Genomic DNA, 72,089 nt, shown 5'->3' with positions numbered 1-72,089 from the left:
ATTTTTTTATCTTTTAAATTTTTTGTAGGGGGAGGTAATTAGGTTTATTTATTCATTTATTTTTAGAGGAGGTACTGGGGATTGAACCCAGGACCTTGCAAATGCTAAGCATAGACCTCATGCCTTTGAATATACCTAATTTGTAGGAAGAAAGAAAAGCCTTACTTGAATTGGAAGACATATTTTTTAAAGTTTACTGACAGGAAAAGCATCAAAATCTCATTGTGTGAGTGTTTTCAAGGCCAAATTAAGATCCCTGAGGGCAATTTTAGAGACGTGAAGCTCTGCTTCTTTAAAAACAGGGACAGCACACATCCTGTGTGACTGTAATTCTTCTGTGAAAGCTGTAAAAAAAAGAAGGAGCAGAACAAAGCTAGTTTTTTGCTCAACATTTCAAGTCTGAGTAGTAAGGAGAGAGAACAACTCATAAGATGGTATATTGGGGGAAGGTATAGCTCAGTGGTAGAGCGTGTGCTTAACATGCGCAAGGTCCTGGGTTCCATCCCTGGCGCCTCCATTAAAAAATTTTTAAGAAATAAATAAATAAATAAATAAATAAACCTAATTACCTCCTCCTCCTGTCCCCCAAACCTCACAATATAATATAATTATAGCCAACTAAAAGAAAAGAATACAAAACAGGTAAACAGGCTTTATGAATGGTTTCAGGCTAGGCAGAAAGAGTGGAAAGAGTTCCATTCCAGTGTGGTCTGCTGGTACATCTATCAATTTTCAGACAGAATTTATATTTTTATGTGTTTTCCTATATTGAAAAGTAAAAAGAAAATGGTTGTACCTGTGCATTTTGTTATTATGGTCTTTGTTGTCAAACTGTTTAGGCCCCTAAAAATGAGCTGTTTGCTCGCCTTTATATTTGATTCAGACTTTTATCAAAGAATAAATGAACACTCAATCCTAGAGTAAATTGGAATCCAATTTAAAGATTATACCAGTCTCTCTCTCTGCTGATTTATTTGCTTCCTATCATGGGGCTCCAGTGAGTCAATGGCATGGTGTGTAGGTTAGAAAGAGGGCTGTGAATTTTTCTGCTCCCAGCATGCATGCCCCTGAAAGGGGCATTACAGATCCTTGCGTCCAGCGATGGAGTCTGTTTTTCCACCTGTTGAATCTGGGTCAGCCACCTGACTTGCTTTGACCAATGGGACATTAGCGTATGTGACACAAGGGGCGACTTCAAAAGCATGTGTGTATTGGAACTTGCTATCTCCTGCTTCTCTTGAAAACCTACCCACCTCTATGTAAACATGCTCTGGCCTGAGAGACACATGACCCAGTCAGCCATGTTGCCACACCAATGCCATCCAAACCCTAGAAGTAGAGCCACCAGTGGATGGAGTGCCAGTTGCAGGTGTATGAGGGAGCCCAGCTGAGACCAACAGAAGAACTTGCCCAACTGAACCCAGATCAAGTTACAGGCTTGTGAGCTAAGTAAGTGGCTGGTGTGTTAAGCCACTCACTATGTTTTGGAGTGGTTTGTTACACAGTAGTGGTGAACTAACACACATAGACTCTCGTTTCCTTTAAAATCTAGAAGGTGATCGTCTTAGTAAGAGAGGTAACAAAGGGCAAGTGTATCAAGAAATAATCGTGTCTACTTAATCTCCATATACAAGTAATTGCTATCACTTTTGATTTTTGAAACATTTTCCATTAAGAGAGGGTATAGCTCAAGTGGTAGAGTGCAGGCCTAGCATGTATGAGGTCCTGGGTTCAATCCCCACTACTTCCTTTAAATAATAGTAGTAGTAGTAATAATAATAATAATAATAATAATAATAATAATAATAATAATAATAATAATAATAAAATAAACCTAATTACCTCCCTGCCAGGAAAGAAAAAGAAAAAAATTTTTTAAAAATGTATTTTCCTCTTGTTGGTAGGGGTAGGCTAAGTGGAGGGTGTGACTGGCGGTGGTAAAGAAAAAATTATTCATGACACTTAAGGAACGGTGAGGCAAATGTTATTCAGGGCCATTGCTAGAGGTGTAGGGCCCTGCAATGGGGATTTGCAGTAGGGGAGAGGAATTGGGCTAAACTCTAAACACAACAAAGAAAAGTTGGAATTTATAACCAAAGAGCAGAGGCAGGTTCAGAGAGGGTGGCGGCAGGGGGGAAGGGTCAGAGGATGGAAAATTACTAAGAATCCTAAGAGGCTTCTTGTTGAGGTCAGGCCAGAGGGATCAGACATCACCTGAGGGGTGCTGGGGTAGCAAGAACCCCGTCAGGTATGAAGGATGGAGGATTCTGGCTTAGAGAGATTCTTGCCAAAATTAAACAATGCAGAGATGAACCCAGAAGCCCAAAAGTCAAGGTCTAGTTGGGGAGAGGATTCAGAAAAGCCTGCCTGACTTAAGTTTGGTCAAGGAGAGACTCTTTGTCAGTGGTTAAGGGACAGAATGTGAAAACAGGCATTCTTCAGCCTCTGTTTTCCACCCAGCACTGAAGGGCACAGCAGCCAAGGGGCCAGAGCTCCCTGCCCTCACAGCCACTGGCCCTGAAGACTTCAAAGGCTCTTCTCTGTGTCCACCATCCTCAGAGAGCAGCCTGCCCTCCTCACTCTCCTGTGTCCTTTCCTGGAACAAGGCTCCATTCCTGCAGCAGAAGGACAGCATCCAGGAACCAGTTTCTGTGAGGTTGCACAGGGCCCACATTCAGAAGGGTCCCCATGCTGAAAAGAGTTAACACAGTAAGCTTATCCTTGGAGAGGCCTGTTTTCAAGGCTGACCCTTGGCTGGAGTCTGGCAACTTGGATATTGGGGAGTTTGCCATCATTCCAGCTGATAAGGATGGTCGTGCTCATGGTCGTGCCGAGCAAGGGATGCTCGTGTGGCCAGTCCCCAGTAAAAACACTGAGTGCTGAGTCTGCAATAAGCTCTCGTGGTTGGGAACATTTCACATGTGTTGTCATAACTCATTTATGACTCCACCAGGAGAGGACTCTGGGAAAGTTGCTCCTGGTGTCCCCTGGACCTTTCCCTGTGTGCCTTCTCCCTGTGCTGATTGTATTTGGTGCCCTTTACGCTGTAATAAGTCTGTCTTCACCCTGAATACAACCATATGCCGAGTCCTGTGAGCCCTCCCATGCATCATCAAGCCTGGGGGTGAGCTTGGGGACCCCCGATCCAGCCTCACACTTTGAAATTTAAAGCTCTGTGGTCACCAGCTTGCCATTCTTAGTAATTTTACCTTTGCATTGGTGTTTCCTAAGTGAAATCAGATGGGACAACAGAGCATGTGCCAGAGGCTTCGGCCCTCCCATCTTACTGGGATGGTTCTGATACAGGAAAAATGTGAGGCACAAGAGGATGGCCATCTCCCAGGTTCCAGGAGAGTGCCTGGGACATGCCCCACCAAGTGTGGGTCCTTGGCTTCATGCAGGAAAGAATTCAAGAGCAAGCCACTGTTGAGTAAAAGTAGATTTATTCAGAGAGATACACTCTCCATAGACAGAGTGCGGGCTGTATCAAAAGGCAAGAGAAAGGCCTAGGAGATACGCATTCCATAGGCAGAATGTGGGCCATCTTACTCAGAAGGGAGAGGGGATGCCTCAGACCGTGGGATTGGCTAGGAAAAATGAGACTGGTCCCGAGGCGTGCGGGATGTTAGTTTTTATGGGCTTGGTAACTTCATGTGCTAACAAGTGAGAGGATTATTCCAACTACTTTGGGGCAAGGGCTGAGATTCCCAGGAACTGGGCCATCACCCACTTTTTGACTTTTTGTGGTCAGCCTTGAAACTGTCATGGCCCTTGTGGGAGTGCCATTAACAAGCTATTGTATTTCAATGAGCGCACGCTGAAGCTCAAAGTCTACTGGGAGTTGGATCTTCCACCCTTTTGGTGCTAATTGCTGTGTCATTCTTTTAATGAGTGTGCCCTGCCCCCTTCCCTCCTATCTCAGTTCCTGCCCCCTTCCCACCCCCGACCATTGCTGCTGCACTCTGCCCCCAGCAAGGACCTAGACACAGGTATACAGTCCTGCGCATGGGCCCTGTGGTGTCTCTGGGTGGGGGATGGTGGCTGTGTCCTTGCCAGGGCTAACAGCTCCTCGGAACACTTAGTGAGTGATTCAGGGGGTGGAGGTGGGGCCAAGCCTCTCACCCACCACCAATCCAGAGACTGAGCACCTCCAGGCACAGAGTTTGAAGTCCTTTGGGACTCGCTCCTTTTCATCTGCTGTGGGTTGCAGCAGTGGGCACATTGGAAGGGGAGCTGTCCAATAGACTTCCCCACCACATCACCCTGTTTGTCAGTCTGGCAGCTGGAGGGTAGAGGGAACCACATGTACTCAGTCTCAGGGCAAAGCCCCAGGGTGCCTGTGAAGGTGTGCATTTACCCACAGGACACATGCCCCAGGGAGCAGGGCTTTAAACAGCAAATATAAGCAACATGACAGGAGGAGAGAGAGTATGGAAGAAAAGAAAAGGCTTTGTATTTTGATATCTTTCATGGCACTTTCTTCCTGTTTCTTGAACAAGATGTCTCACATTTTCTTTTTGCACCGGGCCCCACGAATTCTGAAGCCAATCCTGACAACAGCTGAATATGTTGAGCTCTTGGCACTTTGCCTGAATCATCTCCTTTCATCCTCACAAGTGTCCCCCAGGCTTTCGGACTGATATCCTAGAAGTGTGTTTCTCAACTTTTTAAACCATGACTCTGAGTAAGAAATATATTTTATATCATGACCCAGCCTGAGCCGAGCAAATGCTCCCACCTGCTTACTTGACCTCCCAGCACTGCACTGAAGTGAGGGCTGCCACAACCGGGGAGAGAGCTCTGTCATGGGACACAGAGGCAACTCTGACCCGGGATAGTGCCTGAGCAGGGCGGGGCGGTCACAGCTGGTACTTACACAGGCAGTGCATTGGGGTGGTCCCAATCTCTGATGGCAGCTGGACTGCCACATCCCACACTGTGATGCATACTGAGAGCCCACTTGGGCTGCACCAGCTCTGTGGTGTGGGCCCACAATGGAGCAGTGGAAACTGGGGTTAGTGATTGGCTGTGAGGGACAAAGGACACTCAGACACAATGGGGGCTGCCATTACTGGAGCTTGAGGCACATCAAAGGCAGCCCAGACCTCTGTCTTCAGCTGGTCCACTGTAGCCAGTGTCCTGTCAGGAGCTGAGAGCCCACAGGCCCCTCTTGCTCCAGCATGCTTCCCTCTGGGGCAAGGGGCCAGTGCTGGGAGAAGAGAGAGGAGCCACTTAAAGGGAACACAGTCAGATCAGATTGGACAATCAAGGCCTCTGCTCCATCAGTTTGGGCTCTGACTCCAACCCTGATAGGGCAGTGACAGCCACTGAGCAGAGGGGAAGCCCTGCCTCATATCTGGCTCTGCTCTAGCCCCTCCATCTTTAACCCCAAGTCCTACCAACGTGATGGCTACCAGTACACCCTGAGGAAAGATGTGACTTTTGCTCACTTCAAATCCAGCTCTTCCACCAAAAGCACTGGGCATACACAAACTATACAGGGATGCTCTCACATAAGGACATCCCTTCAAGACCAGGATTGATAACTGTTTCACCAAAATTTATACAGCTAGAGAAAATTAAGCAAAAAGGAAGACAGTGAAACTGGTCTCAATTGAAAGAGTAAGAGGAAAAATCCTGAAAAAATAAGTAATAAAACAGAAATAAACAACTTACCAGATAAAGAATTCAAAACATCAGTAACAAGAATGCTAACCGAATTAGAAAAAGAATAGATAAACAATGAGAATTTTAATGAGGAACTAGAAAATATAAAAAAGAATCAGTCAAAACTGAAGACTACAATAACTAAAATGAAAATTATACTAGAAGGAATGAATATTAGACTAAGTGATGTGGAAGAGCACATAAGTGATCTGGAAGATGGAATAAAGGAACTCACCCAATCAGAACAGCAGAAAGGAAAACAACTTTTAAAAAATGAGAACAGTTTAAGAGATCCTTGGGAAAACTTCAAGCATACCAACATTTTCATTGTAGGCTTCCCAGAAGGGGAAGAGAGAGAGAAGAGGGTCAAAAATATATTTGACGGAATTATGGCTGGAAACTTCCAAAACCCGAAGAAGGAAACAGATATCCAGGTACAGGAAGCAAAGTGGGTCCCAAACAAGATGAACCCAAACAGACTCACACCAAGATGTATCATTAAAATGACACAAGTTAAATATAAAGAGAGACTACACTGTATAGCACAGGGAAATATACACAAAATGTTATGATAACTCACAGAGAAAAAAATGTGACAACGAGTGTGTATATGTCGATGAATGACTGAAAAACTGTGCTGAACATTGGAATTTGACACAACATTGTAAAATGATTATAAATCAATAAAAAATGTTAAAAAAAAAAAAGAGAGAGAATGCTAAAGAGCAAGGAAAACACAAAGAGTCAAACACAAGGGTATTCCCCATAAGGCTATCAGCTGATTTTTCTGCAGAAACTTGGCAGGACAAAAGGGAGTGGCATGATGTATTCAAAGTGCTGAAATGGAAAAACTTGAAACCTAAGATACTCTATCCAGCAAGATTATCATTTAGAATAGAAGGAGAGATAAAGAACTTCGCAGACAAGCAAAAACTAAAAGAGTTCGTCATAACTAGACCTACTCTAAAAAAAGGTGTTAAAGGGTCTTTTCTAAGTGGAAGACAAAGGCTATAAGAAGAAGTAAGAATCTATAGGAGAGGAAAAATCCCACAAGGAAAGGCAAATATACAGTAAGGGATGAGGATCAGCCACTTAAACAAGCTAGTAAGAAGGTTAAAAGAGAGGGAGGAGGGTATAGCTCAGTGGTAGAGTGTGTGCTTAGCATGCACAGGGTCCTGGGTTCAATCCCCACTTCCTCCACTAAAAAACATATATGTAAAGAAATAAACATAATTACACTCCCTCAAAGAGCAAAAATAAATAAAACGCATATGAAAAAACTTTTTTAAAAAAAGAAGATTAAAAGACAGAAAAAATTGTAAAAGCAACTATGACTATAATAAAGAGTGAAGGGAGAAACATAAAGATGTAAAATAGAACACCAAAAACAGAAAATGTAGGTGAGGGAAGTAAAAAAGATAGAACTTTTAGAATGTGTTTGAACTTAAATTTCCAGTTTAAAACAAGCAGATTGAGTTATCGGCCAACATATATGAAACCCATGAGAACCACAAGTCAAAAACCTACAACAGATACACAAAAACTAGAAAGAAAGAAACACAAGCATACTAATAGAGAAAATCATCATACTCATCAATAATTATTTTCAATGTCAATGGACTAAATGCTCCAATCAAAAGACATAGGATGGCTGATTGGATTAAGAAAACACGACCCAGACACAACATTGTAAAATGACTATGACTCAATTTAAAAAATGTTTTAAAAAAATAAAAATAAATTTCCCTGAGGGAAAAAAAAAAAAGAAAACAAGACCCATCTGTAAGCTGCTTACTCACTGCAGAGCTAAAGACATACAGAGATCGAAAGTGAGGGGATGAAAAAAGGTACTTCATGCAAACAGAAACCACAAGAAAGCAAGGGTAGCAATACTCACATCAGACAAAATGGACTTTAAAACGAAGTCTACAACAAAAGACAAAGAAAGGTTTTATGCTCATTCAACTCAATAACAACAGCAACAACAAAAACAACCTAATGGCAAAGTGGGCAGAAGACCTAAACAGACGTCTTTCCAATGAAGACATAGAGATGGCCAATAGGCACATGAAAAAAATGCTCAATATAACTAATTATCAGAGAAAGGCAAATCAAAACTACAGTGAAGTACCACCTCACACCGGTCAAAATGGCCATCATCAAAAGTCTACAAATAATAAATGTTGGAGAGGGTGAGGAGAAAAGGAAACCCTCTAACACTGTTGGTGGGAATGTAAATTGGTGCAGCCACTGTGGAGAACTGTATGGAAGTTCCTTGGAAAACTGTATGGAAATTCCTTTAAAAACTAAAAATAGAGTTGCCATATGATCCTGCAATCCCATTCCTGGGCATATATCTGGAGAAATGTCTAATTTAAAAAGACTCATGCACCCCAGTGATCAGAGCAGCACTATTTACAATAGCCAAGACATGGAAGCAACCTAGATGTCCACTGACAGATGACTAGATAAAGAAGTTGTGGTATATTTATACAATGGAACAATACTCAGCCATAAAAAATAATAAAATAATGCCATTTGCAGCAACATGGATGGACCTAGAGATTATCATACTAAGTGAGCCAGAGAGAGAAAGGAAAATACCATATGATATCACTTATATGTGGAATCCAAAAAAAGGACACAAATGAACTCATTTGCAAAACAGAAACAGACTCAGACATAGAAAACAAATTTATGGTTACCAGCAGGTAAAGGGGGTGAGAAGGGATAAATTGGAAGTTCAAGATTTGCAGATACTAACTACTATATAGAAAATACATGAACAACAAGGTCCTACTGTATAGCACAGGGAACTATATTCAATACCTTGTAATAGCTTATAATGAGAAAGAATATGAAAAGGAATATATTTATATAAGTGTAACTGATTCACTGTGCAGTACACCAGAAACTAATACAACATTGTGTTTCAATGAAAAAAAGAAAAAGAATGAAGGAATAGAGAAGGAAAAAACTAGCATAGTACTGGCATAAAAGCAGACACCTAGATCGATGGAACAGACTAGAGAGCCCAGAAATAAACCCATGTGGCTATGGTCAATTAACCCATGACAAAGGAGGCAAGAATATGCAATGGATAAAAGACAGTCTCTTCAATATGTGGTGCTGGGAAAACTGGACAGCTACATACAAAATAATGAGATTAGAACATTTCCTCACACCATATACAAAAATAAACTCAAAATAGATCAAAGCCTTAAATGTAAGGCCTGAAACCATAAAACTTCTAGAGGAAAACATAGGCAGTATGTTTTTTGACATTGGCCTTAGCAATATTTTTTGGAATATGTCTTCTCACGCAAGGGAAACAAAAGCAAAAATAAACAAATGGGATTACATCAAACTAAAATATTATTGCACAGTGAAGAAAGCTATCAACAAAATGAAAAGGCTGCCTACTGAATGGGAGAAGATATTGGCAAGTGATGTATCCAAAAAAGGGTTAATATCAAAAATATGCAAAGAACTCATACAACTCAACATCAAAAAACAAAAAAACAAAACTGGTTCTTAAAAAATGGACAGAGGGCCTGAATAGCCATTTTTCCAAAGAAGACATGAAGGTGGCCAACAGGCACATAAAAGGATGTTCACCATCACTAATTATCAAGGAAATGTAAATCAGAACCACAATGAGATATCACCTGACACCTGTCAGAATGGCTATTATCAAAAATACAAGAAATAAGTGTTGGCGAGGATGTGGAGAAAAGGGAACCCTCATTCACTGTTAGGAATGTAAATTGGTGCAGCCACTGTGGAAAACAGTACGAACATTCTTCAAAAAATTAAAACTGGAACTACCATATGATCCAACAATTCCCCTTCTGAGTATTTATCTGAAGAAAATGGAAACAGTATTTTGAAAAGATACATGCATAGCTACAGCATTATTTACAATAGGAAGCATCCTAAGTGCCCATCAATAGATGAATGGATAAAAAAGCTATTATATATATGTATGTATGTAATGGAATACTACTCAGCCATAAAAAAGAATGAAATCTTGCCATTTGCAACAACATGGATGGCCCTCAAGGGCATCATGCCAAGTGAAATAAGTCAGACAGAGAAAAACAAACACTGTATCATTTCACTTACATGTGGGATCTACCAAAACCAAAACGAATGAACAAATATAACTAAACAGAAACAGATTCATAGATACAGAAAACAAACTGGTGGTTGCCAGAGGGGAGGAGGTGGGGTGTTGAGTGAAATAGGTGAGGGAGATTAAGAGGTACAAACTTTCAGTTACAAAATAAATGAGTCAGAGGTATGAAATGTACAGAGTGGGGAATGTAGTCAGTAATTATGTAGTATCTCTGCATGGTGACAGATGATAACTAGACGTATCATGCTGGTCATTTGAAATGTGTAGATGTATCAAATCAGTAGTGTTTGTACCAAGAACTAATGTTGTATTGTAGGTCAATTATACTTCAAAAAACAAACAAACACATAGAAAAATATATTAGCGTTGTGGCTATCAGAGGCAGAAGGTGGTGGGGAGAGGGAATTAGATGAAGTTAGTCAAATGGTACAGACTTCCAGATATAAGACAAATAAGTACTAGGGATGTAATGTACAACATGATAAAGGTAATTAACACTGTGGTATGTTATATATGAAAGTTAAGAGAGTAAATCGTAAGAGTTCTCATCACAAAGGAGAAAAAAGTGTTTTTTTCTATTTCTTTACTTTTTTAACATTTTTTATTGATTTATAATCATTTTACAATGTTGTGTCAAATTCCAGTGTTCAGCACAATTTTTCAGTTATACATGAACATATATATATTCATTGTCATGCTTTTTTCTCTGTGAGCTACCATAAGATTTTGTGTATATTTTCTTGTGCTATACAGTATAATCTTGTTTATCTAGTCTACAATTTTGAAATCCCAGTCTATCCCTTCCCACCCTCTGCCCCGCTGGCAACCACAAAAAGTATTCTCTGTCTATGAGTCTATTTCTGTCCTGTATTTATGCTTTGTTTTTGTTTGTTTGTTTTTGTTTTTTAGATTCCACATATGAGCGATCTCATATGGTATTTTTCTTTCTCTTTCTGGCTTACTTCACTTAGAATGACATTCTCCAGGAGCATCCATGTTGCTGCAAATGGCGTTATGTTGTTGGTTTTTATGGCTGAGTAGTATTTCATTGTATAAATGTCCATCAGCAGGTGACTGGATAAAGAAGATGTGGTATATTTATTCAATGGAATACTACTCTATTTCTTTAATGTTGTATCTTTATGAGATGATGGATGCTCACCAAACCTATTATGGTAACCATTTCATGATGTATGTAAGTCAAATCATTATATTGTACATCATGAAAAAGAAAGAACCAAAGCTGCTTTATGAAATGTCACATCTCCCTTCTCTCATGTTGAGGAATCTTTTTGCCAAGTTGAAGGCCCATGACTAATGGAAGTGTCATGGGCTACAAAGTTCTTTCCAGCTATCGTATTGGCCAAATCTACAAATGATAGTAAGCCGCGTCTGGAGGATGTACCTGTGACCATTAGCCAGGGGACCCCCACGTAGTTCGTGTATCTGATAGTTCAAACCTGTGAGGAGCTGGCTGGGGCAGCCCAATTCATTCCAACTCTTTCTCATCCAACAAAGAATCAAGGCACAGAACTCAGATTTGTTCCCCTACAGCGAAAAGCTGCCTCTTCTGACTGTGTCACAAGTAAGGAAAGGAAACTGCAGTCTGGAAATGGTTTGGGAATGAGAAGTTTGTAAAGAAAAGCACCGAGGGCCCATCCCAGCCTGATGGTCTGCTGCTAAGATCATATTCCAACCATCCTTGGCAACTTTGCAAAGAGTCTGCCTGTTGGCTCTCATCTCTTTGCCGAGCAAAAGGCCTGGCAACTAGAAGACGCTAATTGGTTGATCTCATGCAGACCACAGAAGCTTTTTCCAAGAGAAGGCAGTTAGGAAACACAATTAAAAGAAGCCGGAAGGATTGTCCCCAGTCTCAGGTCCTCAGGGGCCATTGAAGTTTGTTCCACTAGTTGGACCATAACCTCTGTGGCTCATCGGATTTCACATTTTGCCTGGTACAGGTCATCTGGTTTTGATCATAAGACAAGCAGAGTAAGCAACTATAGCTGGACTGATACAAACCCTCAACCGCTCCTAGAAAACTTAGCACAAATATACTTTATAACAGCATCAGTAACGCCGTGTCCTGCTGGAAAAGAGAGCACAGCCCAGACCTCAGTTCCCCATCCAGAGCTTTCCCTACTACGAGAGGAATCAGGCAACCTAAGACTTTCACAGGCAGCCTGGTTAGGTAGGAACTATCTTAGCATTTCTGAAGGGGTATGAGCAACATGAGCCTGGAAAGTTTCTTCTAGAAAGAGTTCCTTGTTCAAAAACTTATTTACAAACCAGAGACAGACTCACAGACATAGGAAAAAAACCTGATGGTTACCAGAGGGGAAAAGGGGGTGGAGGGATAAACTGGGAGTTTGGGATTTGCAGATACAAACTACTATATATAAAATAGATAAACAGCAAGATTCTACGTAGAGCACAGGGAACTATATTCAGTATCTTGTAGTAAACTATAATGAAAAAGAATATGAAAACAAATATATGTATGTATATGTATGACTGAAACATGACACCGTACACCAGAAATTGATACAACCTTGCAAACTGACTATACTTCAGTAAAAAAAAATCTTTTTCCAGTTTTATGAGGTAGAATTATTACAGTTCAACTACACAGACACATTATATTGCATATAAATATATATACAGCATACTGCACATTTTTTTAGTTTACATATATGTACTAATTATTGTTTCTAAGAACAGATTAGATCTTTAGCTTTTTAACTTACATAGTTATCAAAGGAATAAAGCCAACTACTAAATAAGAATCAACAGAGTGCGGTAATACAATCATAAAGGACAGTCAAATGTGCTTACACATATTCAAGAAATCAAAATAATAATCAGTTCATTTGTGTCTTTATTATTATTGTTATTACTTTTTAGACTCTTCATATAAATGATGTCATATGGCATTTTTCTTTCTCTTTCTGGCCCACTTCACTTTGAATGGCAGTCTTCAGGTCCATCCATATTGCTGCAAATGGCATTATTTTATTCTTTTTTATGGCTGAGTAGTATTCCATTGTATAAATATACCACATCTTCTTTACCCAGTCACCTGTTGATGGACATTTAGGCTGTTTCCATGTCTTGGCTATCGTACATAGTGCTGCTATGAACATTGGGGTGCATGTGTCTTTTTGAATTTTATTTTTCTCTCGATATATGCCCAGGAGTGGGATTGCTGGATCATGTGGTAAGTCTATTTTCAGTTTTTTAAGGAACCTCCATACTGTCCTCCATAGTGGCTGCAACCTCCATACTGTCCTCCATAGTGGCTGCACCAAACTACATTCCTACCAAAAGTGTAGGAGGGTTCCCTTTTCTCCACACCCTCTCCAGCATCTATCATTTGTAGACTTTTCAATGATGGCCATTCTGGCTGGTATGTATATGTATGACTGAAACATGATGCTGTACACCAGAAATTGACACTTTGTAACTGACTATACTTCAATAAAAAATAATTTTTAAAATTTAAAAAAACAAAAAATAGATAAACAACAAGGTCCTACTGTATAGCACAAGGAATTATACACAATACCTTGTAATAGCCTATAATGAAAAGGAATATATATAAAATGTATAACCGAATCACTATGCTGTAAACCAGAAATTAACACAACATTGTAAACCAACTAGACTTCAATTTAAAAAAAAAAAAAAACTTGGAGGAAACATTACATACTAGTCCCCTAGTCCCTTCTCTTGGAATTTCATAGACCATTTTGACATTTCAAGAGCTCTAAAAAGCCCTGCAGTTAAACACAACAGCAGCAAAAATCACATTTGTGCAACCATAGAAGTCTTTATTCTTGTAAAACCTATGAGCATTCTTGCAGACTTTTTTCACAGAGCACACTTGAAGAAACACCGAGGCTCCTCCACATGTATCTTCCCACTCAGCAGCTCAGTTCTTGACGCTGAGTCAGTCTGGAAGACAAGACTCTCAGAAGAACAAGGTGACCCCAGGCCCATTTGAGCCTGGTGTTGACAGCAGCCACGGGGCAGAGGAGTCAAGTCCCCCCTTTGGTGTAGGGGGTGTTCACTAGACTGAGCCCAGAGCCCTGGGTTTAAGTCTAGGTCAAGAACTTCAGAAGAAGCCCAGAGCCCTAAAATTATTAAATATCCTACCTATGTATACTATAATTTAAAATAAACCCAACTCAAATTGCAAAAACAGATCTAAGGAAGTATAACAGAATTCTGAGTGGTTCCCTTAATAACAACTTCAACATTTGAAATCTCAAATTCTTGCCAAAAAATTAATACTCCAGCTCTGCCAGTGCTCTAAACACTAGTATCCCCCTGCATTCCTATCCCAGGATCTGCTCATCAACTGACTTCTCTTGGCCCCAGTTAAAGTGGCATGGGATTGCTAAAATGACTTCCAGCTCTGAAGTTCTGTGATTCCTCCTGCTGTATTAACCCCTGACACTGCAAGATGAAAGGCTTTCCTGAAGTAATCCCCTCCGTGCCTACGGTCAGTCGTACACACTGTTGACTTCTCACCTTGGTGGAAACTGTGGATACCCAGCCCACCTGCCCTTGGCACTTCTTTCCTTCCCATCCTAACTGGTGGCTTCCAACCTCAGACACTGCGACACTTAGCCTGAGACCTTCCTCCGACAATTGACAGCCTATGTGGGGCAGGCTGGAACTACCATGGAGTTAATACCCGCTAGAGCAGCCCTCAACCAATGGCGGATGAGAGTTGGTCTGGAAATATCCCAGCTCCCTGCTCCTCAGTCAGAATAACGCTGAGGTGTACGCTCTCCACTGTCTCGCAGAATTCCCCAGCAGGACTGAACCCTGGTTGTCCACAGTGGTAGCTGGCTTGGCAATGTACTCTTCTGGCTTCTTTCACTTCCCAGATCTTTCTTTTTTCTTTTATGGAGGTTCTGGGAATTGAACCCAGGACCTCATGCATGCTAAGCATGTGCTCAACCACTGAGTTCTACCCTCCCACCTTTTTTCTTTCTTTTTGGTTCTTCTTTTTTTTCTAAATTTATTTCCCTCTCTTAGCTCTCTCCTCCCCTATCAGTGTTTCCTGAGGTCACCTCTCAATCCTCAGATCCTCGTTTCAAAGTTTGTTCCTAGGGCACCCAAACCAAGACACTAGCCAGCATTCATTTCCCCTACTTCTTTCCTTCCTAACCACACCTTGTTTGGGATTAGCTGCCCACTCTGCAAAAAAAAAAAAAAAAAATGTTCTCCCACATGGTAATCTCAGTCCTCTTCACAGTGATGGGGTAGGATTTGATCCAGTTCTAGCAAATGAGATCTGAAGGGAGAATTCTGGGAAACAGCTCCTTGCTCCAAGAAAAAGAGAGGTGTCTCCTATTCTTCTGCTGGAAGTTGGCATGTATGAATGTGATGCCCCAAACTGCAAAACCTTATGAGCAAGGGAGCCAACCTGGTCGGAAAAGGGACACACCTAAATCTCCGGACTTCTCACATAGATAATAGATTTTGTAGTATTTGGGCAAATATTAGTAACAATATTCTGTTACTTCCAGTTAAAGATACTCTATCTGATATACCTTCCCAAGGATTTCAAGAATGAAAACAAAATGTTTGTTTTGAAACTTTGCCACTTGAGAAATCAAATCCTGTATAATTGTTTTAATCCTGTGTCATTTTTAAAGGATGTCTTAATAATCAGGACTGGTCCAATAATTATGACCCATACTATACATCCATGAAAAATCTACCTTTAGGAAAAAATGTTTCATGACACAGAAATTTCAGTGTATTTTTAAGTTAAAAAGCAAGTTAGGTATAAATGCATTGAAAAAAAATGTTCAAGTTCATACCTATAACTGTTAACATTTACTTTAATTTTTTTCATCTACCAAGTTTTCTATTAAGAAGATGTGTTGCTTTTTTTTTCTTGACATACAGTCAGTTTACAATGTGTCGATTTCTGGTGTACAGCATAATGCTTCAGTCATACATATACATACATATATTCATTTTCATGTTCTTTTTCATTATAGGTTATGACAAGATATTGAATATAGTTCCCTGCGCTATACAGAAGAAACTTGTTGTTGAAGGTGTATTGTTTTATACTCGAAAAAAAAAAGGGACACAATTTTTGAAAAAGTAACCCAAGCTCCTTCAAGTGTTCCTTCTCTTTCCTCCCTCTCTGGGAAAGAACCAAGTGTCCATCATCAAAGGACAAACCTAGAGGCAGAAAGTGGCCTGGATTCTACAGCAACCTAAGTTTCAAAAGGTCAGCTTTATGAGTTGTTCAGGGCAGAGTTGTCATGGAAGCCACAACCATGTCTCTTCCTACTTAAAGGTTATGGGCAACGTAGGAAGGCTTCCAACAGCCTGATGGACGTGTCTAGGTTTGCGTTCCTGCCTGAGCCATGCATCACTGGGAATACTGTAGATACAAACTGGTCTCCTGGTCTCAGGAGAGGTGGCAGGCTTTGAGGAACATCTTCTAAGAGCTAGTTTACTGGAGAGGAAATAGCGTTTTTATTTTTGTTCTTGTTTTTATCTTGTTTTGTTTTGTCTTGGCAGGATGGAAGGGAAAACTTCAAAAGGGAAGCCAGGATAAGAAAGCAGAGAGAAATTAAAACCAGCCTCATGACAGTGATGGTGAATGGAGAAAAATAACACACGATGGAAGAAGGAAGAGAAACCGTATTAAGAAGCCCAATGGCAACCTCTCTTATGGTGAGTCCTGGACATCTGAAGTCGCTGACACTTCGTGACATCATACAGATCTTCACAGGTACCAACAATTTGCATAGTAGTCCCCGATGGGTAGAGCAGAGAGGGCACAGGCTAGTCCCACGTGGCTGATTCTGAAGTTCACCGTGTTCCTTGGGTATGTTGCCAAAATATGTGGAAAGCCTTCTGAGAACCCAACGCCACTTCTGCACATCTGGGAAGGCAAGTTAGACTCCCTGAAACCACCAGTACAAACTCAAACCACGTCTTGAGAGGTGCTGTGGTAGAGCAGATGGTGCGCTGTATTATGCTTCAGAGGAGCTGAGTTCAAGCCTCAGGTCTGGCATTTACTTCAGTTGGAGTGACTTCAGTTGTCCATTACGCATCTCTACACCTCAGTTTCTTCATCTATTATAATAATCGTTAGCTTTGCGTCCTCCTTCACAAGTTTCCTACAAGATTTTTATGAACAATAAATGTGAAAGCACTTCATGAAACTACAGAGGTCTCCGCATTGTAAAGTATTACTAGTGATTTTGAAGTCCTGGTCAGAAAAATTAAAGACAGAAACTAGGAACAAAACGAAAAGACAACCTACAGAATGGGAGAAAATATTTGCAAACAATGTGACTGACAAGGGCTTAATTTCCAAAGTATACAAACAGCTCATACAGCTTAATATCAAAAAAGCAACCCAATCAAAAAATGGGCCTAAGACCTACATAGACATTTCTCCAAAGAACACATACAGATGGCCAATAGGCACATGAAAAGATGCTCAACGTCACTAATTAGTGGAGAAACTGATTTTTGACAAAGTCACAAAAGTACTTCAATGGAAGAAGGCTAGTCTTTTTAACAAATGATGCTGGAGCAGTTGGACACCCTTCAAGAAAAATATGAACTTTGACCTAATCATCTCCTATACAAAAATTAACTCAAAATGAATCATAGACGTCAATGTAAAATTATGAAATTTTTCGAAGAAACCGTAGGAGAAAATCTTTGGGACCAAGAGCTAGGTGAAGAGTTCTTATACTTAACACTAGAAGCATGGTCCATAGAAGGAAAAATTAACAAGTTGGCCTTAACCAAATTAAAAACCTTCACCCTGCAAAAGACCCTATTGAGATGGAGGACAAGTCACCACCTGGGAGAAAATATTTGCAAGCCACATAGCCAACACAGAAATAGAATCTAAAATTTATAAGGAATCCTCACAACTCCACAATAAAAAACAAACGCCACATTTCACCGAGGATACACAATTAAACTACTAAGCACATTTAACCATCAGAGACCTGCCCTTACCCTACTCTTCCCATGAATCTTAGCAAAACTCCCCAGCTCTTCAAAGGCCCTCCCCAGCCCCTACTTTTACCTCCGTTTCCCCCTCTCCCAACCCAAGCCTGCCTTCCCTGATTTGGTCCTCGTAAGTTCTCACTACATATTCTTAAATTGGCACTTCCATCTGCTCCATGCTATGGACCTGTTAGCAGATGGAGGGACCCTTAAATTAGGAAGCCTACCAAAGTGTGGGTCCTTGCCACTGGCTGTGAAAGAATTCGAGAAACGGAGGCAGAGGGATGAAATGAACAGCCACTTTATTTGCTCAGAAGGGAAAATGGAAGAAAAGCACTTGAGCAGAGAAAGGAAGTACTCAAGGAGGGAGCTGTCAGCCAAGATGGCCGGTAGAGACTGCTCCCATCTGGGTCAGGACATGTGGACTTTTATGGGAGGCTTCTGTCATCGCGTCCTCCTTCCGGGAGTGATGGAGCCAATTAGTCCTTGTACAGGCTTTGCTGGTGGTTGTCATGGCAATCGTCAACTGTCATGGCGCTGATGCTAATATATTACAATGAGGCTCAAGGTCCACTGGAAGTCAAATCCTCCACCTTCTTGGGCGTTGGTTCTAACCAGTTCTTGTTTCTTCTCCGGGCAGCTGCCTCCTGGGACTTAGATAAGAGTAATTGGTTTCTATTTGAGGGAGGGGCAGGGGTATGATCCTGGGGGCAACAGCCTTGGTAAGGAAAAGAAAATTTGCTTTCAATCTGAATGCCTGCAATCCGGTGGACTCAGCATCCCGCCCACCCTCCAAAAAAACCATCTCCAAACATTCTGTTCAGCCATGAAAGTTTTAAAAGGAAATGGGGGAGTAATCTCAGTTAATCATTGAGCTAGGTGGTCAGAGTCATGGCCATCCCCCAGTGCCTGGAGGCTTGTCCTAATCAACTGTCTGAGCCTGCTCTTCTGTGACTCAGGGAGGCCTGGGAGACGCCAGCTCCTCTATAAGCAAGAGGCAGGGGGTGGGGGTGCCCCCAAGGTGTTGCTTGGTATCAGATCTTATCTTGGTGTCAGGAGGAAGGCAACCCCGAGACAGTGTATCTCCACCAAGTCAAGCCAGCCACCGACAAGTGTGGCAGGGTGCTAAAGAGGGACTTTCAGGCACGAGGGAGATTGATGGACACAGCTGGGTGCAGGCAGAAGGATCTTTCCGGTGTGTTCTCATCACACCAGAGGCCACTGGGAACTTTCCTCCCCTTTCTTCTCAGATCAGCGGAAGCAAACTTGAGTTTTTTGACTCCCCAAGCAGTAAAAAGGCTTCACCTTTTAAATCAGTATCAAATGTACCACTTAATGGCCAGCCAAGTGACTTCTAGTTATTTTATGGCCAAATATGGCTGGTTAAGGGGTAGGCCAAGTTATCCACTGTGGGGAAGGGGAGGGGGAGGTGTGTGTGTATGACCCACAGGGACAGGTACACCCATGATTAAAACAGTGGAAGGCGGAGGCCTTCAGGATTCTTTGAAACTCCCAGGTGGAAACCAGGTCAGACATACATCCTGCATGGACCTTTCCTGCCCAGCCAGGATATCCTGTGTTTGTCAAAAGGACAGCACAGGGAAGCCCTGGCCATTGTCCTCTCTGAAATCTGCCAGTCGGCCCCTCCCCAGCCTGCGGCAGAGGCCCCAGGGCAGAGGAAGAATAACTCTGGAAACTGTGTTATCAGCATCCTCCACGGACTTCCTCACCTCCTCCCCAGCCTCGTTAGCCCCAAGCTCCTCAGCATCCTCCAACAGAAACCCGGGAAGCTGGGATGGGGTCAACGCCCTGAAGCCAGCCCTCTCTCTTTTGCCAAGACCTGCCTCTGTGCAGCCCTAAGTGGGCAGCCGAGGGCTGCAGCTGGAGTCCTGAGCCCGTGATGGAGCCCTGGCTGGGGCCTGAGGCTGCCGGCCTCCGCCTGGGCTGGCCGGCCCTGCTGTTGTGGGTCTCCAGCCTGAGCTATTCTGTCTCCTCGCCGGCTTCTCTCGCTCCTTCTCTGGTGCCCCGAGTCCGAATCAGCTACAATTTTGGAAGGACTTTCCTCGGTCTTGATAAATGTAATGCCTGCATCGGGACATCTATTTGCAAGAAGTTCTTTAAAGAAGAAATAAGGTCAGAATCTCAATCAGATAACTCTGAGGGGCACAGTTCTGTTCCCTTCACGTGACAACGTCCAGGAGTTTCTGGAAAACAAGGCAGGTTGTAATTTATGGGTGGGAGGCCATTGAATCAGATAGTGGTAATGGGTTAAAGTTGGGGTGTGGGGGGTGGTAAGGTGTGAAGCCAAATTCCAGCTCTAAATGCTAAATCCAACGTTTCCTTTTGAAATGGGAGCTTAACTGTTTCTTCTTTATGACTGGAGTAGCCTGGGATGATTAAGTTTATCAAGTTCATTTCTCATAGTGGGAGGGGAATCAAGCTTATAGAAAGCTGACTATGTGACAGGCATTTGAAAGCTATTTTGATTTTTCTCCCCACGACAATCCTGGGAGTTAGTGTTTTGCACCCATGATTCTGAGAGTGAACTGAGACACGGCAAGGTTCAATGACTGGCCCCAGGTCACCACTTAATCAGTGGCAGATCTGGGGTGCAAACCCATGCGGTTTGCTCCAAAGCTTCTGCACCAGGTTTCTGTTGTGAGATGTTGCCTTGATCAGAGGAAATCCTAAGTTGAGGAAATCTCCATGCACGTGGCTCTCACCAAAAAAAATGGTCCCACATTTTGGAACACATGGTCAATGAGCCTTTCCTACGGCCAAGACCCAGCACGTGCTGTAATGACATTGCTGTCACTCTGGTCACTGCCCTCCAGGGGTTCAGGGGTGGGGAACAGTGTGACAAATAATAATAATAAAGCCTGATCCAACGAAGGCCAGGAGCGAAGTGTAAAAGACCTCAGGGAGCTCCAGGGAGAGGACGTTAATTCCAAATGGGGACTGGGAAAAGGCTTCTCCCCGGGGAGGGGTTCTGAGCAAGGCCTTGAAGGATGAGCTGAAATGTAGGGGGAGGAGAGGGGCTTAAGGTAGAAGGATCAGCTTAAGCAAAGGCCCAGAGGTGTGGGAAGAGGTGGGGAGTACTTGGTGGCTGGAATATGGGGCACATGTGGAGGCGTGGCCAAAGGAGGAGGCTGGAAGCGGCAGATGGGGCAGGGGGCCTTGAATGCCGTACCAAGGAATTGGGATCTTAATCTGGGAGCCCGTGGTTCCCAGTGTTTTCCATAGTAAAGACCACTTATAGTAGGCCCCTTCTCCTATGCCCTCCCCCAAGGACCTGCCTCTGGCTTGTGAGATTTGGTGACCAACGAAAATTAATTTACAATAATTTTGTTTCCAATCTGTATTAACCAAAGACACATTTGACTTTTTAACTAAGTTACTAAACAGAAATAACAAATGGAAAAATACCAATAAAAATGCTGAACTTCTTTTGTGAGATGGTAGATAGTATATGAAGTTGATGTGAACTTTTCCCATGAGACTATTTCTTAAGGTATTTTGAATGTTGAAAAGTTGAAAGATCTCCAACTGGGGAGGCTCTATTGCAGGCAATGGTGAGGGTGTTAAGTAGGGTGGGGACAGAGATCTTACGGAAAGTCGGAAAGTCGTGTGAGAATGGCGTGGTGATGTTGGAAGGGGCGGCCAGACCAGGTCTCCTAGTCCAAGAGAAAGGTCTTTGGGAACAAAGCAGGGCAGGAAGGATGCAAGTGGGTTCAGCTAGAGCATCATTTTGTGGACCAACTCAATGGGAGAGGAAATAAAAATGGAGATGTTGAAAATGAACGCAAGATTGCCCACCTAAGAAACTGGGATGGAGAGGACCAAAAACGCACATGAAGTGGGACTGATTCCTTGGGGGAAGAAGGCAGTGAGAATACAGACATATTTTAAGATAGGAGGGAGGGAAATTAAGGGATTTGACTGAGAAAGAGCTCCGAGTTCACATCCTCCTCCAGATAAGTAAACACGCGTATTCGAATCTTACAGTTGACTTTTTACCACGTGGAAATCAATGAGGTTTTTCTTTCCAGGCAAATATTGGCCAAATGCAGGAAGCATTCCCCCAAATAGGTTTGTGTTCCAGTCGAGTTCAGGATATTACTTCAGCTCCCTCAGAACTGATTTTCCATGTGCGCCTGCCTGAAAGGGAAGTGTCAGATACCAGCAGGAAAAGACCAGGCGGGGCAGGTGGAGGTTTGGAGTGTTTTATGCTGAGAAGTCACATCCTCAGTGCAAGGAAGCAGAGAGAGGCAGTGAGTAGGTCTGGGAACGTGGATTTGTTTATAGTTCTATTGTCTACACTGTAAATACCATTGTCCTTATTTTAAAAGTGGTATCTCTTTATTTTCAAATTTTCAGGAAATATTGATTAAAGAAAACACAAAATAAAAATTCTTCACCTAAAGATCACTCCTTAGTTAACATGTTGGTGTATGATCCTTACCACCTTTTTTTCTAAGTGTTGATTAAAAATTTTTTCAACAAAAATATGATCATACTATGCATACTCCTTTGTAAACTTTTCTGTAACAATATATTGGGAAAACTTTTCCACAGTACCTTTTTTGTTGTTGTTGTTGTTTGGTTGGTTTATTGAGGAGATAATTAGGTTTATTTATTTTAATTTTTTAAATTTTTATTTGAACCCAAGACCTCGTGCATGCTAAGTATGCACTCTACCACTGAGCTACACCCTCCCCCTTCACATTAACTATTCTTTGCCACAGTTTGATTTTTAGTGGTTTCGTGGTATTCAATTATATCAATCGATCAGAATTTATTTAACTAATCCACTCCTGTGAGACAGCTAGATTTTTTTTCACTTTTCATTATTATAAACAGAGCCATGTTGAACATCCCCGTGGCTAGACTTTTATGCACATCAGTGACTAATTCCTATAAGAAATTCCTAAAAGTGAAATTTCCAGGGCAAAAAAATAATAGCAAATCTTTAGGATTGTGAGATATAGCCAAATGGAGACCTCTACCCATAGAACTTACTTTTTGCATACTCTGAAATGTTGAATATGACGACCATGTTTACTTTGTCTTCCTTCTCTGTATGTCTAATCTGAGCCCTTTTTTCAGGCTTATTGGCCATTTGTATTTCTTTGTCTCTAAGTTCACATCCTTTGCCTCGCTTTCCAGTTGTCTTGTTCTTGTTCATCTCCAAACATGTCTCCACTTTTGTAAATGATCATGATGAGACCTTAAGAAAAAAGCCCATCTGAAACTTTCAGATGTTAGACTGAAATGCCATAGCCAGGCAAGCATTAGCTGGTCCTCCTTAAGGATTGGCCAATGCTTGTTGTTCAGCAACAAACAGAGAGTTTGAGCTTCTCGGGGTGGTTGGGTAGACGGAAGACACGTGACTGGGAGATAGATGTCACCTTTCCTTCTTTCCCTATCTTTTCTTTGGTAAGAATGCTAAAGATGATTTGGATGCTTCTGGTACTCAACCAATGATCTTTGACCATTTGAATATTTTCAGCACCTTTTTTTCCCCATGCGTTCCATGTTGACTTTCAAATCCTCAATGAAAAAATTAAGGGAAGCTAGAAAAATGAGTCAACCTGATTGACAGATTCTTCCTCCTGAAAACATCCCTATATAGAAAATCCTAAAGGACCACTTAAACTGGTAAGATCTACCAGGATCTGATTGATCAGGACTTGTGATACGCAGGTAACAAGTAGGGGGAAAGGGTGGAGGATGGAGTACTTTATGGCAGTATTTCTGATCAGAATCACTCCAAAGGATTCCTGGGCTCTTACCAGGATGGATACCTTACTTTGCCTTCTTTACTGTATCCACTTGAACTTACAGCCCCACCGCCTACTCCCAAGATCTTAAAGAATGTTTAAACACATCTGAGTGGTGGAGGACACACAGGAAAAGAAGTAAACCATTAGGCTTGATTTTGCCTTCCCTTCTCCCTTGCCCTTGTCTGTCTCCTTCACAGAAGGTGATAGTAATTATAGCTTTAATTCACTTTCTCAAATCAATTCAGAGGTCTTGGGACCTTCGGGGTCCAGAGCTTAAGGCAAAAATATCCGTCTACACAGTCATCCAAACATGCACCCATCCATCCATCCACCTGTTCATCCAGGTATTCCTCCATGCATTTTTTCACCCAACCATCACTCTGTGCATCCCATCCATCCAGCCCTCCCTGTATCCCTCTACTCATTTATCCATTTACTCATTCAAATACCCATCCATCCAACTAAAATGTGTTGGGTACTAACTCATATAAAATGTCCTACACAGGGTAAGAGGGAACCTATCTCAGCCGCAGGGACGACAGAGTAAGAATCAGAAGAGATAATACCTGTCTGGGTTTTAATGAGTTGGGGAGGAATTATCCAGGCGAGAAAGAAGACAAAAATGTCTCAGACAAAGGGATCAGCATAGGACAAGGTGAGTGAAGGCTTGGAGACCCAAAACGATATGGCTTAGCCAAGGCTGGTCAGTGGTTTGGTGAGACCAAAGCAAGCTTGTAAGGGGAGCAGGAGGGGATGGGCCTAAGAAAAGCAGTGTGAACTGCTCTAAGAAGTATGAATTGTATCTGGAGAGTTTGGGGAAGATGCTGGAAGTTTTAAGGGTCGTGGGCAGAGCTGAGGGATGAGGGAGAGGGAAGAGAGGCATGAAATATTTAGGAAGGCATAGCTCCAAACTTAATGTTTGACTGGATGCAAGCATGCAAAGTAGACAAAAGAAGAGAGTATTTTATTTTTATTCCAACACTGTCACTCCACCCCCATCTCCATGTTGAGGGCTTTGGGGGGAAGGGATCACGTGACCTTCATGCTTCCTTCCACCTCTGGGAACCTATATTCTTGCTCGTGCATTTTTCCAACCAATAAGAAACTCAGCCGGCCTCACTTCAAACATGCCCATGATCTCAGTTCAGAAGGAGGAACAGAACTCCGTCTCTGTTTTGTGGTTTTCCAAATGCCAGGATATTCATATTTTGGTGACTAAAACCAGGGCCCATTTTCTCACTGACACTCAATCAAGGAGGTACTCAGAGTTGTAGGAATATTCATTTTTTCTCATTGAGCACCATAAATTTATTACTATTTGGAATGGGAGAGAAATGTGGCCTGTGAACCCGCTTCTTTGTCCTCAACTGGTCCTGATGGGACGCCTTGAGCCACCGCTGAACGTGCACCGAGCATCCCCTGAACGTGCACAGCTCACCTACCAAGTCAGTTCTGTCCTCTTGGTGGAGCCTCCTCGGGAGATGGGGACAAGAAAAGAAGGCAGGAAAAGGTGTAATGGGAGGGTTTTTTTCTTTTGTTCGGAGTTTTCCTTTATTCCTTTGGTCTTCTGGCTTTTTCCTTTCCCCTTCTTTTCTCCTCCACAGTCCAGCTCAGGCCTTGTCCCCGCATCATCCCCATAACAGGGCCCCCACCTCTTCCATCCGCCTGCAGCATGCCTCCGAGGCCAGAGCTCAGGCTTGCAGACAAGGTTTCAGTGACAGGGAAGGGGTTTTAAAAATAATAATAACAAGAGGGGAGGGTATAGCTCAGTGGTAGAGCGCGTGCTTGTTTCAGTCCCCAGTACCTCCATTAAAAAAATAAATAAGCATACTTAATTACCTCCTCCCACAAAAAATAAACTTAAAATTTTTTTTTTAAATGAAAAAAAAAAAAAAAAAAAGCCAAGTCTTTGGCAGTTTCCACCCATTCAGATCCTCAAAGGTTTTGCAAGGTTTTGCTGATCTGGGTTCAGGAGGAAAGTTTCCTTGCCAGCCTGGGGCCAAGACTCAGGCCTGCTGAGAGCAGAGGCCCTCCCAGCCCCCAGGCTGCCACCACTCCGGGGCTGGGGGCCTAGCCTTACAGAGGCTGCAGACAGCTGGGGTGGCCACCAGCAAGAAGCCCCTCTCAGGGGCCAGAACTCCTTTGCCAGCGTAGATTCCTCAAGCAGGACTGCGTTAACTAAATAAAGCAGTTGCAGAGTTTTGATTTTTTTACAGCTTTTTTTTCCCCAAAATGACTTGTAGTTGTGTGTGCAGCCCTTTGCCCTGATACGTGTGCTCTACAATAAAAACCAAATCTAATATATTTTTGGGGAAAAAAAGCATACCCTACAGGGCAGGAAGTCCCCCCCGTCCCACCCCCACCCACTGGGAAACAAAGATCCCTGAGATCGGGTCCTCTGTCACTATATTGTTTATGATTCTTCAGACAAGTCATCTTCAATGTTCTCATCCTGAAAAGACCCTGGAGCAAGGGACAGGGACAAAAGAATCCTTAAGGACCCTGCTAGCTATAACCCCTCATGATGTTACCAATATGTTCCCACAAGCTATTCATAAAATGGATGATAGAGGACTAAGTAGCAGCAAAATGGTGTAGGGTACAGCCTCTGGAGCCTTGAATGCCACTTCCTTCAGTTCCTGGCTGTGTGACATTGAGCAGATCGTTGAAGTTCTCTGTGCCTCGGTTTCCTCATCTGCGTGGTAATAATGGCACTGACCTCATTGGTTGGTTGAAATGTTTAACTGAATTGATGCACATGAAGTGTTTAGCAAAGTGGCTGCTAAAGTGATTCAGAAACGTGTATTGCTGTTATTTTTATCCAAGAAAGCCCCCTAGTTGTAAATCTGTTGCCGAGTCCAAATTCATTCAGCTTGCCTCACGACAGGCCAATAAATCGGGAGACGAGCTGTTGGCGCAAGGAGTAGCGACTTTATTCGGAAAGCCGGCAGACCGAGAGGATGGCAGACTGATGTCTTGGAGAACCATCCTGCTCTAGTCAGAATACAGGCTCCTTTTATACAAAAAACAAGGGAGGGGCTGTGGTTGGTTGTTGTAAACTTCTTGCTGCAGGCATTCTTTGTTCTTGCAGCCGTCCACGTGGGCAGGTCATGGTGTCCCTGTAAACCTCCAACAAAACAAAGGTTATTCTCTATTACAAATCCTTAGTCTCGGGCCCTGTGGCAGGGTGGTGGTGATGGGGAGGTTGAACCCCATGAACAAGAGCAGATGGAGGAAACAGACAGGCCCGCCTGGAGGCCCTAGGCCCTTCCTTATCCCCCTGGGGTGGGGGAGGATCATTTCCCATGGTTATCCTAAAAACTGCAGTAAAATTGCCTCCTTGCAAGTTTTCCGTGTTTGGTCTTTTTAAACAGATCTGTGGCCATGTCCTTGAACAGAATTCTTTGTGCCTCCTTCCACTGCGGTTTGAACGGTCCTGCATTGCAGAAGGTGCTTACTGACAGCTTCTGTGAGAGCCCTTTCTTTGAAAAGCTTACAGTCTCTTAGGGTAACTGTGTCATAGAAGCGAGGACAAGCGACCATCTAGGGCTTAGAAATAATCAAAATGCTCATTCTTATAAAACTCATTATTACCAGGTTGCCCAGTAATGCCCAATGATAAGAATTTAAAGATTCCTTTTTTTTTTCATTGAGGGGGAGGCAATTAGGTTTATTTTTAAATTTTTCATTTATTTATTTTAATGGAGGCACTGGGGATTGAAGCCAGGACCTTGTGCATGCTAAGCATGCACTCTACCACTGAGCTATACCCTCCCCCAAGAATTTAAAGAATCTTATTGAAACTAAATATACAATATATCTTATGAGCCTAATTTTCATTTGCACTCTAACCCTCAGTTATTAATAATAATACAGATAAACATTTTCTTAGTAATTTTTCATACATGAATCAGAAGATTCGGCATTCTTCCCTGATGGAAATATCAGTGCACAGCTGAAGGAAAGACTGGAGAAAAGGGTCAAGGTGGAGCTTAGAAAAATCATCAGATGCTAATAGGCAGTACCTTTCCCCTGGCCGGGCTATTGGGTGGAATTAAACATCCCCTGGATCCCAGATAGCTTTGAATTCGGTGACCCTTTGACAGCCACTGTTCCCTGAGACTTGGTTGGTACTGATCACTTAAATCTTTGGGCCGAAAGCAAAATTGATGGGGCTGTTTGGGGTCGGGTACGGAGAGGCAGAACTCTCCCCAGTGCAGGCCGATAAACATCTTCAAGAACCAGGGTTTTGGGGGGAGGGTATATAGCTCAGTGGCAGAGCCCATGTTTAGCATGCACGAGGTCCCGGGTTCAATCTCCAGTACCTCCATTAAAAATAAACAAACAAATAAACAAATAAATAACCCTCCCTCGCCCCCACCAAAAACAGAATTGTTACCTGAACCTTTATTAAAGAAAAAAAAAAAGAGCTGTGGTTTTAAGACCTCACGAGAAGAGTTTGGACCACCCCCATCTAAAGAGAAAAAAATGGATCAGACCAGATGTTGTCCCCCGTCTCCCCATCCCTGGGCTGTGCTGGCTCCGGCAGTGTGGCTGGGCCCTGCTGAGTCCCTGCTCCCTCTCTCTGGCTCCCAGGCTGATCCGCAAAGGGCTATTCTTCCAGGTTTGATGAGCGGCTGGACTCCCACCTCGGATTGCGTCCCGACGACTTGCCGTCTTACCCTGCCAACTACTCCGATGATTCCAAAACCTGGCGCCCTGTGGAGGTCTCGAGGCTGGTCAGCAAACACCAAAACGAGATCTCGGACCAGAGAATCTGTGACTCCGCAGCTGCCCCCAAGACCTGCAGCATCGAGCGCGTCCTGCGGAAAACAGGGAGGTTCCGGAAATGGCTGCAGGCCAAGCGCCTCACACCGGACCTGGTGCAGGTGAGTGTCCCGGCCGCCGGGGGCGGGGTGGGGGGGTGAGATCCACTCCTGGCTCCGGGCTCAGTCTGTCTGGGGAAAAGGAGTTGTAGCCTGTCTTCAGTGGGACAAAACGATGCCATGAAACAGAGTGGCTTGTGACAAGACGGGGACCAAACAGGTTTAGAGATAGGGACCCTTCCTACTGTCATTCTCCATTCTCTCTGATATGACTGTCGGCGACTCGTTGGGGAACAATTCCTAGCTGCCACCTCTGGTCTGAAGATCTAATGGATGATCCTCACCCGCCTTCCCCTTGCCCTCCCCCCTCCACAGGGCTTAGCTCACCTATGACATTCTGGGGGAGGGGGGAGCTTTGCCAACCCCTAAACTGTGCCCACTCTCATAAGCTCCCATATACCTCCTGTTTCACAATAGAGACCCCACTTTGAAAACCGGCTGCTTCTTTGATCTCCCACCATAAAGAAGAACCATTCAGTATCTCGTAATAACCTATAATGAAAAAGAATAGGAAAAAGAGAAAGAATCTGTATATGTACATATATGTATAACTGAATCACTTTGTTGTACACCTGAAACTAACACAACATTGTAAGTCAACTATACTTCAATTGAAAAAAAAAAGTAGAGCCAAACTTCAGTCATTGCAGAAGCAGACTCTGATAACATGGCTCCCTCTGCCCATTGGAGAGCTCCCACCCACTCCCACGAGTAGGCTGCCTTCAGAACTTCAGCGTTTTGCCAGTATCATCTGTCTTTCATCCAAACCATCATGTACCTCCACACATATCCAACTGGGCCCCTTGGGACAGAAGATGTCACCTCAGAGGATTGAGGAGCTGCTCACCTTCAGCGAAGATGAGAAAGGAGAGGATCACCTCAATCTCCCTGCCATGATGAGGCTGGAGGATTTGGCATCCCTCAGGGGCATGCCAAGGCCATTTCTTGAACTCCCTAGGCCACTCGCCCCTTCACATATGCACGTAAGGCCGCCCAGGTAACTTCTGAGCACTAACAGTGCTTCCCCTTGGCCTCTTCAAGATGAGTAATGGAGAACAAAGAAAAATCACTGGTCCCTAGATATCTCGACCATGTGGCTTTGCTCTAAGTTTGTGTGGAAACTGCTTTGAAATCAAGAGGAATCGAGCTGCCGGTGACATGGTCATCATCTGACATTGAGCTTTCCAGGGTGGTCCTTTTGCACTTTGCACTCTATGAATCTCACTGGCATGGAGCGGGGAGAAGATGAGCCAGGGGAAGTCAAGCTATTCCCAGGCTGGGGAGATGGTGGCAGGACCCAACTTAAGGGTCTCTGAGTTGGTATGGGAGATAGGAAGTGGAGGTTCCGGTGGGAGGAACCCTATGGGGGCTGCAAAACCCTGGGCAGAACCAGAGGACAGAGACAGATATCAAGGCCCGCACCGTGGTACACAGCCTAGGTGTAACGCCTTTACGCCTCTCTTCCTGCACCTGCAGACAGACGACCCTCCATGCACTGGCCTGAGTACCCAGCATCTGCCATTCTTAGGCTGCCCACAACTAGTCCTGAGGCATGAGAAGGAGCAATAAGAGACCTCCTCTGCTTTGCTTCAAACACGTGCTCAGGAATAAAGAGAAGTCTTCAGGAAGAGCAAAACAAGATATACACAAGGCACTGTTTCAGAACCCCTTGAAAATCCCATCACCTCTTCTTTCCCCCACTGTTATCAGGTCCCACCCTGGAGGGCACAGTTCTCCCAAGGCCCTGGCCCCAGACTCCCTCCACCTGGGACCTGGACCATGTACCAAAGGACAGAACTTCCTGGTGCACAAGATACACTTGAGATTTTACAGAAAGTGGCTAGACCAGCCTTGGGCTTTGAGCTAAGGAAAACTCCCCCTTTCCTTCATTTTCTAGACACTTCCATAATATAGTAGGGATTATCCCAGGGGGCCTAGAAAGTCCAAAGCAACCTGCCGGGTACATCTAGTGTCACCTACCTTGATGAATAGAGACATTGTGATAAAGGCAAAAGGTCCCCGGGACCTGGAAACCGTGGTTGAGTCCTGGCTCAGCCACTAAAAGCTGTGGCAGAACACAAAGGAGCAGTGATCCAGGAAGAGCAAAGAGCTTCTGGCTCCTGCTCACCCATGCAACAAGTTCCAATGCTGCACTCCATCCTAGGGACACAAAGAGGAATCAGGTGCAAGCTCCGCCCCCTCCAAGAGCACGTGGTCCAGTGATGAGTACGGACAAGAACACAAAGCACAGCGAAGTGTTGTAGTGGATGTTGTGACGACAGCCTATACAGGGACACAGGACAGACTATTGACTTGGGTCCTTCACTCACTGACCAGTTGACCTTGCATTTAAGTCTAGGACTTCCCCACTCTGCCGTGACACCCTGTGTTGGGGGGAAGGCAGCTGGATAATCTCAAAGGGCCTCCCGGTTCTGACATCCTTTGACTTGGTATGACTCTGTTTCACTTATTTAAGGAATCCTAATTGAACGCCTGCTATCACCAGGCACTGTGCTGGGTGCCTTGATTTCCTGTTTCTCAAAAGGCAGGAAACAGTGCCTGCTTTATCTTGCTCCACTCATCCTAGTGGGTTTATCGATATGAAGATGCTTTAGAAAAAGTCCAGCACCAGGGAAATGCATGGCAGTGCTATTGTCATCAGCAGGTCCCCTTCTTCAGTTTGTTGCGCTAAAACTTGCTCTATGGATATGTCATCTTGCATTAACATACAGTGAAACAAGCTCTCCTTCTTTCTTTTTTTCTAACTTAAAAAAATTTTTTTAATTTATTTTTTATGGGGAGGTAATTAGGTTTATTTATTTTTTTAATTTATTTTTTTCAGCGGAGGTACTGGGGATTGAACCCAGGACCTCGTACATGCTAACCAGGCACTCTACCACTGAGCTATACCCTCCCTGCCAAGCTTTCCTTCTTTCTGGTAAAAAAAAAAAAAAAAAAAAAAAAAAAGCATCCATTAACAGCACGCTGTTAAACACAGCCAAAGCCATAACCATTTTCTTTCTTTTCTCTTCTTTTTTTTTTTTTTTTTTTTTTTGCAGGGTGTAGGGGGAGGCCTCTCGTAGCCCATCTTTTCATCCCCACCAGAGATTTTTCCTTTCCTTCTAAAACCCAGAAAAATATCAGCAGTCATTTTATAAATTTTGGACAAACCCCTTCTTCTTCCATCCACCAAGCTCAAGGTCATTGCCGTCCCATTTTGGCAACATCTCCTCCCTCTCCTGTCCTCCTTTCCAGAGATCCTCTGTCCTTAGGATCCCAGAGCATGCGCAAGATGCTGTACACCTTTTCCCTCCCAGACCTCAGCCAGGCAGCACCCAAACTCCTGCTTGTTTCTTCTTAGCAAAACTCACCTATCAGTTTTGAATGGGTCCATCATCACCAAAGAGGGGGGGAGGGAAAAAAAAACTCACCTATTCAATCAAGAGAGATGAAAACAAAAATTTTTAACTTTTAATTTTAATTTTAAAAAAGAGAGGTGAAAACAGGTGTGCGAACAAAAACTTGGATGTGGGTGTTTATTGTGTTATTATTCACAATAGCCAAAAGGTAAAAACCCAGATGTCCATCAACGGATGAATGAATACACATAATATATTATAGCCACACAATGGAATACTATTCAGCCATGAAAAGAAAGGATACATGCTACAGCATGGATGAACCTTGAAAACATCGTGCTAAGTGAAAGAAGCCAGATGCAAAAGGACAAATATTGTATGATTCCATTTATAGGAAATATTCAGCATAGGCAAATCCACAGAGACAAAGAGCAGATTAGTGGCTGCCAGGGGCTGAGGGGAGGGGAAAATTAGGAGTGACTGTTTAACGGATACAGGATATCTTTTGGGGATGATGAAAAATTCTGAAATTAGATAGTGGTGATAGTTGCCCAACCTCATGAGTGTACTAAAAACCACTGAATTTTACACCTTTAATGGTCAAGATGGTGAATTTTATGTGATGCAAATTTTAACTTAATTAAAAAAGGGAAAAATAAGCCATTAAAAGAAATGTCACCAATCCTGTGACTCCATTCCCGTAGAGCCCTGGGAGGGGATGAGCAGCTAATTTAATCATTTAATTCATGCCAAGATGTTAAAAGCTAATAGCATTTCACTGTTAGCCCTCCATGAAGCCATTTGTGTGTAAAGCCAATATTGTCATGCTCCCACTAACCCATCCCATGACTGTCTCAGACTTTCCTAATACATCCCTGCATTATTCCCCCCGCTAAACCCAGATGTGGCCCCAGAATCCTTTTCAATAGCATTCCAAGCAAGCAGCCTCTGCCACGATCGCAACTAAGCTATAAGGCAAAATCGATTTCTGAGTGACTATTCATCCCAGATTTGGCCACATTTTTTTCTGATTACCCTATTTTTCTGATAACCTCTCAGACATGAAGTCCTCATTTCTAATTTGGAAATTATGATATTTCTCTATCAATATGGGAGTTTCAGGAACCCAGTGGAGAGAGATTGTAGGATGGACCGTACGGAGACTCGCCTCATCCTTCAACTCATAACAAATGGCCCAATGCCAACTCAGCCTACCAGCTGCGCCAGCCCCCCGGGGAATCCTCTCGGCTCGTGACTTAAGTGGGTTTTCTCTGATTTCCTCAAGAGCCATTTTCCAACAGGGATCTAGGCCAAGGCCCTCAAGTGTGAGTCTTTGAGCATGGATGTGATGATGTGTGTTTGGAGGAGGCAGAAGGGACCACAAAAAACTCACAGGTTGGCTCGGAGAACTGGCAAGGCAGAAGAGGGGAGAAACCATCAAAGAAATAAAAGAAAATCGAAGGCAGGAGGGATCTGACTTGTGCAGGGGCCTCACAACTTTGATTGGCAGTCCTTGGATGAAAAGCCTCCGTGATCGCCAGCAAAGGCTGAGCCAGCGAGTCTGGGGCCTGCCTCCTGCAAAGCCAAGTGCGGCTTTGTATTAAGAACCTGCTCTTGAGCCGCAAGTAAAGGGCTGCCGAGGAGACGGGACAGGACCAGGTATCAGCAAGAGGGTGGAACAGTGCAGTGTGTATTGCTTATGTGTGTGTGTGTATGTGTGTGTCCCCCTAATGCTAATAAAACCATGACTTTTCTCCTCTAAAAGCTGCATTGTTCTGATGGGAATATCCCACCAGCCTAAATTACTAGCCCACAAACACAGTCACGGCCAAGAACAGCACCCAGAGTTTATCACGATGTGCTTGTCCACAAAATCACAAAGAAGGTTTCCTCTGCCAAACGCAAAAAGGCCACCACCCTCAGCAGCACGTGGCTAATCAGAGGAAAACAGATATCCTCGGTCGAGTCCCCCTCCCACCCCCTCAACTGCCAGCCGCTACTGACGCGATATTGACGCGCTACTGACGTTGTTAATATCCAGACCCTGTTTCTTCCTCACGCGGGAACCAGCTGGATGGCCCTGAAGACTTTTGTCCCACTAGATGGTGGTAGAGAGTGTTCAGGCAGCTTTGTTTAAACGAGGATGGCTAGTAATTTTACTTCCTCGGGCTTGATTTTTTTTTTTAACATAGATACAATAAGGAAAATAAGCAAATTAACCAAAATGCACGTTAAGCACTTTAATCAGAATACAGCTTTAGAGGTAACTGTGAAACAAATGAAATACACTTTTGTTTAAATTTAATTCAAAAATATGTAAGGGGTATTTGCAAAATATATGCTAGGCTCTAGGAGGGTATAAGGGTTTCGAGATAAGGTCCCTGCTCTTGGAGATGACACCCCAGTGAGGGAGACAGACCGTATTCAACTCATCCTGTGATACCAAGACAGGTTATGATAAAGTGTTTGAATGAAGATGGAAATTTTATATTGAAGTCACAGCTAGTTTTCAGACTATAAATATTTTAATCCTTCACAAACTACCAGGTCAAGGACCCTTCGAAAGAGTTGCATTTGTTTTAAAAATAATAACATGGTTATAACGATGCTGAAAGGAAAACAGCTGATTGGTAACTGTAACATTTTCACACTTATCTAACGCTGGAGTCAAAGAGGAAATGACTATTGGTGGAAAAGGAAATTTAAGCAACTAAAGGGGCCCTCACACAGGGCAATATTCCCAGGACATCAGTGCACATCCTTGGGCTGAAAGGTCTCTAGAAAATAGAGCCCCTTCAGAGGTACACTGTGACTGTGAGCTCATGAGACTTTGCTCCCCGAGACCCTTGACAAATAGTCACGGTGCATCTCTTTTGTTGCCATGCAAGTTTCAGGAGTCAACTGGAAAGAGGTTACGGCAGGAATGTGAACCACCCCCCTACCTCCAGTCCATTTCTCCTTCCAATCATAGAATTGTTGAGAGTTGAAACAACTAAGACTTTAAATTGTGGGATTTGTTTAGGATTAAAACCACAGAGACTTTGTCATCACTGGCATTTGTGACAAAGGGATTATTTGGAATGGGACAGTGACTGAATTATTCATCTCCCAATCTCCATTGTATCATAAACTCAAGGAAAAAGGAGTCATAGATCATCCAGACTGTCCTCTAAAATGACTCCTAAATTATTCTTGATGGATCTCATGAGTGAAAAGGAGATAGTGAAAGGTTTCCCCAGCCTTGACACAGGCAAGTTGGGAAAGAAAAAGGAGGCAAGAGATGACTGAGGGAAGGTATACATGAGATGAGTTTGCCAGTGGGTCCTCCAAATGAGTCTCAAATGCAGAACAGAGGCAGCCCCCAGCCAAAGCATCACTGAAGCCTGGCTAATCACCAAGACGGACCATCCAGAGCCAACTGTGTCTTCATGGGGCTCTAGCTTTCCCTGAACTTACATGTTAGCCAAGCAAGCCCCTTCTTAAATAAATCAAGCCATCCTTTGTTCTTTCTATGATTTTTTTCCTTGCTATTGCAATGCACTCGGGAACAAGTGGTTTTGCTAGAGCATGACCTGGCTCAGTGTCCTGGTGATTGGCGATGCCTCTATGTGTGTCCACATAATATGAAGTAAACAGAGGTTAAACTATATAGTATATAACATATTTATAAAGATATTCACTTGAAAAATTAACGATAGAAATAATTGATATATTGGTTACATTCTAAAAATTGTTTATCGGACCACAAAAACAGTCTATATATTTTAAAAAGTAGAAATATCAAAGACCATTTTCTCTGATTAAAAGGCAATAAAATCAGACATTAACAATAATTAAAAAAAAAGCAGAGGGGAGAAATCCCCAGAACCTACCAAACCAGGAATTTAAAAACATTATCTTTTGAACCACAGAGCAAATAACTGAAATTGTAATCATATCAAGAAAGTAACAATTATGAAAACTCTATCTGTCCACAACCTATGATTTACCTTTGCCAAATCGCTGCTCAGAGGAAAAGTGGAAGTCAATTCAGTGTTGTGTTAGGCAGCTATCAATACAAGTTTGGTCGTTAATGGGGAGGGATAATACAAAAAGATATCAAAATGTGGAATTGCATGTCAATTTGGTCCTAACATAAGACAGCAGACCACAGAGCAATGTATCAATCTGTTAAAGATCAAAAAAGGTTTCTACCCACTAAACCATACATATATCATAGATTCTTGGAGTTGACAGAATCTTGAAAGCTCACCAATTCAAACTCTCAAAATATTTGCATCCTTTGCCCTACAGAAAACTCACTGCCTTCAGAAACAGTCTATTCCTTCTTTGAACCAAATGGATCGTTAGGAAGTTCATCTCAGATCTGTCTTCTTGTAGCTTTCACTCATGTAAATTATCAAATCATTCCTCCTCCTTGGAGTTACATATGACATTTACCCCTTCCATATATTCATCTCCTAAAATTCTGACTTCCCAATCGAAATATTCCCAGTTCTCTTTCCTGTCTTGGTTATCCCCCTCACATTGATACATACTAAAAGTTATGTCAACTAAAACCCCTTCTACAGCGAGATTTTAGTTTTCAGGGACAGAACCATTTATTTATCCCATTAAATATGATCTTCTTAGATTAAATCCATCACAGCAGCCTGTCAACTTGAATGTGCTACTGATAGTTACTGTCAACCCAACTACACATCATGTTCAATTTTGATGAACACAACTTTTATCTAGGTTCTAGGCATTAATCAAAACATTAAACAGAACAGGGCCACCTGAAACTAACATTGTACATCAACTATACTTCAATAAAAAAATTTAAAAAAAAAAAAACAGGGCCAAAGAGAAAGCCTTCTTGCTCTGTGAGGATTAGTCCATTCATTGTTAGGTAAACTCAGTTAACCAACTAGTAATCATCTTAATTTTCTATGCAGTCAAAATCTTACTTCAACATGTCCTTTAAGAGTTATCACTAGAGTTACCATTGAATGCCTCACTAAAGTTATATAGTCCTTAAGTCGATTGCATGTCTGATAAAAAGTCAAATAACCAGCTCAAAGAAAAAAAGTTGTTAGTCTAGAATGATTTGGTTAAATGAATCCTCAGTAAGTACTTAAGAGCATCACGTTTTTTTCTAGAGAGGAAAATCATCCTATTAATACTGTGTCTTAGAGTATTTCCTATGATCCAGTAACTGGTAAAAAAAAAAAAAATCTAACCTCTTGCTCCTCTGAATATCAGAAATGGATTTTCATGCCTTTTCTGTTCTCTGCTTTCACTGCCCAAGATTCAGAAGTATCGTTCACAAGGTCTCTGTGACTATTCCAGGTGGGGAAACTCATTCCGAACAATGAAGGCTTGCTTTCTGCAGTCTGATGTCCCATTCCTGTTCGCCACTTGTTTGCTCCACCCTTTTCAAATCAAAGGTCCAATACCTGTCAAAGAACACAAGCAAACATTAAGAATGAAAACTGGTACCAAGGTCAACTTCAGAGGCAGTGGAAAATCTTAGTACTATTGAATTAGAAGTTAAAAATATTACTAGAAAGAAAACATTGGTCCCAGGTGGCTTAACAAGTGAATTCTACCAAACATTGAAGAAAAAGGTAATCCTTATTTTTATAGTACATACACTGGAAATATAACTCAGCGATGCATTTTAAGAAGCTTGCTGGATGCTGATTCCAAAATGAATAAAACCAATGTATGAAGGGTAGAATCAGAGGCCAATCTCTCACTCATTAACATCAATGCAAAATTCTCCCTTCAAATATTCCTATGACAAATTCAATAGTCTATATGAAGTGATTATGATTGAGTTTGGTTTAGCTCAGAAATGAGAGATTGATTTAACATTTGAAAAGTGAATAATGATTTATAATATTAATTTATAATATAATATAAGATTGAAGAAGAAAAGCTGGGGGGGGGGAGGTTATAGCTCAAGTGGTAGAGTGCATGCTTAGCATGCACAAGGTCCTGGGTTCCATCCCCGGTACCGCCATTAAAGTAAATAAATAAACAGACAAACTTAATTACCTCCTTACCCCCCAGATAATAATAAAATTAAATAATTAAAAAAGAAGAAAAGCCATAATGATTACCTCTTTTGATTCAGAAGTAAAAAGCATTCAATAATAATTCATAATTTAAAAATAGGAGACAGCAATAAAATTACAAAATAAAAAAAAAAAACTGAAGAAAAAAAAAGAATGAAAATTGGACCTTCATTCTGTTACCCACCAAAATTCTCCCCATGAGCCCTTTCAAAAGGCCTTTAGTGTCTTTGCACCCTATGCTTTGTAAAATACAGCATTTTTCAAACTTTTTAAATCAAAGTATAAATGGCATACTTAAATGCACCAATCTTTCTTGTACAGCTAGATAAATTTTTACATGTGTTCATTCACGTAACCACCATCCACATCAAGCTACTGAATATTTCCAGCCCCTCAGAAGGTTCTTTCATGTCCCCTCCCTAAAAAGACCCCTTCTAGGGTGACCAGCCATCTGAGTTTCTTGAGACTATCCTTACTTTGGCACTGGAAGTCCCACATCCTGGGAAATCCCTTAGTCCCAGGCAAACTGGGATCACCCTACCACTTCCCAATCAATGGTAACCACTATTCTGACCTAAATCACCATAAATTAATTTTACCTAGTTTTGACCTTTATTTAAATGGAATCACACAGTACATACTCAATGTGTTGCCATGCTATTTATCCATGTTGCAGCAAGAATCAGTAGTTTGTTTTTTCATTGCAGTAGAACATTCCTCTGTCTGATGATGTCACAATTTATCATTCCACCGTTGATGAACGTTTGGGTTGTATTTAATTTGGGCTATTGTAAATTAAGGCTGCTGTGAACATTTTTGTCTATGTCAGTTGGAGAGCGTTAAGTTTACAAAAGTGAAGCTTCTGGGCAGAGCATGTATATATGGACAGATTTAGTCAACATAGCCAAGCAGTTTTCCAAAGTGGTTGTACTGATTTCCTCCTGCTAACAATGGAAGGGAGAGTTCCATTGTTTCACATCTTCATCAACCCTTGATACTTTTAGTTTTTCATTCTAATCATCTTGGTGGGTGTCTAGCAATATCTCATGTGGTTTGAGTTTGTATCTTTCTCAGTACTTACAATATAAAGACCTTTTTCATATATTTATTGGTGGCTTTGACTTCATCTTATGTAAAGTCCGGGCATAAGTGAGTCATTTCTATTGGGCCGTCTGTCTTACTGACTTGTAAAAGTTATATTTATATTCTGGATATGAGTTTTTTGTTGGATATGTGTATTACAAATATCTTCTCCCAGTCTGTGGCTTGCCTTTTCATTGTCTTAGTGGTATCTTTTGATGAATTGAAATTCTTAATTTCAGTGAAGTCCAATTTATTAATTGTTTTATTTTCAATGATTATCCCATGGTTACAAAGGTAGCCCCCTGTTTACTTCTAGAAGCTTCCATGTATTATCTCTCATATATAGCTCACTGATCTTATGTTCTGCTGTACCCAGTTTGGTGTTAAATCCAGTCAATAAGTTCTTAATTTCAGATATTGCATTTTGTATTTCCAAATGTCTATTTAATTTCTTTATAGATTCCAATTCTCTGTCGAAATTCTCTCCCTTTCATTAATTTCGTCTGTCTTTTTCCTCTATTTTCTTAAAATCTCAATCATAGTTACTTTAAATTCTCTACTTGCTAACTCTAACACCTGGATTCTCTCTGATTCTACTTCTGTGTTTGTTGGTGGTTTTCTACTTTCTTGATTATCAATAGTTTTTCTTCTTCCCATTTTTGGGTAATTTTGGGTTGTTTCCTGGATTTTAAGGAGATAATACATTGTAGAGGTTCTCAGTAATGTTATCGTCTCCTAAAGATTGTTGAGTTTTGTTCTGGCAGCCAATTAAATTGCTCACCTAAACCCAGAGTTTCTCAGTCTCCTCACCGTTAACATTTGAGATGGATCATTATTTGCTGGGGGTATGGAGGTGAGGCTGTTCTGTGCATTGTAAGATGTTTAGCAACGTACCTAGCCCCTCCCCACTAGATGCCAGTAGCATCACAACCCCCAGTTGTGACAACCCAAACTGTATCCAGATGTTGTCAAACATCCCCTGAGGGAGCAAAATTGCCCCGTAGCTGAGAACCACTGCCTTAATCCTGTTGATGCTGGGTTTTGGGCTTCGTTAGTGAGGGTCTCCTGCAGTTATGCCCTGACTCCTAGGACGTGGTCCTTGCTGGTAGGACATGAGCCTTACTACTGGACTGTGGACTTCCTGAGGTCCCATCAAAAGCCCAGGATGCTAACTGAGCTGTCTAGCCCAAACTCCAGCCTCCATCTCGCCAGCACCATGTGGCTTCTAAAATCTCTGCTCAGTGATCTCGCCTTCTGGGGTGGTCCTCTGTAGGGCTCGAGAGTCCCACCCTGTTCCTGTGCCACTTGGGAGTTGGCCAAAGATCTGAGGGAAACTTTTACATATATTTTCGTTGCTTCTTCTCTGTGGCTTTTCCTTTACAGGACCCTGCCCTCCCAAATCCCAGCTACTCAGGCAGCCCCCAAATTCTGATCACTGTTTCCCTTACCTCGCAAGACCCTCCACGGCAGCTTGGAAAATGCCCTCAGAGGAAAAGATCCCACAAGTGTGGGACTCAGCTCGCGCGCATCCTTTCTCTCAAGGATCATTGCCCTCTGTTGGTCATGGTCCAATGCCCACAAACAAGTTGTTTTATGTATTGTGTCCAGGTTTTAGAGCTATTTACATCAGAAAGCTAAGCCTGATACCGGTTACTTTGTCCAGAACTAAAAATCTCAAACTAATCTACTCTCCAGGAGAGAAAAAAAAAATGGTACTATTGCATCCATATATCCAAATCCTAAGTATAGCTCTGAAAGCCGTCTTTCTTGCTTTTGAAAATCTCACCTTATTCTAAAAGTCTTTGGCATTTTGGATACTATTTCAAGGATTTCAAGGCTGAAGAAAGTGTGGGGAATACCTGTGGCTTTCAGCCCAGTACATATATGAAAGGAATCAAGCCTGGCATGGGAGCCAGGAGAATCTGAATTAATAACATACTTACAGCAGACCAGAAAAGCACTCTTTATAGAGTACATGGCATTGGTTTCCTCCCCTCCCTCCCTTCCTCTTTCTTCCTTCCTTCCTTCCTTCCTTCCTTCCTTCCTTCCTTTCTTCCTTCCTTTCTTTCTTTCTTTCTTTCTTTCTTTCTTTCTTTCTTTCTTTCTTTCTCTTTCTTTCTTTCTTTCTTCCTTTCCTTCTTTCTTTCTCTTTCTTTCTTCCTTCCTTCCTTCCTTCCTTTCTTTCTTTCTCTTTCTTTCTTTCTTTCTTCCTTTCCTTCTTTCTTTCTTCCTTTCCTTCTTTCTTTCTCTTCCTTCCTTCCTTCCTTCCTTCCTTCCTTCCTTCCTTCCTTCCTTCCTTCCTTCCTTTCTTTCTTTCTTTCTTTCTTTCTTTCTTTCTTTCTTTCTTTCTTTCTTTCTTTCTTTCTTTCTTTCTTTCTTTCTTTCTTTCTTTTCTTTTCTGTTTTTGCCTCTCTGACCAGACAGGGAGGCGCTTGAGGGCAGGAACTGCATCTCATCCATCAATATCTTTCCTCACACACATCTGACGTGGAGTAGATGCTTTCTAATTGTTTGGGAAATGAAGGAGTGATCGAAGTCATGAACGAATAGGACATCATTCACCACTCACTAGTCATGGCTTCAGGGTGACTCTCGATCCAATCAGTGCTAACACCCCAGTCATCTCTAGAGGCCAAATTTCAGAGTCTCTGAAAGTCCTGTCTTTCCCCAAGAGAGCATCTTTACTGGCGTGACTCAGGTGTTAACAAGCCTGAAAATCCCATGGCTCCTACTCCTTGGAATATGAGTCTTGATACCAGAAAGGTCCACCTAATTTGGGTAAGGAGGGATGGTGACACATTTTTCCATTAGCCTCTCAAGGGCTTGATCTCTCCATAGTTATTTTGGAAGAGAGGTAACTGACGCATTTTGAGCCAGGGCAGGGGAGGAAGAAACAGATGGTGGCAGGGCTCTTCCTCAGGAGGACAAGGGGTGGTTAGTTCCTCCAGGGGCTTGCCTGGTAAGCTGACCCAAGCACTTCTGAGGACAGTGCCTCAAAGAGAAGATAAGACACCAAATGGAAAGGTGAAGGGCAAGGACCAAGTGCCCTTCAATCACTTTCTCTAGGTCAGCACTGCCTCCTACCAAGAGGCTTCTGGGAAGGTCAGTGGTTCAGGGTGAACCCCTGCATCCAGGGGCCCCCAAAATGGCACCGGCTGTGGTGGAGACTTTCTGCACACTGTCGCTTACTCAGATTCAGCAGGTGATCATTTATCTGTGGCACTTTCCAGTTCTGGGGACAAGACAGTAGGCAGCATGTATGCCATTGGTGGAAGAGGTCTCTAGACAATAAATGATTTGTTAATTAACCAATAAATATAACTGCCTTATAGCACCTTGAGATTGGTACCTTCTTTTCAACCTAAAACTATCATCCTTTCCTCAGGGTTCTGGGTCTAAAGAACTCTGTATGTGCAGCTACCTGCTTTTTGTAGGATCAGATGGCTGCAGTCATGGGGCTTACTTCGTTCTTGACATTCATTGTTCTTGGGTCCATCTGCTCTCTCCGTCCTCCTTGAAGTCCTACCCATTACCCAATGGTGAACAATCTATGGCCTCCCCTTTTTGTTGTCTGTTTCGCCTTAATGTCTCCAGCCCTCATACCTCAGGAAGCCATCAGATTGCCTGAGCACAGGGTGCAGGGGAGTGAGGGCAGTAAAGAGGGGGAGCTGGAAATAGGGGTTGGGATTGGAGACAGAAAGGAGGCTCAGCCGATCAGGAACCAACCAGACAGTGCATCACCATCACCAGCTCTGATCCGAGCTCTGTCCGATGGAGTGCTCCTCACCCGCCACCCCAACCCAGAGCTGCCTATCCAAGCCTGCTCCTCTAGTCAGGCTTTTCCCGGGACAGTAAGCCTCCATGCCCCAAATATACACTTACGGTGGTCAGAGCCCAGTGAAAGACGTTTCAAAGAAGAGAAAAGTCACCAAGAGAAAAGTAAAGAAGCCAAAGGGCTTGTGGTGGCTTTGTAATGTGGCAAAGTGGCCAGGCTGAACTACATTTCCCAGAATTCCCTTCCCTTATGTTTCCGGTTACAGCAAGCCATAGAGAGATTCTACTGAGGGTTTGGAAGGGCAGAAGGGCAACAGTGGCCATTTTGTGGTTGACACACAGTGTGGCCTGTGTGCTCTGGCTCCCCTTGGGGGTGAGGCTGCAGCCAGGCCTGCAACTCAGCCTCTCCCTTGGCTCCTCCTTCAGTTTCTCTGACTCCCGGGCTAGGTTTAGCACCACGCCCAAGGGCCCCGGTTTCTGCAGGTCTCCACACCATCAAGTTCAGGGGCAGTAAGAACTGGCATGGATTTCAGTCCATCCTCATGAGCTCCATCTTGTGCTTGTGGGTTCAACCTTGTCCTTAATCTCCCCCGATTTTGCATCTGTCTTCCCTTCCCAACTGCCTGCCTATGGACTTCAAGCTGTAGCATCATCTGGGAGAACAACAGCCTTACAGAGACGACTCAACCTGCTTGTATAAGTGTATAAGCTCAAATCCTGCTTTTAAAAAAAATCTAGTGAGTCTGCTTCTCTGATTGAATCCTGACTGATCCAGATGGTACAACCTCAACAGAAGGGGAGGGGATAAAAAGAAGCCTGGAAGCCCTTCCCTCAGGCAGACTCAAGGCTGGTTTGAAGGTTTTCCTGACAATCGGAATTCTGTCTTGGCTTCCTGGACCACAGGACCTTTGCACAGCAAAAGCCACTGAGCTTCTACGGAAGTTTCTGCAAGTTTGCGTGCACAAATGAGTTGTCAGAAGCACTTGGCTTCCTGTCTTTTGATTTAAAAAGAAAGAAAGAGAGAGAAGGAAAAAAACAGCAGCCTATAAAATGAAATGGCCCAGTGGAGAATTATGACCAGCTTTGGTATACCTGAATCAAAATGACAGACCATGAAATAATGCGTTTTACTCTGTGTCAGCTGCCCTGCCTGTCCCAACCATCAGCTGAATTGCCTGCCACGATGATTATTTCATCCGCCACAGTGAAAATCTTGGAGCAGCCCACAAATGCTTCTGTGGCAAAGCCTCTAGGGTCCTGGAATGGAGGAGGATAGAGGACAAGGTGGGAAGACAGAAACAGACTCCAATAGAAGGAGGAAGCTAGTCCACACTTCCACCAGCAGGGTCATCCAAGATGCGCACTGCACCATGGAAGAAGGGGCCATGATCACCACCAAGTAAGGCTTCAGCTGCCAAAGCTTTGACATTAGGGGCACGGGTATTCAAGGGGAGGTAGCCCTGACCAGGGCAGATTTTCCAGAGAACAAAAGAGCGTGCTGAGCAAAGCCACGAAAGTGAGAATAAGATGCAGTTGTGGGAAGTAGCAAGTGTCATGACCCCTGATCACAGTATGTGTCGAGAGCAGTGGGTAAATGTTGCAATGGTAGGACTGGGCGGGGGGGGGGGGGGGACTAAACTTTATTCTATAAGGCAGTGGTTCTCACACTTGAGCGGGCATCAGAATCCCCTAGAGGGCTGGCTAACACTCGCATTGCTGGGTCCCAGCCCCAGCGCTTCTGATTCAGCAGGTCTGGGGCAGGCTCTGAGAATTTGCGTTTCTAAAGAAAAGTGATTTAAAGACCATGGATCTTTCCACAAACGGGACCTAGAAGTGGTATGCAGGGGGGAATGGGCAAAGGAGTGAGGTCAGGGAGGCAAAAGTAAGGCAGGACCCCCCCGCCAAAACACAGCTGCTGGAGAAGAAAGCAGGGGGGAGAGGCACATCCAAGACGTGTGACATCCGCCATATTGTGTCCCCACCGATGCTCAGGGTTCCTGGAGAAATGAGGACACACAGGATCCAGGTCCTGTATTTGAGACCAGACCACCTGGCAGGATAGAGACAGAAAGGAGGCTGAGGTTCAATGCAAGAAAGCAGAGCTCAGACAGGCCTGAGGTCAAATCCTGGCTCCACCACCCAGTAAGGTTCCTCAGTGGAAGACAACTCATAGTCAGAAGCCTGTCGGGTGGGCTGATCCGAGAGGGAAGTCAGCCAAGTGATCCTCAGTGGCCTGGCCACCTCCCTACGGGCTGCACTGCTGGAGGCCATGGGCCGGGCACCCTCTTCCCCAGACCCCGAGGTCAACTCCTGACTCTCAGGATTTCCCATCTGAGTGCCCAGTCTTAGCAATCTCTTATGTCTACTTGGCTACTCCAAATAGGGGACAAGATGATAACACTCACCCCCCAACCCTTTTCTCTGACGTTACTTCCAGAGTTCCCCGAATAGGGTTTCCTGGGGTTCCCAAATATTTTTTTTCCAAATTTAAAGGCAATCCTGGGTCAGCCATAGTCACAGTGTGAATGAAGTTCATTTGTTTGACCCTCCAAAGGCAACCTTGTTTCCTACTCAGAGATCCAATTTATTGTGAAATTTGGGGAGGGGTCAGATTATCATTGACCCCATTGAGCCTTGGAATTGACAACAGTACCGTGCGTTTACAAAGCACTCCACAGTCAGTAAAGCACAGTGAGACGTTTACCATGCATTCAGGAAAACTGTAGCAGGTGTCTATGGCATCCAGACACCCAGCTAGAGCCGGTCAATGGAGTGATGTCCCTGGTGTAAGCCAGGCATCTACCATCATGCCTGCATGAAAGATGAGGAAAGAGCCTCAGAAAGGGAAAGGGACTTGCCTAAAGGCACACCCCGGGGCCAGCTAAGCTCAGAGGGATCGCAAGCTGGGGGAGAGGTGACTGAGGTCACAAATGGACACAAGTTGAGGCACATTAGCAGTCACAGTGATGACAGCACAACTTGACACGGGGAATCAAAGATGAGAGAGATCGGTCATTAAGATAAGGAAGTAAAAAACAGCTCCAGAGATTCTAACCTGGAAGACTGGGAGAATAGTAGGGTCACTTACAGAAGTGGGACACGTGGGAAAGGTGCTGTCTTTGGGACAAATAATAGCACATACTCACAGAGCCCTCCCTGTGCACCAGACACTTTTCCCGCAGATTTCACCCTCGCCCCATGCCCTGATGAGATGGGTACCATAAGTAGTAGGGTAACCATACATTCAGATTTGCCTGAGACAGTCCCAGCATATGCCAGCTGTCCTGATTTAATTATTAATATCATCCCTTTCACGCTCAAAAATATCCAGGTTCAGAACGTAAGTCATATAGTCCCCTTAATTACTATCCTTCAGTTACACAGGAGGAACCCGAGGTACAGATTAATTAAAGGGCTTGCCCCAGGTCATGCCGTTGTTAAGTGACAGAGCTGGGATTTGAACCCAAGCAGCTTGCTTCTACATGACAGGCTTGTAACTACATTGCAGTGCCTCTCAAAGGTAGTATTGAATCCAGTTTTTCACCTTTGCAGTTGGAGGTGAAGGATGCCCACCCCTCCAGGCAAACACCCCCTCCCTAGGCCGATGGATTCCAAGATGGAAGAGGGGGAAGCAGGCAGTGGACAGATATGGGGAAGAGCCACCAGGAGGCAGGACAAACGATAAAGCCATATGACTCCACCCGTTCAGGGGGGGAATCTTCATTACTCCCGTCCTGGAACCCTCTCCATCAATTTAAACAGAACTTCTCAAACATTCCATCAGGGCTCAACCCAGAAACTCTGCAGAGTATCAAGAATGCAGAATTTGCACATACTAACCACTATATATAAAATAGATAAACAACAAAGTCCTACTGTAGAGCACAGGGAACTCTATCCAATATCTTGTAATGGCCTATAATGAAAAAGAATATGAAAAGGAATACATATATACATAAATGAATCGCTATGCTGTACACCTAAAATTAACACAACATTGTAATCAACTATACTTGAATTAAAAAAAATCTAAACAAACGGAAGCCATGCCCAAAGAAAAGATGGCAACCAGAGTTAGAGGCTCTATTTTACATGGATACAGGAGTTCTGTCAGAGACAGGCCTTCCAGGGCAAGGAAAGCATTTTACATCCCTCTCCCCACCCAACCAAGTTTATTTAGTTTGGGATCTAATGTTATTTTAACAGCCATTCATCCCTCCTGGGCATGTTACATCCACTCTCAGATGGTCCAAGGCCAACTCCAAATTTTAGACCCACTCTTGGTTGACTTCCTGTCCCTGTTTCTACCCTTTGTGACTAAATTTCCATTCATGACTGAATTGATCAGATGAGGCAAACAGTAGCAGCGAGAAACTTCCTAATGGGGGAAGGGGCCTATCATAAATCTACCATATCTTATGGATTCCAAAGCAAAATTGAAATAATTTGGGGACCATCTATTGTCCAAATTTCCCTCCCTTCTCCAGTACCATTAACACCCGCTGGGATGATCTGCGTCATAAAGTAACATGAACTAAGAGTTATGAGAACATTCTTAGATGTCTAAACTTTTAAAAGCATCCAAATGGTTTCTCCAAAGTTATCGCTGTGGTGGCCGGCACTTGTAGAATGAAAAGTTAACAAACCAAGAAACCTCACTTTGAGTCTATGTTTCAGATAAAAAAAAAAAAAAGATTGGAAAGAATTTTAATAAAAGAGCAGGGGGAAAAATCCATCTACTGAAGTAGAAAAAGAACTGTGAGCTGTTTCTCTTAATAACATAAACCAAACAGGGCTTTTCATGATTTTGAATACGATGCAGCTTGAAGGAAAAATGTTGAGTAATTTGGGGCTTAATTATCTACAACTAATACAGTTATTGACTCGTCATTGTTCTAAGTATGACACGTTGATTAACTATGAGACGCAATTAACCTAAAGCCTGCTTCACAAGCATATTTAACAACTAAATCACGTGAAAAGTGTTGAGGTGTGCAACACTTTTTTTTTCCTGGTATCACTACATGCGTTCACCAAGAGGACAGAGGTTCCATGCACCAAGAGAAAACGGCCATCCTGGACATGTTCACTGTGAGATAGTCAAACACTATGGAATTGTAGCAGGGGAGGGTATGGCTCAGTGGTAGAGCTCATGCTTAGCATGCTCTAGGTCCTGGGTTCAATCCCGGACACTGCCTCTAAAAATAAATAAGTAAATAAACCTAATTACCTCCCCCCCCCAAAAAAAACAAACACTATGAAATTGTACAATGTAAAAGAGAGAAAAAAAAAAAAAGCTTATGTCGCTGCCCCTACAGGCCACCATTGTTACATGTGGAGATGTATGAACACACACATAGTGACAACAGAGGAAAAAAAAAAAAAATCAGAAGTCAGTTTTTCCAGAAAGAAGGGTGCCCTGGCCAGCTCAATTTGGAAGGCCAAGGGAAATCAACAAATGAGTTTTTACTTTTAGTGAATCAGATGCTCTTCTAGAACGCAGGGAGAAGAGAAAGGTCTAGCGCTGACAAACCTGGGAGTTCCCTTTCTGGTTGCACATCTCGCCACTTTTCCCGTGATTTAGTGATGAGGCCCCCCTGCTGCCATCTTCCGCTTCCGATGGGACCCTCCAACTGGGCAGATCTCACCCATGGCGTGGAACCTGAGAAGGCCTAGGGCAATTCTGGCAAGATTATTGAAGATCCACATAACTTTGAAGTTGTGGTCTGCTCTGAGGAGACCTCCTTCCTCCTCTCGTGGACTCTCTCATCTCTAGCTTCTAGGGAGGAAAAACCAGCATAGCTCTTTTACTTTTTAAGTAACTTCAGAGTTACAAAATCATTTGTCCAGACAATGTAACTTTCATGCTTCCCTTCTGGTAAGGACCCTTTAAATGAGGACACTGCTGATAGCTGGTGCTGTTTTTTGAGCAAACACATTGGAGGATGTGGATAAAAGCCAACCGAAGGTCACTGAGGAAGTTACGTCTTGTGTACTCAGATTTTACTAGAGGCTTCAAAAGCGAAAGCAAGTCTAGATTTCCATCTCAGTTGCTGTGGTTTCCTCAAAGAACAAGTGCTTCTCCCCTGACGCCAGTGTATATATATGTGTATTACGTATATGTAATGCATATATTATATTTTATATATTATATAAATATATACCACTAATGTATTAAGCAATATTAATAAATATATTATTAATTTAGTATAATATAATTAATAAAATACAAAAATATAAAATAATTGCATGTAAATAATATATAATTATATATAACATATAATATTATGTTATATTTTATGTACATGTGTATCTATAAACAGATTTATTTCAAAGAATTGGTTTCTGAGATTGTGGGGACTGGCAAGTTCAAAATCCACAGGACAGGCCAGCAGGCTGGAGACCCTTGTGCAGGACCTGACGTTACAGTCCACAAGTGGAATTTCTTCCTCCTCAAGGAAACCTTAGTTTTGCTCCTAAAGCCTTTCAACTTCTTGGATCAGGCCCATCCATGTCATCAAAAATAATCTCCTTCACTTAAAGTCAACTGACTGGCTGGTAACCACCTCTACAAGATATGTTCACAGCAACACCTAGGTTAGTGTTTGATTGAATAGCTGGGCACCATAGCCTGGCCGGGTTGACACAGAAAACTGACCAGCGCAATGACAAACCTGTTAAATTTCATTGACTGTTTTACCAGCTGTTAGGAACTGTGGAGAAGCGTGACAATCACTCTTGGGTACCACCCTGTGCAGAAGCCCCCTGTTAAGTGATAGTGCAACAGAGCAAAAGCCCAGTCACTGGGACCACACCAGGAAGACCTTGCCCGGCTGGCTGGTTCCCTAGGGATGGCATCAGACAGGGAACACAAAGATGAGGAAACCGGCCATGGGAGGGGGAGGGGCAACAGAAGACCAGGGTTTGGTTTTCCTTTTGCCTTTCACTGGAAGGTGGTGAGTTAGCCGGGTCCAACACGAGCGCTCAGCACCCTCTCCCCCTCCCGGGGTCTCTCCCACCCCCCTGCAGGGTCTGTCCAGCCCTTTCTTGCGCTGCCCATCGCAGCGCCTCCTGGACCGTGTGGTCCGGCGCTATGCCGAGGTGGCCGACGCCGGCAGCATCTTTATGGACCACTTCACAGACCGCGACAAGCTGCGTCTGCTCTACACGCTCTCTGTCAACGCGCATCCCATCCTCCTACAGGTACGTAGCGATCTTCGGAAAGCCCGTCCAGGGAGGGGGTTCACGTCGGACTCCGAGGAGGCGGGCCCTGGACTGAGCCGTCTCTCCTTTCACTGTACACCTTGGGGCCACCAGCCCACGTTAGTACCTTTGTGGCATTCAGTAAATACGTGTTGGCTTCCGCAGTGAGAGAAGGCTGTGGTTGCTGTAGAGGAAAGAAGAGTCGGAGCTGGGGAGCCGGGTCGGCAGAGAATGGCCACTTTTGCTGCCAGAGGCAGCCCTGCCCCAAAGGGCTTTGACCTGTGTGCCTCAAAGATCAGTAAGATTTGAGCAAGCTCAGGAGGTGAGGAAATAACCAAAGAATGGCCCACCAGGAGATGTGCTCTGCAGCTATGCTTGGAAAGAAGAAAAAAATGGAAGTAACCTAAAAGTCCATCAATAAGGTAACGGGTCAAATCAGCAAGGATGCACTGAAACTTGAGGATACACTAGTCAGCAAGACAGGCATAGTGGCCCCTGCCTTCACGCACCTTTCCATCAGTCAGTAGAGACAGCCGCTTAATAAGTCGGCCAGCATCCATAGAACACCCGGAGTCTAATCACACTGGTTTCCCCAGGTCCCAATATTCAGGACACTTCAGGACACTATATAATGGGCACAAAGGAAACTGGGAAGCGGGAGGGAGGAGCAGAAAAAGGAGGAGGGAGGAAGAGAAAGGAGAGGAGGAGAAGGAGGAGGAAGATGAATAAGAGGAAGAGAGAGAGGAGAGAAAGGGGAAAGAGGAAAACAGAAGGAAGAGAAGAGGGAGAAGGTGCAAGTAGAAGAAGGGGAAGAAACCATATGATGGCACTTAATAATTATTATTAACTATATTATATTATAATTATTTATAATATAGTAATGATTATACTTTATATTATAATTATTTATATGTATTATAATGATTTATAATGTATTATAGTACTATAATGATTTATAATGTATTATAATTATTTATAATATATTATTATATTTTTTAATTTATGATATATTAATTGTATAACAAGTCATTTACTGAGCACCTGCTATGTGCCAGGCATTGTGTTAAGTGTTTTACATCATGATCTCATTTAATGCTTACAACAACTCGACAACCTCAGAGGAATATTATTATTGTCCCCTTTTCCAGATGAGGTAAGTGGCGCTCAGAGATGTGAAGTGACTTGGCCACAGTCCCTTAACCAGTTATCAGCGATGGAACCTAAACCCAGAGCTGTCTGACTTCAAGGTCCACATGCTCTTTCTGCTAAGACTTGCCCAGTAATGCGGGCATTTTAAATCCTAGAAAAGGAATCGCTGGTTATCCTGCACCCTCAGAGGTCTTCTTCTCCCACTGTCCTAGCCTTGGTGGCCAAGGCAGGTGACCTGGCTACTTCTAGCCCTGGCTCCTGAGAGGCTTGGGTTGGGACCCTCCATCCACCCTAAACTCTGCCCAAAAAGGGCATGGCGTGCATCTGCCACCAGCCCAGGGAGGACTCGTGGCTGCATTTAGACGTCACCAGGGGGCCCGGGGGCCTCCCTGCACGGCACACAGTGGGAGCAGTCCCAGTGGGCGGGGGAAGCAAGAAAGCTTCTTCCCAACATGGCAAGTGGGCTAAAACGGCACAAAGCCAGAGAACAATTATCAGAAAGGGGGATGACTTCGTTTTTTTAAGAAGGAAAATAAGAAAAAAAAAAGTGCCAAGTATTTATAATTTCTGTCATTTCTCCCATAGTTTAAAGAAGTGCCATTCTCGGTACAGCTGCCTCGCTATTTGACTATTTTAGTCAAAAAACAAACAAACAAACAAACAAAAACCACCAGCCAGGACTCCCTCTTCTCTTTTTCGTCTCACAAATCCACACTTTTGGAGCTCTTACAAGGAGACAGGAGACTGGCTGGGGCTGTGTGCTTCCCTAGACCCGTGTTAGGCTGTTGGAACATTCCAGTCCGTGGGGGAGCACCTGTGAGTATGTAGTTAGCCCGGCCAGGCAGATCCATCCCGGGCTAGTGCAGTGGTCCCCGAAACTTCAGTCCCCCAAGGGCCACCATCATGATTTTTGCCTTCTCCCAGAACCTAATGCCTGCACTCTTATTTTTGAAAATCTTTTTCTTTAAATCAGCACCGAGTGGGGAGGGTATAGCTCAGTGGTAGAGCACGTGCTTAGCATGCACAAGGTCCTGGGTTCTGTCCCCAGTACCTCCATTAAAAAGTAAATAAGTAAATAAACCTCATTACCTCTCCCGCCCTACAAAAAAGAGAAAATCATATAGTTATATAAATCAATCAATCAATCAGCCTGAAGTTGACCTTCTTTTTTTTTTTGCCCCCATAACCTCTTCCTAAGCAGTGATATTTGCAAAATCTGAAATGCCGGTCTTATCTTTTTCAACCTATGCAACTCTTAAAATAAACACATTCCCCGAATCCTGAATACTTTCCAAAGTCACGGCAAATGCAACATCGGCATTCTCTTACCTGGCTTGGGGCAACTCTGTTGAAATGTGACCCGCTATATGGAAAGAAGAGCTTCCTTTTCCGAATCCCTCCATCAGCAATGGGATGAACAAGTTGTGGTTGGCTGGCGGGGCAGGAGAGGACGCGGGGAGCAGAGTGCTGCTGCATTCCAAGAGGTTTGAACAAGGCTAAAGGATGCTTTGCTGATGTGTCTTGAGACGGAGGGTACCTGTGTAAGGCTGATCTTTCTGTCCGCTCGTGGTGAGAGGCAGAGAGAGAGAGGGTGGGGAGGGGGCTGTCTTCAGTTTTTTTCTCTCTGATCTTCTACTGCCTCCTCCTCTCGGCTTGGCAGATCTTCCCAGGCGCTGAGGGATGGCCGCTGCCCAAGTACGTGGGCTCCTGTGGCCGGTTACTGGTCAGCACCAGCACCAGTCCGCTGCAGGAATTCTATGGTGCGCCCCCAGACCAGGCGGCCGACCTGGCTTACCAGCTCCTGGGTGTCCTGGAGTCTCTGAGGAGCAACGATTTGAACTACTTCTTCTACTTCACCCGCGTTGATGCGGCCATGTTTGGTATCTTCAACAACGGACATCTGTTCATCCGGGATGCCAGTGCACTGGGCGTCATCGACAGGCAGGAAGGTACCCAGCATGGATTCTGGATAAGCAGCTGCCAGAAGGGAACAGGAGCCGGGGAGGGGTGACAAGGGGGTGGCCCCACTGGGCCTCGCCAGTCTCCACGTGTCACAGTGAGAGCAGCTCAAGTTTAAGGAGGAGGGGGGTCCCTCTCCCTCTTTTGAGTCTCTGCTCCAGCTCCAAAGGGGAACCGGACTTGATCTTGTCCATAGGGTAGGGGGAGATGTGCATCATGGTGGCCCCAACTGCACCCTCCAAGGGCACTGCTGTTGTCCAGTTGGGTCTGGGTGGCGTGGGGTCCTGCCCTGCCCTCCTCACACATGTACATCCCCAGATCCGTCTCCCCCTTCCCAGCCTTTCTCATCAGATGCTTTTAGACTTTATCTGAACTATCTGGCTGTTTCCCTGGTATATTTCACAACCCATTTTGACATCTTTGCTTTTTATAAAGGTTTCAAATTGAAAAGCATGGCACCGAATGAAGTGTATGAATGAATCGTGTTGCTCGTGATGTGCACAGATGCATCCAGGGTCCTAGAACCCTTCAAACATCCCAGTCTCTAATGGTGACCAGATTTTTCTTAGCCTGAGAATGGGACAGAGGATTTTCACCTCCAATTTCTGATTTTGCTTACATGAGAAGGCCTCCAAAGACAGACCAATTAAACCACACTTACTCATGATCTGATTTGCCTTTACTAAGAAGGCTCAAATTAGAAGGAATGAGGTTGATTCCAGAATATCTGGGATATGTGAACCATTGAATATCAGTTGAATGCATATTCTGGATTCCCTGTTCTTTCTCTGGACTTTGTATTTAACAAGGGCAAATGCAACTGGTCCTAGGAATTTCCTGAGTTCCCTAATTCAGTAATAATCACACTATGCGTGTGAGCCCTACAATTAGAAGCCCAATTTCTGGGAGGGATAAGTGTGTTTTCCGTGCCGGGCCTCATCTTATTGTAGCATCGAGAGCTCCCCAAAGGCTCTCAACAGGGGGCCATTGTGTTCCTGAGCCCTGCATCTCCTGCTGACAGGAGATGCTAAGAGACTAAACCACTTTGCCCAGTAATTCTCATTAGCAGCACCCCACCCCCCTCCCAAGGAGAACAGGTGGTAGGGTGTGTAAGAGCATCCATCTCTCTTCTAGGCAGCCAAGCAGCCACCAGGGCAGAAGAGAATAAAGACATCTTCAGCTGCCTGGTCTCCGGCTGCCAGGTGGAGCTGCCCTCCTGCGACACCGTCCCTGAGAAGCAGAGCCTGGTGCTGGTGTGCGAGCAGGTGCTGCCTCGGCTTCTCCAGGCCAAGTTCCCGTCCCCGGTGCAGGAGGAGATCGACGCTGCGCTCGCTCGGTGTGGGGAGGGCGCCCGCCCTGACTCGGAGGTCCTCGGGGCTGCCAGGCAGCTGAAGGACATCCTGAGGCCCCTGAGAACCTGTGACCCCAGGTTCGCCTACCGCTACCCAGACTGCAAGTATGATGACAAGTTCTGAGGGGCTGGAGCCCTGCTGGCTTCTGGGGACCACGTCCTTGGCCTTCCATCACCCGGTCGACTGGCTGGACTGCAAGGATGAAAGCCGCAGCAGCCGCTTAGACATTGGCAGACATGCACATCCGTTTCCCAGGGGCGGAAGAAAAGGCCAATGACTGGGGAGGGCGCCTGCATGACATGGGGTGGCGTGATCACCCCCACAGGCCAGGACATCATGGAAGAACCCAGGGGTGGGCATCAGAAGGCCCCGGGGGTGCATCCTCACTCGGCCTCTTTGAGCCCCAGCTTTCTCTCTTCTCCACCAGACTCTGGAGTTAGTGAAAGAAGACAGAGGTATGAAGGGCCAGGGACATGTGCTCCCTCCCCCCAGCCCATGTGGTTGCAAAGAATGTTCCAGAAGCATGCACATGCAGGGCAAAGGAGACAGAGCCATAAAGGTCAAAAGGCTGGCATGGAGGGAGGACAATGGGAAGGTGAGGCCCCAGGCCAGCAGCACCTCAGACCCGGACAAGAGGAGCCCCCTCCCTGTTCCCTGTGCCCCCGGGCTCAGCCCTCCTGTCACGCTCCCCACACTGCCACGGGGTGAGGAGACTGCAGGCCAAGGGGACGTGTGGACAGGACCACACCCTGGGTGCCCGGGACCCTAGAGAGGCACTTCGTGATGTGAGAAGGAGCCAGGGGTGAGAAGAAGAGAAGAGGGGTGGGCTGGGTGGGCTGGGGGTCCCATGTGTCTGTCCAGGTCCTCTGAGAACCAGCTGTCAAGCCGGGACTGATGGCATTAAGGAAGATGCCTGTTTGGAAGGGAAGGAGGAGGGAGCCGGAGCCAGCTGGGCCAGCCATCAAGCCACGCTGCAGGCAATCGAAGGAAGGCTCGGCAAGGCTGTCAGGGGGTCCTCGGGGCAAAGCCAGCCATCAGAGTGGCCACCCAGGAAGGGATGGCCCTTCTATCCCTGCTGCAGGGAACTGCATGGCCTCAGCCCAACCGCAAGGACAGATTTCAAACCTCAGCGCAGGACACTCAGCCAGTTCTGCTCCCCAGAGTCTGAGGTCTGTGAGTAGGACATTGTGATCATAGCCACAGCCGGGGACCAGGGCCAGCTCTCTCCACACCACAGCCTCCAGTGTAGGACACTACAAGTCTGAGAATATTCGTTCAAACTTGGCCTTACAGGTCGTTCTAAAAATGTGTTTTCCAGGTCAGCCAACAAAACATCTTTTATGCAATACGTGGTGTGTGTGTCCTCCACGTATACCCTTGCCCGGGCCCCTCAAACACTAGTGGGGGTTCCTGGGACCTTTGCCCGGCCTCTCTGTCCGTCCTCTACCTGCTGGGACCTCTCAGTTGGCCTCCTTTTTTCTACCTCTGAATCATCAATTTTAAGGTCCGGATGCCTGGCTTCATAGGCCTCACACTGCAGACGGGGAAACTGAGGCCCATGGAGAAAGAGTGACTTGCTGAGATAGTTTCAGAACTCCTGCTGCCAGTCCAGGCTCCTCTTGCCTCCACCTTCAGCCTTTGTCCTGTCCAATCCTGGTCCCTTCGGTCACATTTAAAAACGAGCAAAGAAAAGTCTAATTTTGTGGTGCGCTACGTTGCCTTTGGGGCTTCCCTTCAGATTGCTCCAGGCCAACTACTTCCAGGGCAACCGTGAAAGTGAGGATGACAGGCCAAGATTCCGGAAGGGCAGGCTTGGGCTGTCTCAGTGTCTCTGAGACAGTTGCCTACTGGTGTGGTCTGGAGACAAGGACTGATCACCCAGTGAAACTTGCTTTTAGTCCAGTGAAACTGATCTTAGACTTCTGGCCTTCAGAACTCTGGGAAAATAAATTCCTCTTGTTTGAAGCCTCTCAGTTTGGAGTAATTTGTTGTAGCAGCCACAGGAAACAAACGCGTACCCCGAACTCCATCTTAGTGTCTGCTTCCAGAGAACCCCACTTGCAATGCTCCCCCACTTCAGTCTAATGTGATGGATTCCAGTGCCAGACCTGCCAGCAGGGAGTGTGTTATGCAGCTAAACCCGGGGTGAGGCTTGGATGGTTCTATTCCTCCACTTATTAAGTCTCGGGCATCATTTAAGATCCTGAGTCCTGCCTTAACCCAAAACGTTTCCTGACAGCCCGGCCCCCAGCGAGCCCTTTCTGAATCCCACGTCTGTACTCCTGAGCCCCAGGTCTATGCCCATTTGAGGCTAATCCCAAGGGTATTCCAGAGAGCTCTGGGCAGTGCCTTCCTATCCAGCTCTTTCTGTTCCCCGCAGCAACCAGCACAGGGCTGGGCACAGAGCAGGTGCTTGGAAAACGTTCTTGCTGAGAGTAATGACTGTGTTCTTCAGTCCTTTTTGTTTGGTGTTTTTCATGCACCACATGCTCTAGACTGAACACTTGTGTCCCCCCCAAATGCATAAGTTGAAATCCTCATCCCCAATGTGATGGTATTTGGAGGTGGGGACTTTGGGAGGTAACTAGGTCATGACGATGGAGCCCTCGTGAATAGAGTTAGTGCCCTTATAAAAGAAATTCCAGAGAACTCCCTCACTCCTGCCACCATGTGAGGACACAGCAAGAAGGCCCTGGCTAGGGACCAAGAAATTTGCTCTCAGCAAACACTAGATCTGCCAGTGCTGTGATCTCGGACTTCCCAGCCACCAGAACTATGAGAAATAAATGTTTGTTGCTTCTAAGCTACCCCGTCAACGGTATTCTTACAGCAGCCCGAATGGACAAAGACACCATGCTGGCCATATACAGGACACAGCCACGTCCTGGAGACCAGCTCTTTCCCCTCAGTAGCCAGGAGACAAGTAAATTGACACCCAAGAGACTTCAGCCAGAACACAATCCTTGTAGGATATTCTCAGTCCCCTGGACTCTGATTGGAAGGGTTATTTTTCTGAGTTTTGCCAGCCACTGTCTTTTCGCCTACAGGACTGGCTACATGATTTGCAGGGCCCAGTGCAAAATGAAACAGTGGGGGCCTCCTGGCATCAAGACTTGCCAGATGGGGCCCAGCAGAGCATTAAACTAAGGGCAGGCGACTGTCTAGGTTACATGCCCAAGAAGCCAGCCCTCGGTGCCCAAGAATCCTGATTCACCTCTGTGGAGACGGTTCTTGGGGTTTACCGGGAACTCACTTGACTTTCATAACCAAGGGGAGTAGCCGTGGGGCCAGAGATGATACATAAAATATTTAATAACTGCCATCTGACATAGGAGAACACACTCCAATGCCTGCAGTGAGCCCTGAGGTCGAGTCCTGCTTTTCAAATGGGGAACCTGGTGCAAGCAATTTGCTGAAATCAACAATTTTTAGGTCTCCTGCTTTCCCAGCCCTCCCCGTAGCATCTGATTTCTGCCTACCAGTGACTGCAGGAGCCTGAACGCTTCTTCTATAGAGTTAAAATAAATCCTTTGTTGGATTTGTGTTCATTTTGGAAAGATCTAGAAGCCTGGAATCAGACAGGCCTGGTTTCAAATCATGACTCGGCTGGTTACTGTGTAACCTTGGGCAAGTTGCTTAACCTCTCTGAGTCTCCCTTTCCTCCATCCATAAAGTGATGAGAAAAAGATTTACCCTGGCAGGGTTATTGGCCTGTTTAAATAATACATTGTCTTTTAAGAGCTTGGCACATCTGGGCATTCTATATTTGAAAATGAATGTAAGGAAAGAGCAGAGGGTTTCCTGGCAGGAAGGTCTCCTGACACAGCCAAGGAGATTGCTGCAGCCTCTCGGGAGGGACCCTGATCCCCGCCCCTAGGCTCTGCTCCAGCCCAGAGGAACCACCAGACTGCCAGACGGTCTGACTGGGGCCATTTTTCTTCCCGCTCGCCATCCAGACTCTGGGTTGATTGTGAATGACAGCTGGGCAGCCAGTACACTTGCCTCTCCAGCCTGGCCCTCCACCAGGCTTTGAAGGGGATCCTTCTCAAGCAGGTAATGTTGGGAGCCCTGGGAAGTCCACCCGTGCTCAGCATCCAACAGATCCAAGTATCCAGCTTGGCCAGTGGAAAGCTCCTGGCTCACTGCCTGTGCATGCGATGCGGCTTTTCTGCCCACGTCAGGCCTGTTGCCTGCATATAATGACACAGCTGAGCCCACGTGCACACACATCTCCTCTGCTCTGCCCACAGCTCTTTGTGTCATTATTGAAAAATGATTGCGGCCACAGGTGTGGAAGAGTCAACACCCAGGCGAGGGGCCCCGAATTTGCAGATATAATGACCCTTCAAGAAGGCAACTTGGAGGAATAGGCTGGCAAAGAAGGACTAAGTGGCCCGCCCACTGGCACGTTTCAGGTCCTGTGCCAAGTCATCTTACCAAAGTCAGTGCTTCACGGTTATTGATAGCAGCGTTGTCGGTCATTGCCGATGCTGGAAACAACCTAAATGCCCGTACACCGGAGAGTGGTCGAATAAGCTGCAGTACATCCACACTGTGGAGCGCTGTGCAGCTCTACAAATGAATAAGGAAGATCTCTAGGAACTGGTACGGAATGATTTGCAAGATATACTGTGAAGTGAGGGCAAAAAAGCAAAGCACACAAGGGTATTTATAGGATGCTACCTTTCATGGAAGAAAGGAGATATAAGAGAATATTTATGGATCTGCTCACCTATGATGCAAAATATAGACATATAGACATAAAGTCATACAGACATAAAGAATAAACCAGAAGCTAATGAGATTGGTTACCTACAGGGGATGGGTGTCAGTGGGGTGGAAAAAGGGAGGAATGGGAGTGGAGTAGTAGGGATGAGGAGGGGGTAAAACTTTTCTGAGTATATTTTTTGGTATAACTCTGGCTCTTAGAACCGTGGGAATTTCCCCCATAACGCACAAGTAAATAATTAAGATCAACCAGGATGTAGCTTGAACTCAAATGAAATACAAACAATAACAAATGGACCCAACTGTGTTACAAATGAACAAAATAAGTACATCAAGGAACGGACCTCAGTGACTTGGAAAGGAAGCATTCTGACTACATAGTATAAGACTAAAAACAACAAGAATTGTACCCACACTTTGAAACGGTTAATTTTATATTGTGTGGGTTTCACCTCAATTTCAAAAGAGAGAGGAAAAAAGAACCACATACAAAGATTGTGCTCTAGTTAATATTTCTCCCAGGAGGATCTGGGTTAGCAATTCTGAAACTACTTTAGATTTTGAGCAAGTAAGTAAATGTATTGTGGATAATGACAGATAGGCTTCTCATCATTGGAGAAAGGAGTTACAAGGAAGGAAAGAGGGAATTTTGTGTCACCTCTAATTTTTTTTCCTTTTTCAGTTTTATTAGGTAGAATTATTACAGTTCAACTGCAGATATACATTATATTGCAGGTAAACACATATATACAATGGTTTTTTTAGTTTACATATAGGTACTGATCATTGTTTCTAAGAACAAATTAGAGCTTTTGCTTTTTAAACTTACATAGTTATCAAAGGAATAAAGCCAATCACAAAATAAGAATCAACAGAATGCGGTAATCCAATCATAAAGGACAGTCAAATGTGCTTACACATATTCAAGAAATCAATCATCTAAGTTATAAATAAGTAGTTCATTTGTGTCCTTTTTTTTTTTTAGATTCCACATATAAGTGATATCATATGGCATTTTTCTTTCTCTTTCTGGCTTACTTCACTTAGAATGACATTCTCCAGGGACATCCATGTTGCTGCAAATGGCATTATTTTATTCTTTTTGATGGCCAAATAGTATTCCATTATGTATATACACCACATCTTTATCCAGTCATCTATTGATGGACATTTGGGTTGTTTCCATGTCTTGGCTGTTGTAAATAGTGCTGCTATGAACATTGAGGTGCATGTATCTTTTTGAATTAGAGTTCCCTCTGGATATATGCCCAGGAGTGGGATTGCTGGATCATATGGTAAGTCTATTTTCAATTTTTTAAGGAATCTCCATACTGTTTTCCATAATGGCTGCACCAAGCTACATTCCCACCAACAGTTTAGAAAGGTTCCCTTTTCTCCACACCCTCTCCAGCATCTATCATTTGCAGATTTTTTAACGATGGCCATTCTGGCTGATGTGAGGTGATATCTCATTCTAGTTTTGATCCGCATTTCTTTGACAATTAGCAGTGCTGAGCATTTTTTCATGTGCCTATTGGCCGTTTGTATGTCTTCATTGGAGAATTGCTTGTTTAGGTCTTCTGCCCATTTTTGGACTGGGTTGCTTGTTTTTTTGATATTAAGGTATATGAGCTGTTTGTATATTTTGGAAATTAGTCCCTTGTCGGTCACATCATTCGCAAATATTTTCTCCCATTCTGTAGGTTGTCTTTTCATTTTGTTTATGGTACCCTTAGCTGTGCAAAGGCTTTCAAGTTTAATTAGATCCCATTTGTTTATTTTTGCTTTATTTCCATTACTCCAGGTGCTGGTTCAAAAAATAGTGTCGCCTCCAATTTTGAATCCTGTGGTGTTAGACTGGAATTGGAGCTATCATCATCAACTCAGGATTTTTGATACACAGATATGGATAGATATAGGAATAGATAAAGATGTGAGTGTATGGAAATATATTTCCTAGCTCTGTCTCTGAGAGGGTCTATAAGCAATGATGCCCCAGTACCCAGTGCCCAGGTCTTGGTTTCTTCAGTAAAAGAAGCCAGAGCTTTTTGGAGAAATGGCTGATTCCACAACTAAGACAGGGAAAAGCACAAGACGAGCCTGGAATTATCTTGTGTAGCCAGAAAGGAAGGAAGTGCTCAAAAAACTAGGGGCATGTCAGAAGGACACGATAGCCAACTTGAAGGGGCTCCCAATAGCCAAATAGCTATAAAATAAACAATGATAGTAATGGATTATAACCTATAGAATAAAATCAGTTCTTATGAGACCACACTGATATAAATAAACAACAAAATAAGTCAATAAATGGGGGAGGCAAGAGCTGGTCCTTACAGTAGAATTCCAGTTAATCAATGTGGAAGAAACGATGGGAGTGAAAAGTCACCACTTGGCAAACAACACAGTAATCATTTTTATAGGCAAAGAATCATCAGTGGGGGCTAAAGCTAGTAGATCAAAGTATGAGAAACAGGATGTTTGCATAGTCTCAAAGTTATCTCGCTACAATATGCTCATTACTCCCGAAGGGAAAAATAGTAAATTTCTGCGGAACAAAGCCGGCAGATAATTTTAACCCAATGATCAAGGTCAAATCACCAATGGTATGTCACACAGACATCATGTACCCGCTGATAGAATGCACTGAGAAGAGCACAGCATGCCTTCCGTGGTATTCTTCCCCCAAATGCAAAACCTCAATTGAATCATGAGATAACATCAGACAAATTGAGGGACAAGCTACAACTAGTCATGAGAGACAAAGAACGACGAAGGAATTATCACGGACTGGAGGAGACTAAGGAGACAGGAGAACTACATGCAACATAAGGTTCTCAGTTGGATCCTGGACCAGGAAGAGGACATCAGTGATGTCACTACCCACCAGCCCAGACTCACCAGGAGCACACTTCTAGTTGAACAAGTTGGGTTTATTGCTCATGGAAACAAGGGAGAACACACACCATGGAGCAACATGAGGTGTCTCAGTAAGAGGGGGTTTGAAAGGACTTCTTGGAGGATGGGGGCGCTTTAGGTGATTTGGGGGAGGGTTCAAGGAAACGGCGCTTTGCTCTAGGTACGACGCTGTCAGGAAATGGGGGTAAATCCATGATTGGCCATCTCAATAAATCTCATCTGTCAAGCAGGAGGAACGAAGCAGGCTAACACTGTAGTTAGTAAAGCAGGAGGCACTCATAGTAGACAGGATGGGGGGGGTGGGTGTTTGGTCATTTTGTTTAAACAATATTCATGTCCTCCATACATGAGTACGGAGTAGCCTTGTTTGGTCTTGACTCATCATGGTCACAGAGTGACCCTGTTTAATGTTAGTGATCTGAGAAATTGTTTATGTTCAAGGAGAAGGCAAAGACCCCGATGGGAGGGCCAGGCCAGCTCTGAGCAACACCAAGAGGGAGGCCTGATGATGCCAGGCCAGTTCCCAGCTCCTGTGGTCCACATTTCTCTTTCTCAGTGGGACAGCTGGTGGAATTCCAGTAAGGTCTATTAGATTAGCACATAGTTTTGTATCCATGTTAATTTCTTAGCATCAGCCATTGTACTATGGTTATGTAAGATGTTAACGTCAGGGGCAGTTGGATGAAAGAACTCTTTATACTATTTTGGAACTTTTTTTGTAAGTCTAAAATTCTTGCAAAATAAAAAGTCAAAAAAGCAACTCAGCGCATGAAGCAGAGATTGTTCGTTACCAGGTGAAGAAGCTGGCTTGCACACTGAGGCTGTGCTATATAAAAAACAAAAGACATATCCCAAAACACAAAAGCATTACATGTGTGACAAGATGGTCCTGACTACGAGAAATACATGAGTTGAATTAAAAGGAAGGTTCGGGTCTCCCATTTAGGGCTTACTCCAGGGAGAGGCTCAGTGAGTAAAAGCACCACTGCACCATTTCCATTATTATTGCTCTTTCTCTCCTGGTCTCTTATTCAATTTGCCCAAGTGGATGGGGCTGTACTAGAACCAGGCTGCCGCTACCACACTGGAAGGCAGTAGAGACCTGGGGCTCACACGCTCACTTCTGATTTCTTGCCTTCTACATACAAACCACGGCGTCTTATGTAGACAGGGCATCTCGCATGAGTTGAAATCTCCCTTCCCAGCCCCACCCTCACTTGGCTGAATCCACCTTTCTGCTTCATGCCCCTACCTGGAGCTCCTCTCCGAAAAAAAAAAGCACTCTTCGGGGGAAATTATGCCAAAAGTGAACTAATATTCCCCTTGTCAAAACAACACATAGTTTTGTATATTTTTAAAAAAATAATCCTACCCAAGGCAGGCAAAATTTCAGGAAAAGAGGCAAGTCATGGAAACTTGGTGAATATAGAATCCTATGGAAAAGCAATTTGGCAGTGTTCATCAAGAGCCTCAAAAAGGATTGCATTTTCTACCCAATCATTTCACTCCTGGGACACTGTCCAAAGGAAGTAATCAAGAATGCAGAGCAATTTATGCACAGACTGACTGTTCAAAATCATGGGTTGAACACTTGTAACCCCTCCTAAAATGAGAGTAAGTGGAATTTTTAATGGGCATAAAGTATCACACAGGGGGAAATGAGAAAGGAGAAAAATAGAAACAAAATTTTGAAAGCTGGAAAGCAGATGACAGAACCAAAAGAAGTGAATTCTAAGCTGGCAGCGAAGGATGCTGAGAAACATCCCAAATTATTCCACAAAAATCTCTCAAAAGTTTGAGGAATTGACGGCACTAGAGCCCTCAGGAAGTGAGGGAAAAGGCAAAATTAAGGGTGAGTCCTAAAAGGCCATTTTAAGAAGCAATTGGATCCTAGGTTTCTCTTCACCCTCCACCCTTCATTGCCAGGGAGTGGCCGGGTGATGGCCCTTCAAGACCCAACAGAAGAGTAGAACCTTCTCCCCTGGAGAGTCAATCCAAGGGTCTTCATGGACAACACAGAGAATGGGGCATCAAGTCACACTGAAAACTGGAGGATCAAGGGCACGTGTGCACAGTGGCTGCCAGCTCCCTGCCCTCCCCTGCATTGACAGCCTAGCCTCCCCACCCCTCGCCCCCACCCCGAGGCAGGAGAACTGAAGACTGAGCCTCCTGGGAAAAGATTAAAAGATCCCAACATCCGGAGCCCCTTAACGACCCCACCCAGCCACGTAAGGTCACAGCTGGCAAGCCCCACTGGCTGTCCAGAGCATCCAGTCATTTTTAGTTCCTTATTTCTTTTCTTTTTGTTCTAATATCATTTTAAAATAATTTAAGACTTTCAGAAAAGCTGAGAAATAGTACAGATAACTCCCATATACCCTGTAGCCACATTCCCAACTGTTAAATTGTTCCCTATGTTTGCTTTACCATTTTCTCCCTCTCCATTTCTCTCTCTCCCAGCCCTCACCCACCTTCTCCATTTTTTTTCGGAACACTTTTAGAATAAGTTGCAGATGTGCCCCTAAATGCTTCAAAGTTTATAGCCTAAAAATTAAATAAAGGCTTACAGAACCACAGTACAATTCTGAAAATCAGATTAACATTAATACAATACTATTATTTAGCTACAGGCCATATTCAAATTTTGCCAATTTCTCCAATAATGTCTTTCATAGAAAACTTTTTTTTCTGGCCCAGGATTCAATTCAGGATCATATATTGCGTTTAGTTGGCATGTTTCTCTAGTCCCCTGTAATCTGGAACAATTTCTCAGCCTCTGTGTGTGTTTCACCACTTTGACATCTTTGAAGAGGAAAGACTGGGTATTTTGTAGAATTTCCCTCAATTTGAATTTGTCTGTTGTTCCTTCATAATTCAATTTAGGTTTTTTGGGTTTTTTTTTTTTTTTTTCATTTTTGGCAGGCATGCCTCAGAAGTGAAGCTGTGAGCTCTTCACTGCAGCCTATCAGAAGACACATGAGGTCTGTTTGTCCCATTATTGGTAATATTCCATTGGTTAGGGTGAGGTCCACCACACTTCTCCACTGTACATTTACTATGTAATTGGAGCAGAAATACTTTGAGTCTGTGTAAATGTCTTGTATTCATCAAACTCACACCCACTCATTTTAGCATCCATTGATGATTCTTGCCTGAATCAATTATTACTATGATGGTTGCCAAATGGTGATTTTGTAATTTTATTATTCCTCTTATATTTATTAGTTGGCACTCTATTGTAAAAAAAAAAAACTTTTCTTCCCTTTTACTTACTTATTCATACATTTAAATAAATACATGTGGACTTGGGGATTCTTATTTTATTCAGTGATTGTAATTGATTATTATCATTTATTTTGGTGATCGAAATTTTCCCAGGTTGGGCCAGTGGAAAAATTCTCAAGAATTAGAGCAAAAAGTCAAACTAGAAATGAGAGAAAAAAATTGAATTATAGAATTAGTCCAGGAGGTCCAACATCCAATGATAGGACTTGCAAAGAGAAGATACACAAAGATACAGATGCATACAGAAACAGAACACCATACAGTGACACAGACACACACATCCAAATATAGATACAGACACAAACATGGACACACGCCCACAGATACACAAAGAGAAATACACACAAACACACACACAGAGGAGGAAATCATCAACAAGAAAATTAAATTTCCCAGAATGAAAGGCCATTAGTGTTTACACTGGAAGAACTTTGGGAGTGCCCATTACAATGGGTGACTGTTCAGAGCTCTAGAGACAAAGGAAAGACCCTATAAGTTTCTGGTGGTCAGAGAGCGAGGCAGATGGTCACATACAGAGGGTCAAGAGTCAGAACAGCCTCATTCTTCCCAACAATATTAGAAGCCAGAAGAAAATGACTTCAAATTTCCAAAAGAAAATTATTTCCCATCTTCAATTCTCTACCCAAGCAACTATCAGTCAGTCCTATATCTATTCAAACTACCAATTTCAGACATCCAAGTTCTCAAAGTTTTTCATTTTCAAGCACTCTGCCTTAGGAAGCTATTGGAGGGTGGGTTCTACCAAAAGGGCTCAATTGACCAAGATAAAGGGGACCTGAGCTATAGAAAACAAGGGATCTAGTACAGGGAAAAGGGGGAAAGGTCCCTGGATGATGGCAAAGGACAGTCCCAGGAGACAGCTGCGCACCACGTATGGGACCAGGCATACACAGGAGAGCAGGATGGAAGGCTTCAAGAGTCATACCTTCAGGAAGATGCAACTCATACAAGCCTGATGTGTCTGAATATTTTGAGAAAAGATTTAGATCATTGGTGAAGAAATTGGACTTGAATTAACAATAAATACATAGAAAACCAAGCAAAGAAATTAACAACACAATTAAGAACTTCTGAGAAAACAAAATGTTAAACGGGAGAGGAAATGTGATCATTACATACTACATGGCTCAGCTTTGAATGGCATTTACATAGACATAGGAGTCCAAACACTGTTAAAGTAACCAGATTAGGCCCAAGATGGAGTCACTCATGCTAAGCCCCATGCCAGCAAACCAAACTAACATAACTCAGTATCTATGTTTGGCTCTCCTGGAAAAGGAAGTCCTGGGTCAGCCAATCACTGCTTGCCTGCTCAGCACAAGATACCTGACCTGCTCCAAGACTTCCTTTGGCGCCATATAACCAACCAGCAAATGCCTAGTATGACTTGCTTGTTCCTGCTCACTTGGGTCCATAAAAATCTCTCACCTTGTACAGCTCTGCAGACCTCCTTTCTGTCTGCTAAGATTGGATGCTGTCTGATTCATGAATCACTGAATAAAAACCTGCTAGATCAATACACTGTGGAAAGTTTTCTTTTAACAACACTCCATATTGACTTAACCAGAATGATGATATAGCCATATTGGGAGTGTGAGAAGTGCGTGTATGGGAGGGGAGGGCTAGGGAGAAGAAAAATAAAGCAAGACAAATATTTTTCTTCCATAGTGGAATTCAATAGACAGTGCCTACAACAGAAAAATCAAGAAGTCTTTATTCCAACCTGTTATTTAGAGTAGTGAGTAGACAAAAGAATTAGCTAGAACATACTGTTCTTCACGTGACAAGATAAATAGATGGAAAGAGGTGGGGGGCAGCTGGTTTTTGTAACAAACTCCGCAGTGTTATATGACTCTCCAAACTATACACACACACACACACACACACACACATATACATATATGTATATGTATATACATATATATAAAATGTTGCCAAGAATTTTTTTAAAGCAACACCAAAAGATTTTAAATATAAGAAACAGAAGATTTATGCATTGAAGTTATCATGGCACCATTATTTTAAATAGCAGAGAGTTGTATGTAATTTAAATTTCCAAAAGTGGAGAAATGTCTAAGTATTTTGGGTTGAATTATATATGCAGCTAAATTAAAATACTATTTACAGGGACATTACAACGCCATGAGAAAATGCCACTGACTCCAATGCTAAGTGAAACTAAAAAGGTCACCAAAATGGTCTATATGTGTGGAGCTTTTTCTGGTTCCATTTTTTGTTTCTGTTTCTTTTTCCACAAGTAATATTTTGCATGGAAATAAGACTGGAAGTAACGATAACCAAAATATTAACAGTGGTTGGATTTAGATAATGGGGTTTGGGAGTCTTTAAAAATTGGTTCTATTTTTCTGTATTTAAGAAATATTCTCTTGGAACTTTATTGTTTTTTAAGGGGGGAGGTAGTTACGTTTTTATTTATTTGTTTTAATGGAGGTACTGGGGATTGAACCAGGACCTTGTGCAGGCTACAGATGCACTCTGCCACTGAGCTCTACCATCCCTCATGGAACTTTAAAAGAGATTTTTAATAATACTAAATATATATTCATTACAGAAAAATGGCAAACATTAACATGGACCAAGAATTTTTAAAAAGGCATCCAGATGTATTTTTTATTATGAAAAAAATGCAGGCATTTTTGAAGAGCAGGGATTTCTTTCCCATGCTGGCCCAGTGGCCTGGGAGCGGCCACACCCAAGGCAGTCTGGCCAACTGGGTCTTGACCAAGGCCTCCAAGACTTGGCCTTGACTTTGAGACGGACTTCATCTGAGGCGCCAAGACTACTATTTTTTTTTTTTAAACCAAGATCAAATCTTATGGAAAACTTAAAACATCTGAACCCCTTTAGATATTTCTTTTCAAGTTAAATCCCAGGAACTAAAAAGAAACCAATGCAAAGTTTCTGAAGAATTTCAAAACCTGAGGTGACTAACTGTGAAAGTCGGCAAAAATAATTTTCACATTTAACATCCCTTTTGTTTCATTTGCTTCAGTGCTAAATCAGTTTCCATTTGGGTTGTGCGCTGCTCCTTTGAGTCATGAGCTGCGTGGGAAATCACAGTTTATATTGCCTTCGTGCACTCACAGAAAAGGCGGCTAATATTTATACTTAAAAACTGTTTGTTCAGGTTGCATGTGCATAATTTTCAGCTGCCCTTCTATCAGAGAATCATTGTCCACCCAAGTGTCTGTAATACAGCTTTCTGTGGATCGATGCATGAAGACTGTAACGTGATATGCACAAAATGAGATGGAAGGAAGAAGAGATGGCGGAAGAGAGAGAGAAATCCAACTTGCCATCACACTGTTGGGACTGACAGAAGGAAAGAAAGGGATGCAGGGGCAACACTGGGCTGAGTGAAAGGGGACAGACAACTTCCACTCACTGAGAATGCGGCTCCATGGAGTCGGAAGACAGAACGGGCAAGAAAGGTGACAACGTAGGTGGGAGCTAGGAAAGTGGAGGGCGGGTGGGGAGGAGGATTGGGAGCTATGTTCCCAGTGATTTCTTCCTCCTCTTCATTTTAGAGACTCAGAAGAGCCAGCCCTCTGAGAACAGGAGGAAACCACCGAATGCAGAGCTCGGCTGTGACTTTGGGAGGCACTCCGGCCCTTCAGTAAAGCAGTCTTGGCCTCCAACCACTATTTCTTTGCCTTTTTTTTTTTTTTTTCAGTTGCCATTTTTCTTCCTGTTTGGCAGCCAATCTGTGGGATGAATGCCCACTCTGTCGCACACTGGAAACTGTCTCAGCTGGCACTATGATGTTCCTAAAGCAGCTGCCAAAAGGTTAAGAGGCTCAATCGGGTTGGCCAAAGCAAGTGTGATTTTGATCAAAGCATCTGTCTTCCCAGAAAGGCTTTGCGATAACTTGTTTCTGGAGGCAGAGGAGTCCCTGGCCCAGCAGAGCCCCAGCCCTGCACTGAGATCAAGTCAAGCCTCCCCTCTTGGGTCAGCTCCGCAGACACCCCCACGGAGGCAGCCCAGAAACACTGGCTCCATTCACGGGGCCCCTTCCTGCCAGCCTCCGCAGAGGACCAGCCTCCGTGTCTCCTCCTTCCGTGCTTTGCTGGTTTCACTATGATTTCATTCCTCACTTCCTACCCGGTCTTTCTTATTATTTTAATCGAGGTAAAACTCACATGCCTAGAAGGCACACGTCTTCAGTGTACAGTGGGATGCATTTTCAGAAATATACACCCGCGTGAGCACCACAAAGATCCAGAACATTCATTCCCCCAAGGAACATCCTCCCTGCAACTTCCCATTCAACTCTGCGCCCCTCCACCTGCAACAAAGGTAACCATCATCCTCGGTTTTCTCACCAGGGATTCGTTTTGCCTGTTCTTGAAGTTCACATAAATTGGACTCTTTTGCATCTGGTTTCCCGCAATCAACGTGTTTTTGAGGTTTTTCCATGTTGTGTGCATCTGTCTTTCCTTCTTTTTTATTGCTGAGTAGAATTCCATTGTGTGGAGATATCATATATTGTTTATCCAATCATCTGTCAAAGGACACTTGAGTTGCTGCCAGTTTGAGCTACTATAAATAAAGCTGTTATGAATGTTCTTGTGCATGTCTTTGTGTGATATATGTACACTCCTGTTTTATTGAAGAATCCATTTCTCCTGGGGAAGACCAAGACAGTTAAGTCTGGGTCTGGAGCCTTCACCGAGATCAACAGGACACCGGAGGGATGGCCTCATCTCCAGAGGCCCGGCTCACAGACAGATTTAGAACATCAAAGAAGTGCCCCATTTTTTCCCAATCAAGGAAGCCATCCAGTGCTTTTAACAGTCCAAAGGCAACTGCGTCTGATGGCAAAGAGACACAATAGGAAAGGAGCCATGACTCGGCTCAAGTTTTTGTTTTTAATTAAAATTTTGTGCTTGGCTAAGTTTCTTCCGACACTGGCCTGACAAGTGTGACGTAAATGACTTGGACACCCTTCTGAAAGAGGACCCACAGGGCTCCCTGCCCTCTTTCACCATGTGAGGATACAGCACGGAGCCTGCAACCCGAAAGAGCCCTCCCCCAACCACGCTGCCACCCTGATCTTGGACTTCCAGCCTCCAGAACTGTGAGAAGTAAATTTCTGTTGCTTATAAGCCTCCCTACCCCCAAATGACTTGGACACCATCTGTGGGGTTTGAACCAACCTCTCTACGGAGGACCTTGTCTTAGCCATTCACCCCTTAGCTGTGCTATGGCACTCAGGAGAGGTTATTAGCAATGGATCTAGATTAAAGCTCACTGATTCTACCCCATGCCGTGGAGATCAGGAAACTGATCTGGTCTCCTTTCCAGAATCTATGATGTTAAAGAGGGTTCCCTGTGGTCGCAGCGATGCCTGGGTGTTTGCTCCACCCCCATTTCCACTCCCTCATGGTAACTCCACAGATTTGTTGAGTGTTTACTGTGTGCCAGGAACAAATCGTTTTATTTGTTTGTTTTTTGCTTGCATTTACTTCTCACATAAACCTTGAGAAGTAAATAACATATTCTTTTCATGGGTGAGGAAACCATGGCTTAGAGAAGACAAGCATCTCAGTCAGGTTGGGCTGCTCTAACAAAATACCACAGACTGGGGGCTTAAATAACAGAAATGTTTGGTCTCACAGTTCTGGAGGCTGGAAGACCGAATGAAATATTTTTAATTGAATTCAGTGGCATATAAGAAAAATGCTATACCCACTTCACTGCCAATTGCAAGGTACCTATTCAAAAGCATAGGACTCCTCTCTGGTCTCTCACAGGGCGGCTTAAAGATTAGGTCGTGAGGCCATGTTCTTTTGTTTTTTGAGTAAAGGTAGATTTATTTAGAGAGATCCATAGGCTGTTTCAGAAGGCAAGAGAAAGGCACGAGGTGTAGGGGTTGAGTGTTCAGGTTAAAGTAAAAGTAGATACACGCTCCATAGACAGAGTGCGGGCCGTGTCTGAAGATGAGGGAGCAAGAGAGGCCGGTCATGTTCTTAATATCAGGAGACTTGTGTTCCCACCAGACTGTGTGAGTAGACTTTTCCTCTTTATGGTTTTCCAGAAGGAAGACATATATAATCATAACCATTTACCGAACAAGTAGAATATAGTATATGAGGAAGATAAAGGTATAACTGATGGATGGTTACAGACCTTTTCTGTTCCTCCTGGGAGTTGACGCAGGCTTCTCGTTCAGCCTCTAGAGGTCAGCCAGAAAGAAGAAATCAGTCTTGTGTTCTGTTGCACCCCAGTTGTCTCTCAGCAGTTTCAGGGGGTCAATGTTATGGCTTCTGCAGACTTGGAAACCAGCTCTTCCAAAAGGCCCTGGCTCTAGGTTGGGGGGTGAGGAGCTGGGGGAAGACACAATGGGAAATTTTTAGGGTGATTGAACTGTTCTGGGGGTGGTAGATACACGACTCCATATAGAGTGAACTTTCCTGTATCTAAATTTCTAAAAAATCAGCAAAGGTGTCAGGGGTAGCCCAGGATGGATGGAATGCAGACTGGGACAAATGAATCTAACTGTATTACAGATGTATGACATAATTCCATTGGTTATAGGTGGGGATAAAAGGAGCTGACCAAAGTAACTTTGGAAAATGGTATTTTAATCAGATACTCAAAGACCAAAGACAAAAAGAACTATACATAAATACTGTACTTTGTAAAGTTTTTTTTTTCTCACTGGGATACAGGATAGTAATTTTGAAACTACTT

General features: G+C 43.8%; 1 protein-coding gene across 1 annotated transcript; it reads left to right on the top strand.

Moving 5' to 3' along the window:
- The first annotated feature begins 19,574 nt into the window (after nt 1-19,574).
- Nucleotides 19,575-56,390, top strand: DIPK2B (divergent protein kinase domain 2B). Its single transcript, XM_010968057.3, has 5 exons — nt 19,575-19,948; nt 28,223-28,487; nt 49,792-49,965; nt 52,775-53,063; nt 54,208-56,390. The coding sequence occupies exons 1-5, from the start codon at nt 19,716-19,718 to the stop codon at nt 54,546-54,548; spliced, it is 1,302 nt and encodes a 433-aa protein (XP_010966359.2). The 5' UTR covers nt 19,575-19,715; the 3' UTR covers nt 54,549-56,390.
- Nucleotides 56,391-72,089: the final 15,699 nt, after the last annotated feature.

This window comes from Camelus bactrianus, chromosome X, assembly GCF_048773025.1.
Source record: "Camelus bactrianus isolate YW-2024 breed Bactrian camel chromosome X, ASM4877302v1, whole genome shotgun sequence".
NCBI lineage: Eukaryota > Metazoa > Chordata > Mammalia > Artiodactyla > Camelidae > Camelus > Camelus bactrianus.
Note: the sequence above shows the minus strand (reverse complement) of the source record. Positions and strands in the feature narration are given on the sequence as shown.

Excerpts from the sequence above, each read along its gene's own strand:
- DIPK2B (XM_010968057.3), top strand. The coding sequence starts at position 19,716 with ATGGAGCCCTGGCTGGGGCCTGAGGCTGCCGGCCTCCGCCTGGGCTGG. Across the intron at positions 28,488-49,791 it reads TCACACCGGACCTGGTGCAG|GGTCTGTCCAGCCCTTTCTT; the intron begins GTGAGTGTCCCG and ends ACCCCCCTGCAG. Across the intron at positions 49,966-52,774 it reads CGCATCCCATCCTCCTACAG|ATCTTCCCAGGCGCTGAGGG; the intron begins GTACGTAGCGAT and ends TCGGCTTGGCAG.